The sequence below is a fragment of the Ornithorhynchus anatinus genome, chromosome 3, assembly GCF_004115215.2.
Source record: "Ornithorhynchus anatinus isolate Pmale09 chromosome 3, mOrnAna1.pri.v4, whole genome shotgun sequence".
Classification (NCBI taxonomy): Eukaryota; Metazoa; Chordata; class Mammalia; order Monotremata; family Ornithorhynchidae; genus Ornithorhynchus; species Ornithorhynchus anatinus.
In genome coordinates, this window is record NC_041730.1 from 25,343,530 (window position 1) to 25,415,618 (window position 72,089).

Sequence of the window (72,089 nt, forward strand, 5' to 3'; positions counted from 1 at the left end):
AGAATGAGTGCTCAATGGAGGTCATTGATTCCTCCTGTGCCCAACATCCTGTGGACATTCCTGTTGATCCCCTAGCTTCCTGTCCCTTCTTATACCTCAACTCTACCTTCCTCTTGCTCCATTTCATTTAATCTGCTCACCAAATGGGATACTGAAGCTCATCATCACTAGTCATTGTATTGCTTTTAACCTCGCCAGTTCTGAAATCCCACTCCTAACATGTCCTCTCCTTCACTTCCCCTCCCTGTAAAACTGTTTCCTACCCTAACAGAGACCTCCAGTCACTTGACATCCTACCTACCCAACTCCACTCTCTTATTGCACAAATCCACATCCTCAGCTGCACCCTCTCCACTGAACTCAACCCAACTCCCTTTCCTCCCTATCCCTCCATCGATCTTGCACCACCAACCCCAAGGCCTGGTTCCCGATACCCTTTGTCCACTCTAGCATTCATGTTATGGGTTGCTGTTGGTGAGAAACCAAACACCAGGCCAATTATGGCCACTACAAATTCATCCCCACCTGCTATAACTCTTCCTCTCAGCACATTATTTCTCTCTCATCGGGTCCCATGGCCATTGCCATCACCAACTATTCCAAACCTTTCCCTCCCTCCACAAAACTCCAGTGTCACCATTTCTCACTCCCTCACCCCTGATGATGATGTCAATAACTTCGTTAGGCATGAGCTTCCCCCACCAAAATTGATAAGTCAATTGAACTTCCTTCACTTCCTCACATCCTTCCCACCCACTTATATACACTGCCACCTCTCAAGAGGGGACCTCCTGATTGTTTTCAAAATCCTCCCCTCCACCTGCACTTCTGACCATCCCTTTTTACCTTCAGAAGAAACTGGCACTCACTCTTCTTCCCTCTATGGCCACCATCTTCAACTACTCACTCTGATGGCTACTTCCCCATCCTTCAGATATACCCACACCTCCCTTAGCCTAACAACAACAGCCAAAACACACCTTGAGAATCCATAGTTATTGCTCTGAATCCTTCTTTCCTTTCTTGTCCAAATTCCCAGAAAGGATTGTTTACACCAGCTATTTCTACTTGCTCTTCTTCACCTTCCTTCTTGACCTTCTACAATCCTGTTTCCACACCCTATACTCCACAAAGACTGCTTTCTCCAATCTTGTTTCCAAATCCGAAGGACTTTACTCTCTCCCAATCCTTCTCAACCTCTTGGTTGGTTGCCTATGACACTGAGCACCACTCCATTCTCCTGGGAAGACTAACTTTTTTTTTTTGACACAGTTCTCTCCTACTTCGCTTCACACCACTCAGGCCTATCTTCCTCAATCTTTTGCTGACTCTTCCTCTACCTCCTTCTCTCTAACTGTTCTGGGTACCTTTCTATTCTCAACTGGTTTCAACTATAATCTCTCTGCAGATGACTCCCAAATCTCTCTCACTAGCCACGATCTCTCTCTCCTTCTGAAATCTCATATTTCCTCTTGCTTCCAGAACAACGCTACAGATATCTTGCCAATATCTCAAACTCAGTATATCCAAATGAGAACACCTCATCTTCTTTCCAAAATCCTCTCCACCTAATTTTCACATCAGGGTTGACACCACCACCATTCTCTCTATCTCTTTGGCCTAAATCGTGGCTCAGTGGAAAGAGCAAGGGCTTGGGAGTTAGAGGTCATGGGTTCTAATGCCAGCTCCACACTCTTGTCAGCTGTGTGACTCTGGGCAAGTCACTTCCCTTTTCTGTGCCTCAGTTCTCTCATCTGTAAAATGGGTATTAAGACTGTGAGCCCCATATGAGACAACCTGGTTACCTTGTATCCACCCCCAGCATTTAGAACAGTGCTTGGCACATAGTAAGTGCTTAACAAATACCATCATCGTCCTTATTATTATCTCTGACTCCTCCCTCTCAACTCCCAAATTCATTCTACCCATTCCTGTCTGGTTTTCCTCCATGATATTTCCAGAATTCTTCCCTTCCTCTCAATCCAAATGGCCATTATGCTGACCCAGGTATTTGTCATATTCTGATATGACTACTATGCTAGCTCTTAGCATAGATTTCAGACTGCCTTAGGAACCTCCACTGTAGAAATTATAATTATCATTATTGAATTTTTATAATTCAATTTCTCAAAGTGCTTAGTGCACAAGATGTACATACCACCTTTTTTCTTGGGCCTTGAAAGTAAGATTGGCAAAGGGTAACATTCTCATTTTGCAGAAGCTAGACTCGAAACACAGAAAGGTGAAGTGAGTTGTATGAAGTCTTGCAGGAAATCAATCAATCAGTCAATGGAATTTATTTAATCCTTACTGTGTGCAGAGCACTGTACTAAGTGCTTGGGAAAGTACAATACAATAGAGTTGGTAGACGAGACCCCCTACCCATGAAAAGCAACATGTCCAAGTGATAAAGCACAGACCTGGTAGTCAGAAGGATAAGGGCTCTAATCCCTGCTCCACCATATGTCTACTGTGTAGCTCTGGGCAAGTCACTTAGCTTTCCCGTGCCTCAGTTACCTCATATGTAAGATGGAGATTAAGACTGTGAGCCCCTTGTAAGACATGGACTGTTTCCAACCTGATTAGCTCGTATATACCTCAGGGCTTATGGGAGTAATGCCTGGCAGATAATAAGCACTTAACAAATACCTTTTTTTTTTTAAAAAAAAAAAAAGCAAAGCCCAGACATTTTAGGTATCTTGCATGGTTTGCCTAGGCAGTTCAAGTTATTCTTGTGTAGGCAGTGTAGTTAGGATTGTGGATCATGTCTTGGCATTTTCCACCACACATACCCATGGGTGAGCTTTACTAATCATGGCAATGATGCCTTTGAATACAAAGGACAACTACATATGTATCAAGTTAATTTACCCACATCAATTTGTGGAGTTTCTGATCTAATTTGGAAGGGAAGGAATCCAAAATCCATTATCAATTCCCACTCCAAGCTTTCAGTTTCCCAATGATTTAGGCCAAATGTGGATTGCTCTCTCTAAAATCTTCTTATTATTGGATGAGAGCCCTCTGAACCTCCTAGTCATTATTTGTAATTTAAATTGGAATAGGAAAAGCAAATTCCATACAGCAAGCATGGTGTTGAGGAAAAAGTGTTTTAGCATTTCAGACACATGGTGAAAGATAATGTCTTAATGCTATCTATGTGCATGGTCAATTATGTACAGTAGAAAAAAATACTTTAAAAATGCTTTGAATCAAGACCGGTTTTCTCTTTTTAGATTTCCAGGTCAAAATACAGAAGATTCCTAGGGACTCAAGAGAGGAGTTGTATAAAAGGGTGTTTGGATAGGGGTGAAAAGAAGAGAGCAAAGGAAGGTGATGAATAGAGTCTTTCTGCCTTTGTGGCCCAGCTCTAAGCATCCTTTTGAGTGAAAGGGAAATTTGCTGTCCGTGACCACTTTCAGCCATGACCCATTTGGGCTCTGTTTGAAGTTTCTACAGAGACTTAAGGTAGCACAGAATTTCTGCAACTAGTTAGTTTTGATGGCTCAGGAAATGAGGAAACAGTTTCCCTACTTTTCCCTTAAGCTAAGAAGCAGCACGGCCTAATGAATAGAGCAGGGGCCTGGGAGTTAGAAGGACCTGGGTTCTAATCCTGGCTCCGCCACTCATCTGCTCTGTGACCTTAGGCTAGTCACTTCACTTCCCTTGGTCTCAGTTCCCTCATCTGTAAAATGGGGATTAAGCCTGTGAGCCCCATGTGGGACAGGGACAGTGTCTTAACTGATGATCTTGTATCCACTCCAGCACTCAATGCAGTACTTGGTACATAGTGTTCAACAAATACCAGTTTTATTATTATTATTATCATTATTATTACCAAGCAAAGCTGGAGTTCCATTTAGTAGGTGATCTTCCTCTTTTCTCTTCTTCAGCTTAATGGAGATTTCCCTAAGAGGGGTAATCAATCAGTCATATTTATTAAGCGCTTACCATGTGCAGGGACATATTCCCTGATCACAGTGAGTTTACAGTGTAGAGGGGGAAACAGACATTAATAGAAATAAATACATTACATCTGTGTTCATAGTGCTTTGGGGCTGGGGTGGTGGTGGTGAATAAAGGGAGTAAGTCAGTGTGATGCAGAAGGGAGTGGGACAAGAGGAAATGAGCATGCAGAGAGGGCCTCTTAGAGAGATGTGCCTTTAATAAGGCTTGGAAGGTAGAGTAATTGTTGGACATGAAACGGGAGGGCATTCCAGGTCAGAGGCACGATGTGGGCGAGAGGTCGACAGTGAGATAGACAAGACAGAGGTACAATGAGTAGATTGGCATTAGAGGAATGAAGTGTGCAGGTGGGTTGTAGTAGGAAAGTAATAAGGTGAGATAGGAGGGGGCAAGATGATTGAATGCTTTAAAGCCAACTGTAAGGAGTTTCTGTTTGATGGAGAGGCTGGCTGGGGAGGTTCTGGGAGTGGGGAAACATGGACTGAACATTTTTGTAGAAAAATGATCCGGACAGTAGACTGAAGTATAGCCTGGAGTGGGGAGAGACAGGAGGCAGGGAGGTTAACAAGGAGGCTGATGAGGTAATCAAGGTGGGATAGGATAAATGCTTAGATTAATGTGGTAGGAGTTTGGAGAGGAAAGGACAGATTTTAGCCTTGTTATGAAGGTTGAACTGATAAGATTTAATGATAGATTGAATATGTTGGTTTAATGAGAGAGAAGAGTCAAGGATAATGCCAAAGTTATGGATCTGTGAGACAGGAAGGATGGTGGTGCTCTTCACAGTGATGGGAAAGTCACGGGGAGGACAGGATATGGGTGGGAATATGAGGAGTTCTGTTTTGGATATACTAAGTTTGAGGCGATGACAGCGCATCCAGGTAGAGATGTCTTGAAGGCAGGAGGAAATGCCAGACTGCAGAGAGGAAGAGAGATCAGTGCTGGTGATGTAGATTTGGGAATCATCCACACAGAGGTGGTAGTTGAGGCCATGGGAGTGACGGAGTTCTCCAAGGGATTGAATGTAGATGGAGATTAGAAGGTGACTGATCCTGGAGGGACACCCACAGTTAGGGGGTGTTAGCCAGAGGAACCTGTGAAAAAACTGTGAATGAGTGGCCAGAGAGATAGGAGGAGAACCAGGAGAGGACAGTGTCCATAAAGTTGAGGTTGGATAATGTTTCCAGGAGAAGGGGGTGGTCAACTGTGTTGAAGACATCCAAAAGACCAAGGAGAATTAGGATGGAGTAGAGGATGCTGCATTTGACAAGAAGGATATTATTTGGGACCTCTGAGAGGGCAGTTTTTGAGACTGAAGGTGACCAAAACCATATTGGAGAGAATCCAGAACTAGTTTAGAATTGGCAACGGTATTTGTGACAATAGTAGTAATGTAAGTTACTGAGTACCCACTGGGTACAGAGCACTGAACTAAACCCTTGATATAGAAAATAAACACCACAGTCCCCCATCACGAAGGCTTACAGTTGAAATGGGTCTGAATCAGAGCGAGCTTTTTTTTTTATGGTATTTGTTAAGTGCTTACTATGTGCCAGGTCCTGTACTGAGCACTGGAGTGGATACAAGCTAATCAGGCTAGACACAGTCCATGTCCCACGTGGGGCTCACAGTCTTAATCCCCTTATTACAGATGAGGTAACTGAGGAACAGAAAAGTTAAGTGACTTGCCAAGGTCACACAGCAGGCAAGTGGTGGAGCCAGGATCAGAAACCAGATCCTTCTTACTTCCAGGGCTCTATCCACTAGGTCACGCTGCTTCATTTGGTTTGTATGTTCTTCTCCCCAGCATACTTCCCCTTCTTTCTGTCATTGCTACCCTTCCTTATACTTTCTGAATTTTCTGTCCTTGACGTTTTAATGTGTAGTCTTTGTGAGTCTATTCCAAGCACTAATTCTATACCTGGATCAACAGCTTCACTTGACTCAGGCTGTCCATCAGGACACAACAGATCTCGGAGATCTGCATGAGCCTGTGAGTCAGAAGGTCATGGTTTCTAGTCCCGCCTCTGCCACTTGTCTGCTGTGTGACCCTGGGCAAGTCACTTTACTTCTCTGGGCCTCAGTTCCCTCATCTGGAAAATGGGGATTAAGACTATGAGTCCCAAGTAGGACAGAGACTGTGTCCAACCTGATTTGCTTGTATCTACCCCAAAGTTTAGGACAAGGGCTGGCACATACCATTATTATTATTATTATTTAGGGGGTACCTATTCATTGGGAACAACTCTCAGAATCCACTTGGTCACCCTGACTTTTCTCAGTGTGAGTGGAGAGGTGCCAATCTTTGTACACTAGCCCAGCAGCACACATTATTTAATTGCTCACACACTCCACTCCATTAGCCTCTTCCTATGACTGGGCTGGCCCATTTCCTCCTGCTTAAAATTTAATCAGACATTTTACTGCTCATCAACACTTTAACGGGAGCATTTAGATCATTGAAACTCCACACATCTCCGCTTAATTACTGCTAACAGACAGATGTCACTTTCACCCGTCCTCTCCTCCCTGTCTCCTCCAGCTGTACGAACCTGGGACATAAGCTTGTTTTTTAAATAAACCTTAAAGTGGAAACATAATCAGAGATTAATGGAGAGACACCAGCCCGTTGTTTCTGCCTGATTGGAAGTTGGTCATCTCGGGGAAGCTAAATGCGGTGTGTAGTGGCTTGTTGAGTTGATAAAACCCACTCCCAATTTGTTGCCATAATTAAAGAGGGGGGCAAATGGGGTGAGGGAGGAGGGAGATGCTGCTATAGACTGACTCTTCCATCTGCCACTGGTTGCTTTCTATCATGTCTTTCTTGGGACATTGTCTTCCTCATGTTCAGTCCTTACTCAGCTGTGAAATTGGAACTGCAAAGAGGAAAGTTGCATTTCCATCACCTTTCAATCTGAGAGGCAGCTCTGCTATTTGAGTACGGAAGAGGGTTGGAAGCTTTTTCTCCTGGGAATGCAGAAAACATACATGACAGGTGACAAACATGACTGCCTTGTCACCTCAGTCCCAATTGTTCTGATCCAATCAAATCCAATTCTCCATTTGACTGCACACTTCTATGTCCCTTCATGACCCCCTCCCCCTATCTATTTCCTCTCTCCTCTCCTCCTCCCCAAAAGCAATCCCCTGAAGAATTGGGAAACAACGCTGCAGTAATACTTCGAGAATTGCAAAAGCCTGCCAACAGTTACAAGTAGTTGCTCTGCTTCTCTGAAATAGCAGGGGGAAAAAAATAACAAGGAATAAAGGTTGTATCAGATGCTTTGGATTTGGAAGACTCAAACTGCAAATCAGAATTCTTAGGGGCTCAATCTACTGATAAATCTGGCAGGTGGTCTATTTATCATGGTGAGAAAGCGATGATGCTATGGTAAGGCACCATGGGAAGAGGTTGATGGAAGACTGGAAAAATTACTTCTTCATTCGGATGTGGGTTGGGCAACTGGGCAGCTCCTGGACTGTCTATGACAGCTCCAAAGGCTGCCTTGAGATTGTTTCTTGTCTGTGCCCTTTCCAGTGCATATTACTTGTGGAATTCTAAGCACTTGGCATTAATTGAAGTCATTTCATTTGTGCTGTTAAAAAAACACATCACCTTGTTTCTGTTGACAAAAATCCCTTCAGCTTTGTAAGGACTTCTTCCCAAAATGCTTGCACTCCCTTCTTAGGTGGAAGGGGAAGTGTATTTTAACTCCAAGTCACATAGTTCCCCCTTAATTTAGTTATGGGGAGGGCACTTGCTTGGGACTGATTATAGATGCTCAGTGAAGAACACTGAATTTTCCAAGTAGAAGAAAGAGTAATATCAGTTTGAAAATGAATGTCAGAATGTGAATAATAGACTCATTTTGTGAATCAAAATTATAAGCACTTTTTAAAAAAAACAGGGAAACACTCCTGCATATGAACCTTTCAAAAAAAGTTTCACAAAAGCCTTGATTTTTTTTTCCATAGGGTTTCTCCCTATGTACTCAAGGTTCTTGACATGTATTATTTCATGTCCTGTGAGTCAGGAAGGGTAGCAGAGGATCTGAACTTAATTTTGCAACTGGAGAAACTGAGGCCCCAGAGGTGGTGACTAGTCTAAGGTCACAGCTAGTCTGGTTGAAAACCTTCCATTTTTTGATTTCCACTCAATTCTGTTTTCCTTAGATCTCCACCAGGATAGCTGAACCTGTTACTTATTTCTATTGGGCACCACTTGGTTTTTTTTTTCTTTAATGGTATTTAAGTGCTTACTATATGCTAGGCATTGTTTGAAGTGTTTGGGGCAGATACAAGCTATTCAGATAGGACACAGTCCGTGTCCCACATGGCGCTCAATCCCCATTTTGCAAATGTAATAACTGAGGCATAGAGAAGTTAAGGGACTTAGCAAGGGTTACACAACAGACAGGTGGTGGAATTGGGATTAGAACCAGGTTGATCTAACTCCCAGACCCATGCTCTATCCACCAGGCCACTCTGCTTCTCACATATATATGATTTAAGGTATGGGGGAAGAGGGGAGGGTCAGAAATTGGGGGCCCTGAAAACTACAATGGATGATATTTGCATATATAAAAGGTGGTCTAGACTGTCATTACTGCTGTGGCCTTTTCAGCCAAACTTGCATAATCTTCAAATGTGAAGGCATGTTCAACTCTATTGTATGCTGCTTAGCGCTAAGTACAGTCATCTGCCTACCGCAATCACTCAATAAATTCCATTGTTTGATTAATGATGTGATCAGTGAGTTTTGTCTAATAGAGATATGGGAAACTGTTTTTGTTGCTGAAACATATGGGACATAGCACAGATGATGTGTGCTCTGAAGAAAGCCGGTGTTTTGGTGGTATTTTGTAGTCACAGCTTTAAGGTTACCATGCTACTCTCCCTCCTACTTCTCTCCCTCCTACTGGCTGCTGCCATGGGGTATCAAGCTCAAGTGGTGTTCCTGTCTTGGGTAGTGAACTCCTGAAAGAGGCTACACAAAGAGGTGGTCGAAGATACTTAGGATCCCTAACCTCTGTGACACAACAGTTGTCACATGACAAAAGTATTTTTGTAGGCCATTTCTTACATGGGCTTGTGATTTGCCATTGCCTGAAATTTCTGAACTAGAGACAGAGTGTTCCAGTTAAGTGATAAAGGAAAGACCTGTGTTTGGTCCAGTGGAAAGGACAAGTTACTAGCAATCAGGAGACCTGGGTTTCATTCCCATTTAGGGAAGTTTAGGAGTGCTATCTCGTGCTTGGCCGTTGGGCTTGGTGGTTTCTGACTGAAGACCCACCCAGTGCATTCAGTGAAGCAGACAGTTCCAGGGTGAATTCTGAAAACACCTGGCTAAAATGGGCAGGGAAGACTGCTGCAGCTAATAATGCAGTCAGCTGCAGAGTTATGGCCCCAAGACGACATAGGATCAGCATAATATTATGGTCACTTTGGCTGTAAATGAGTGGTGCACATTAAAAATCAAACAAAAACAAGCACAGCTTTCTACTTCTCATTGTGCTGCATCCCCGACTCCATACTTGCTCATTACCATCTGTGCCCCAGAGGTAACACCACTGGCAGAGATGAGAGTGATTAGTACAGCACAACCACTATACTTGTAATCAATTGCTCTGAGCTCTTCTTGGCCCTGGAATCCCACAACTAAGGCTTGTCTGCCATTCTTGACTGGAACTCCATCAGTAGAAGTTACAGATATATTGTCTGTTTTATGCTCTAATGATAAAAGAAATACTTATTCAGGGATTGGGACTAATTGTTGAATTGTTTCCTGATTTGTTGCATAGAATTTTTTGCCTGAATGTCTTTTTGTTACCTGTTCCACTGGTGCCACTCTTAGACTGTGAGTTCCCTCAGTGCAGGGAATGGGTCTATTTAACTTGCTTCGTAGAGGCCCAGTGACATAGCGAGTCTCCTTTGGGCTCTCAACTCAGTATAGTTTAATGTTGAGAGTATAGGCTGGGCAGTTTATAAAGAGTGAGATGGCAACGTGTTGGGGGTCTTCAGTAGGGTTGGCTACTTTCTGGAATTTGCATTTTAGTGCTCTAATGGTAGTTCTATAATGGGAAGGGTTGAAGTCAACCGACGTTACTTTAACTCCTTGGAACCCAAAGCATTCACTGTTTGGGGATTTTTTTTAGCCCTGACATTTCTTACTGAATGATTGCATCTTAGATCTTGAGTTAGTTTTCAATATTTATAATGTGTGTCCCCTCCCCTAAATATGAGTGGAGATGCTGGTGGATCCTGGATGAATTTCTTGTGAAAACCATTCTCCTTTTTTTATTTTAAATTTAATAATAATAATAATAATGTTGGTATTTGTTAAGTGCTTACTATGTGCTGAGCACTGTTCTAAGTGCTGGGGTAGACACAGGGGAATCAGGTTGTCCCACGTGGGGCTCACAGTCTTAATCCCCATTTTACAGATGAGGGAACTGAGGCACAGAGAAGTTAAGTGACTTGCCCACAGTCACACAGCTGACAAGTGGCAGAGCTGGGATTCGAACTCATGAGCCCTGACTCCAAAGCCCGTGCTCTTTCCACTGAGCCACGCTGCTTCTCAAATTTAGACACAGAGCAAGATGACTCAATATTTTACCTCATTGTCTTCTATCTCAACTGGCAATAAAATGTCAGTACTGTGGTAGGTAATAGGAAGGAAAAAAAAATCTACCGAATGAATAGACTTATCTCTGAATATTCTCAGAAACATTCCATTTGTGCCTGAAGTACAGTGAATACTGTAGGTGGGAGATACCAGGGCAACAAGAAATGAATTGAATAGAGTCATTTATCAGGTAGATGGTAAATATCAACCTTCAGAGAGGAGAATTCAGTAAAACAACATCTGTACCAATTTTTTTTTCGATGAACGACTTTCAATAGAATTTGTCCACAGACAAATGTGATAGCTGCTCAAGCAAATTTACTTCATAATAATCTCCAGGATCAGGCCAATTTTCATAATGACCCTTCATGCTGAACTGTGTTGAATTGTTACTCCACAACATTGCTCTTCTTTTAAGATTGGTTATCCAATTTGAAGAGCTCAGTTTAGTCGAAACCAGAGTCTTCTTGTATTTCCTAATCCAGTATTTTCGTACTTCCTTTGGAGAGTAGCACTCAGGGAGTGTTGGGTCCTGGCTTTGAACCTCTGATGGGAGGTGGGCCCAGCTGATAAGTCCAGAATGAGAATTAAAGGGATGCTATTTAAATAACAAACACTGCCTTTTGGGGATTTCTCTACTTTTCTACCTCACAGAGATGCAGCAAGCAATTGGAAACTGCTTTGGAAAGTGAAAGTGCTATACAATTCAAAGATAGACAATGGTTGGTATCCTCTTACCTAACCGCTCCCTTTCCCTGCTTTTTCTCGGTTTACACTCTATGCTCTTCCCCCAAACAAATCTCCTTAGTGTCCCTTCCTCTTACCTCAACCACTGGAAACCCATTGCTCATAGCATGTCCCATACCAGAAATACCCTTCTCCCTCAGCTTCACCACTATGTGCTTCCTCTCCTTCAAAGCCCAACTAGCAAGCTACTTCTCTAGGAGAAAAATTGCCTGAATAATCCATTCACTGTCCCAGTAACCCTTCCTTCGCATCCTCCTCCTCAAAACTCTTATTTGTTAATTTGTTATTGATTTATTTATCCACATGCCCATATTAACTATTTTAACTGTCAAGCATGGATGAATATAGGTGTGCTTGACTCATTACTATATCACAGACTTCTCAGGGACAGAGTACTGTCTTAAACTTCCTGAGTCTATTCCTCAAGCACTCAGTAAAGCTCACTAAATATAGCTGATAGAGAACTAAAGCCAACAAGTAAACTACTTGGAGATCAATTCCAGTGAGCTCGATATGGTGAGGAGCGATCAAATTAGAGGTGGGGGGGAATTTCTGGATATGGTGAAATGAAGGACAAAGATATTTTGACGAAGGATATGTTAGGGGAATTGAAATTTGGGGTAATTGAGATTTGCCATTATTCACTCAGAATAAGTTCTTGAAACATAAATTCTTGATGAAGAAGGATGAACATGAAACAAACACGTTTTTTCTTTAAGAGATAAAACAATTAGAAAATACAAAGGAAGAAGGAAAAAAAAAACCCTGGCAAACTTGAAAAGTCACAAATGGTATTAAAAAAATCAATATAATCGAATCCACTGTTAAGGAAATGAGTGCATTCAAACATTGTTACAGAATATCTCATCATTTTAAGGGAATCTCATTCCAGAACAATCTGAGTGAAATTCAATTTAACAAAAAACCCTGATGAGAGTATATGAGAGAAAAGTGGAGAAATCCACATGCAAATGAAAAAAAAATGTGAAATTTGCAAGTTCATCCTGATAATAATAATAATCGCATTTAAGCGCTTACTATGTGCAAAGCACTGTTCTAAGCGCTGGGGGGTGGTGGTTACAGGGTGATCAGGTTAACCCACATGGGGCTCAAAGTCTTAATCCCCATTTTACAGATGAGGTAACTGAGTCACAGAGAAGTTGAGTGACTTGCCCAAAGTCACCCAGCTGACTAGTGGCAGAGCGGGAATTAGAATCCATGACCTCTGACTCCCAAGCCTGTGCATTTTCCACTGAGCCACACTGCTTCCCACTTACTGATGAAGTAAAGATGTGAAACCGAACTTATCCAGGAGTCAGCATTGGGAGAGGAGTTTTCATTAGAAGATCTTCAGTGGTCAGAATCTGGTTGTCCCCTCATCTCCCTTCTCCTTGCTGAAGTTGCTCTTGAGAAACCCAGGAATGCTGACTCCTCCTGAATGGGATGGATCCCCTGGAAGTTTATTTCAGGTCACAATTCTTGGCTGAGTTTCTTACAGATTTTCAGTAGGGTTTTTTTTTTGGGGGGGGGGGGGGGAGAAAGATGGGAGCTACCCAGTGTTTAACAAAAACTGTCATCTGAATCTTTTCAGAAAGCAGAAACTGCTTTGCTTGGTCTGGTTCAACTAACTGCAAAACTATTGCTCAAAGTAGAAAGTTGAAGGAGAAGTTGTGATAGCATTAGAATGATACCATTTAGATGACACTTTCTTCAAAGAATCTTCTTTGTAATTTCTTCAGAGTCTTTTTAATTTCTTCAGAATCTCATCTATCTCACCGCTGAACTCTTGCCCATATTCCACTTCTGGCCTGGAACCCTCAGCCTCCTTAATCCCCCACCTTAGTATCAGATAGATGCTCATGTTCCCCATCTTCACAGCCTTTTTACAATCACAGCTCCTCAAAGAGACCTTCCCTGACTAAGCCCTCATTTCCCTTACTCCCTCTTCCTTCTGTGTTATCCTCTCACTTGGATTTGTATGCACCTTCAGCCCCAAAGCACTTATGTACATATATGGGATTTATTTTAATGTCTTGTGGTCAGGGAATATGTCTACCAACTCTCTTGTATTGTACTCTCCCAAGTATTTAGTTCAGTGCTCTGTACACAATAAGCAATTAATAAATACAGTTGACTGACTGGTTCAAAGGTAAGGATGATATTTTTGACAGCTTTTCTGGATTCTCCCAAGTGGCTAGTACAGTGCCTCTAGCAGAGTAGACACTCAACGTTGGTGAGGAAGAGGAAGCCAGTGAGTAGAAAAGTATGACAATTTGCCTAGGAACCAAGAGTAGGTGAGAAGCAGCATGGCCTAGTGGAAAAAGCACGGACCTGGGGGTCAGAAGAACCTGAGTTCTAATCCCACTCTGCCACTTGTCTGCTGTATGACCACTGGGCAAGTCACTTCACTTCTCTGTGCCTCAGTTACCTCATCTGCAAAATGAGGATTAAGGCTGTGGGACATGGACTGCGTGTCTATCTACCCCAGGGCTTGTTACAGTACCTGGCACATAACAAATACCACAAAGTAAATAAGTAAATAAAATGGAGAGGGAGCATCCCTACAGGGAGTCCTAACTGAATCAAGGTAGAGTGGAACCAAACCCGGGAGGTGGACTGCAAAAGGGCTTTGGTGTGGTTTATTCAACAGAGGTAGGAGTTTCTTGGTTCTCTGGAAAATCTTTGTTTTGTTTCCTACAAGGACAGCAGAGTTTCCTTCTCTCCCCGTGAAACTTCTCTAGTTTCATCCTCAGGCTCCTCAAATGGTCATGTTCCCCTTGTCATCACATCACTGTCTTCCCATCTGAATGCACCCCACACTCCGAACACTTCCTGTTTTAAAATTAAGAAGAGTTCCAGCATTGGTTTCTATTCCTCTGGGGGATTTGCACATGCCCTTGAAAACTTTCAGTTTGAATAAGTCTCCTACCCTCTTTGAGGTCTTCAGAATTTTATTTGCTGCCATTCCTTTCAAGGGAGAAATCACTTTGTTCTAAACAAACAAATAAAAGGAAGAGAGGATCCAAAAAGCAGCTAACAAAGAAAGCTGTTTAGACTGAGTTTGGGAGGCTGATAGACCTGTCATTTGTGCTGGAAGCAGAGAAAAGGAAAGGGAATTACCAAACACCCCCAGATTTTATTATCTCAAGTTAACCTTCTCAGCTGCTTCTGTTTGGATTACTCTTTTCATATGGTAGATAGAGCAGGGAGACAGAAGGAGAGGGAGAGACAGACCAACACTGTCATTCACTTGGTCTCTGAGTCGAGAATGCTGAAAAGTTAATTACTAAAAAACAGGCTTTATCCCATTAACAATGCAGCATCCTTCAGCTATGCACAAATTGTTCAGCATAGATTTTCTTTTTTCCCTTGACTTTTACCTATCAAGCAATGGGTAAGATGCTATTTTAATTAGTTACCCAGAATTAGATGAGGATAGGTACACATAAAAGTAGAAAGACCTGAAAACCCCATCTGATTTAAAGCCTCATCTATTCATCATAGAGGAATATTCTTCAATTTTATTGTGCCTTCTTCATGCGAGGGTGGTGTGGTATGATATTTGGGCTTCAGAGAGTTTTTAAAATATTTTCATTATGAAAAAAGCAAACCCAATGTTATAAAGGAAATTAGTGGGGAGAAGTATTACAACAGAAGGTTGACCAATTAAGTACACTTTACTTCAGAATTTAAAACACACCCTCTTGACCATAATGTCTTTCTTTCATTATCAGCAGAAATGACAGAGTAATCCAAACCCAGTCCTAGCCAAGCACTGGCCTAAAAAGAATAATGGAATACATCTGCAATTTTCTTTCCCAGTCTCTCCACCCTAATTCTCTGCATTATTCCCTAAAATAGAGGAAGTTTCTTTATTCTCCCTTTCGCTTCAGAACAATAAACGGACACATTCCCTGCCCACAATGAACTTTCATGGCCAGTGCTTTTTCCTGGAAGAAAGCTTTCCCTACTTAAATGCTTGCTTACCTTCATACCTTTGTCCTAGGTGGTGATGGGTGAAAAAAATGTTTGGTACCTCCCTATTCCCATTGTGGAGTTACCAATTTGGCATGGCAACAAGGAGAACATGGGTGGCATGGACTTAGTGATTCTGGGACTTTTGTTTTCAGAGATCATCCTATCCCAGAGTCTCTGTCATCCAAGGACCAGATGGTTGATGGAAATGGTCTAGAGAGAAACGGCAAGAAAATCACGAAGGGAGGACCTTCCTGGAGTCAGGGGTATCTTGTGCTTCATTCATTCATTCATTCATTCATTCAGTCGGATGTATTGAGTGCTTACTGTGTGCAAAGTAAGGTACTAAGCGTTAGGGGCAGTACAGTACAACAATAAACAGACAGTCCCTGCCCACAGGGAACTTGCCTCAAGACCAGGCCCTGAAAGAACAATGCCTGATGTCAAAGACATAGAGTTCCAGTGCACCCAGGAACTCTACAGATGGGACTGAGTTGTGGGATGATATATTTCAGAAGCAGATATGCTTACCGGTGAAACCCTGACATTGAAATCCCTGAAGGTCGACGTGGGAAGTCCTAATGAGAGAAACTGCCTATTGGAAACAAATGAAAAATTGAGGCTTTCTTCTTATCTGGATCTTTGAGGACAAATCCAAAATCTGCCAAAGGGAATAACTAGATGAGCTGAATTTCTGTCATTGCATTAAAGCATCCTACAATTACAGAATACCGTTTTTCTTTTTAACAGGATGCCTGTGTCCCATATTGCAGTTATATTCATGAAGCCCCTAACTGGAGAAGCATGGCATTCATTGTACAAATTAATGGAGAAAAGTGCCCATAATGTACCTCATTTGCATCCATTCCTCCAGTGATATGTCATTTTCCTAATCATCTCTTGAGGCGCTCACTCTGCTTCTGAATATAGATGAAATCTTCAGGGAGTTGTGCTTTCTCACTCCTAGGGGTTGTAGCTTCTTTGGGAGGTAGACAGTTTCCAGGGGCTCTTTCAGCCTCTCCCTTCAGGTTTGGGATAAGGAGGTGAACCTTAATAGTACAGATATTGGTTTGGGAAAATCACTCTGTCCCAAAGACCATGACCCCGTTGTTGGGTAGGGATTGTCTCTATCTGTTGGCGAATTGTATTTTCCAAGTGCTTAATACAGTGCTCTGCACATAGTAAGCGCTCAATAAATAGGACTGAATGAATGAATGAAAAGCAGTTCTATCCTGTTGCGCACATGATAGGGTCCCCTGTACTCTGTTTTCAGGGGGACCTCTTCGGTGAGCTTTAGCGGAGGAAGCAGTATTTATGGAACAAACATCTCCGACTTCCTTATGATTTGGGGGAATACGGCTGTTCAGAAATGTGTCACCACTGTACAAGCCTAATGACAGGTTGCAAATAATGAATAATTATGGTAGTTAAGTGCTTACTGTGTGCCAAGTAATGGATTCTGCTGGTGTGTTCAACATCTGGGAGCTGTTAACTGACTAACATTAAGGAGATTTTCTATTGGTACTTTGGGTTTCAACTGAGTAAAATAGGGCATAAAATGTGAGGTTGATCTCACACAGGCAAGATAGTTTCATTGTGAGGTTGCATATTGTGGATATCCCCCAACTGGCCCAGGTGTTTGATTAACAGCTACTGCCTGTTGACTGCACTTCCCTGTCCCCTGGTTGCCCAATTTTGGAGGTGGAAATGATAATTTTAGCCCCTTGTCTTTATGCACACCCTCTGTTAGGATGAAGATAATAATTACGGCATTTGTTAAGTGCTTATTATGTTCCAGGCACTGTACTAAGTGCTGGGATGGATACAAGCAAATTGGGTTGGACACAGTCCCTGTCCCTCTGTGGGGCTCACAGTCTCAATCCCCATTTTGCAGATGAGGTAACTGAAGTGTAGTGAAGTGACTTTCCCAAGGTTACACAGACAAGTGGTGGAGGCAGGGTTAGAACTTGTGACCTTTTGACTTCCTGGCCCATGCTCTATCCCCTGCGCCATGATCCAATTCAAGATTACATCTAAATTCTGACTGAGGGGAGATAAGCCCATTCTTATCTGGCTCTTTACTAATGGAAAATCAATAGTAATGAGCATTTTTGGCCAATTGATCCCTTACGGGTGGGCGGGGAAGGAAGCCTCCTCCATTAGGAAGAGTTTACATTAATCAACATTTATTTGGGTTCTATCTAGGTGATAGGCAGGAAGATGATAATTAATCAATGGTATTTACTGAATGTTTACTGTAGACAGTGCATTATATTTAAGCACTTGAGAGAGTATGGTACAACAGAATTTTATTATCCATAGTGAGTTTATGTTAAGCTATTTCAGTTTCTCTGGAGTGCCCACCCAATTGGCAACAAATGCAGGTATTTCAAAACACTGCAGTGTAATGGGGTATAGCAACTCTGGCAGATACTGGGGAGAGATGATGGGAACTCCATGCTTCCACAAAAAAAAAGCAGCAGCACAAAGGCAAGTCAAAGAAATACTGTTTTCTTTTGTGACTGTGTGTGTATTGGGGTGTATGAGTCAGAAGGACCTGGATTCTAATCCCACCTCCACCACTTGTCTGCTGTGTGACCTTGGGCAAGTTACTTCGATTCTCTGTGTCTCCGTTATGACAACTGTAAAAGGGGGATGAAGACTGTGAGTCCCATGTGGGACAGGGACTGCGTCCAACCCGATTACCTTGTATTTACCCAACATTTAGTACAGTTCCTGACACACAGTAAATGCTTAACAAATACCACAATTATGAGAAGCAATGGCTTAGAGGAAAGAGCCTGGGTTTGGGAGTCGGTTGTGGGTTCAAATCCTTACCCCGCCACTTGTCTGCTGCGTGACTTTGGTCAAGTCACGTAAGTTCTCTGTGCCTCAGTTACCTCATCTGTAAAATGAGGATTAAGGCTGTGTGCCCCACGTAGGACAACCTGATTACCTTGTATCTACCCCAGTGCTTAGAAGAGTGCTTGGCACATAGTAAGCACTTAACAGATACTGTCATTATTCTTCTAGACTTTCAGCCCATTGTTGGGCAAGGGTTGTCTCTCTTTGTTGCCGAATTGTACTTTCCAAGCACTTAGTACAGTCTTCTGCATACAGTAAGCATTCAATAAATACCACTGAATAAATGACTATTATTATTATTGCTTACAAAAGTGCTCAGCACAGAGTAAGTCCTCAATAAATACTACTGACTGGGGGAGGGGTGCTGGGTAGAATAGGTATTCATGAGGGAGGAGCAGGAGATTGAAGTTTCTAAAGGATAGGGGTGGTTTATTATTATTATTATTATCAGATGAAACTAATGGTGCAGCCACAAAGAAATTATCTTTAAATGTTGAAAATTTCTTTCTTGAAGCTTTCTGAATACATTCTCCCTGGGGAGTCCTCACTAGGACCGCTGCCTAGGGAAGTGTAGGAGAGGCAAGAAGCAATGAAAAGTTCTCCAAATCTGATTAGCAGGCAGTGGGCAGCTAATGGTGAATGCTGATAACCAGGACTTCATCCCTTACTGAATGTCTGATCTAAAACCCAGGCCAGGAATCAGTGAGGTTTTACTTCTTAGTAATCGTATGGCTCTGGAGTAGCTCTCTATATATGATTTATGCAAAGCCCGTATCTGGGAATAGTTCCTGGAACAGCTCTGCTTCTTAGTTAACCACGATTTCTGACTCGCCAGCATCTCCCATTCCCACAGCGTGCCACAGGAAACAAGCTTTTTCCTGTAATATCGAAAATAAATTGCCTGTTTTGACCCCATTGTTTCTATACGGGGATCATCATCCCCCAGAGAGGGATTCTGATTGGATGCAGGGGGCAGGTTTTGATGCTCCCACCAATCATTTGGACCCGGAAAAGGTTGAGACGCAGTATTCTGGTCAGGGTTTAAAATGTGTTTGGCTGCTGTAAAAACTTAATCTTATCCGCACACTGCCATCTGGGCTAGCATTCAGTGCTAACCTTGTGCAGATTTGGGCCCCCAACAGATTTTCGGCAGGAAAAAATATGCTCACCAGTATATTTGCCCCATGTAGACATGGGTTTATGTCTGCTTCATCACTGCTGCCATTTGTATTGTTAGCAGCTACAGGGCGAAGACTTTGACTTTTGGTCCAAGTTATGAACATTGCCTAGCTTAGTGTAATTTATAATGCTTCATAAACATAACTTTGAAAATGATATTTTTAACTGTCTCCAAGGTTCTTCTGTGCATCCAAAGAAGCAAACTGACCTAATGGAGAGAGCACTGGTCTGGAAATTGGAGGACCTAGGTTCTAATTCTGGCTCTGCGCCTTGCCTGTTACCTTGGAAAGGTCTCTTCTCCAAAACTTTTCTGTGTCTCAGTTTCCTCATCTGTAAAATGACAGTTCAATACCTGTTCCCCCTCCTACTTAAACTGTAAGCTCCATGAGGGACAGAAACTGATTCCAATCTGATTATCTTTTTTTTAAAAAATGGTATTTTAAAACTGCTTACTATGGGTCCAAAACTATCCTAAACTCTAGGGTAGGTACAAGTTAATTATGCTGGACAAAGTCCCTGTCTTGCGTGGGACTCACAGTCTAGAACTTGTACCTGCCTTAGGATTTAGTACAGTGCTTGGTACAGGGACTGTATCTGACCTAATTAATTTGTACCTACCCCAGCACTTAGAACAGTGTTTGACACATAGTAAGTGCTAAACAAATACCATTAAAAATAAACACCACAGTTCTTGTTAATAATAATAATAATAAAAAATTACTTAATAATATTATTATCTTGTCAAGAGGTAAATTAATTTGCTGAAGGACTGAAGCAACCTTCAATGTGGAGATTTTCTTATTAACTATAAGTGGTAATTGCCCACAGTAGATGATCCAAATCTGGCTTCCTGAAGAGGTCCTGATGGCCAAAATGTCTGCCTTTCTTAAAACATTAATGCCATTTTAAGAGACTTTTGAGCTGTCCAAGGTGTGAACAGATTGCCTGGAAGGGGCGAAAGCTGACTTGGATAGCCATTAGCCAACCATTAGGACTGTAGGTCTGGAGGATGGGAGGGGCAGTCAGTTTGGCTGGCTTCCTCAAGTGAGATACACAGTAGGTTCCCTGTAATTTCAATTTGTTTTTGTCTAGCATCTCTCAATCACTTTTAGGCAATAGAAAAGCAGGGGCCTGGGAGTCAGAAGAATCTGGGTTTTAATCACAGCTCTACCAGGAATTGCTGTGTACTATGTGACCTTGGGCAATTCACTTTACTTTTCTGGGCCTCAATGACCTCATTGTGAAATGGAGATGAAGACTGTGAGCCCCATGTGGGGGCGGGGACTGTGTCCAACCTGATTAGCTTGTATCTACCTTAGTGCTTAGTACAGTGCCTGGCACATAGTAGGTGCTTAACAAATGCCATAAAAATAAAAAAAAGAAAATTATTCTTGTCAATGTGACATTTCCTTTCCTCTTTGACTGTAGGCTTCTTCAGGGTTAGTGTGGTAATAGAGTCTACTTTTATTCTCCCGAATGTTTAGTATAATGGTCTGCACCCAGAAAGCACTCAGTAAATGCCACTGATTTGATTTGATAACATTTCAGCATATAATTATAATAATGATGACATTTGTTAAGCACTTACTATTTGCCAAGCACTGTGTAGTTACTGACCTTGGGAAGAGCCTTCACAATAGGACTTTCTGTTTAAAAACAGTTTTAGGTGGGTTAAATTGGGTGCATTTTTAAGTTAAAGTGATCACATTTCAATATAACCAGTTGTCTTAATCCAAATAATCTAGAGTTCTTAAGGTGCTTTTAAAATGAGAGTTTATGGATTAGGATAAATACCTGTGTGGATGAGAATTTGTAAATTCATGCACATATGTGCACTTCTGGGATCTTTCTATGTATTATGTATGCCTAGTGAAGCACATATGAACACATGCTTTAAAATGTTAGCATTGTAAAATTTAACGGGAGAAACCAAGAAACTCTTTTTAAACCAAAATCAGAGAAGGGTAAGAGAGAGAAAGGCTCTTTGAGGTTATAAAAGTAATGCTTCAGTGGCATAATGAGTTCTTCCTTTCACAGTTTCTTCAACAGGCACAGAAGAACATCTTAAATTATATTATATGAGGTGACGTGAATGCACACTTTTTATTATTATTTATAGTATGTGAAAAATAAAAAGCAGCTGAGGATGTTGTAATTAGTTTCACAGGGGTATGTGAGTATGTGCATGCATCCAAACAAGGTAACTGTAAAAAAAAGTGTATGTTGTTGCCTACTAAATTTCCTCAAGCCTATTCTATTTATATTCATTTCTTTTTCATCTGAAATCTGTCTGAGCTAAACTCTCAGTTAATTGAAATGACTAATACATTCACTTGAAAATATTCAAAGCAATTGCTGAGAAATAGTCATTTTTTAGTCATGTTTGGATGTTCAAAACTTAGCCCAGAGACCAAAACTTGGAAAAATTAAAGTTTGAAAAGGGGAGGAAGCTTGAAGCAAACCTAGAGAGTAGAAATGAGGCCTAAAACCCGACATTAGGGAAATGAAAAGGATTAGTCTCATTCTTCTGTGTCCCAGTGCTCACTCTTATTACTGTTTCCAAAAACTCTATCCCTGAGTTTCAGAGAGACAGACAGAAACCATTGAGTTCATTGATTGATTGATGGGAATATTAATAATAATCATAATTATAATGCTATTTGTTAAGTACTATGTTCTCTAGACTGTTAGCTCGTTGTGGGTAGGGAACATGTTTGCTAAGTCTGTTGTATAGTACTCTCCCAAGTGCTTAATATAGTACTCTCTATATAGTAAAATGCTCAATAAATACCATTTATTGATCAAGTCCCACATGGGAATCACATTCCAAGTAGGCGGAAAATAAGTATTGAATCCCCATTTTGGAGGTGAGGGATGTGCTATACTTGCAGCTGGGGTGGGCTGGGGGCCAGGCTGGAGAATAAAATGAGCAAGTCAAGGTGATGCACAAGGGAGTGGGAGAAGAGGAAAGGAAGGTTTAGTTAGGGAAGGCCTCTAGGAGGATATGTGTCCTCAATAAGGCTTTGAAGGTGGGAAGAGTGATTGCCTGTCGGATTTGAAAAGGGAGGACATTCCAGGCCAGAGGCATGATGTGGTTGAGAGGTCATTAGTGAAATAGATGAGATCAAGGTACGGTGAGAAGGTTGGCTTTAGGAGAGAAAAAGGTGGTGGCTGGATTGTAGTAGGGGAGTAGCAGGGTGAGGTAGGAGGGGCAAAGTGATTGAGTGCTGGACAAGGTGATTGAGTGAAGAAAATTTAATGGGTCAGGTGAGGTGGTCAAGAGAAAGGGACAGTTAGAATATTAGTTTGGGAGGTGCAAAGAGCATGGGCTGGGGTACAGTGAGAGAAGAGGCGAGACGTAAAAGAGCTATTTCAATAGAGATTTGGTGCATAAGAAATGTCATGGCCCAGTGGATAGAGCACAGGTCCGAGAGCCAGGAGCCATGAGTTCTAATCACAGTTCTTCCACTTGTTCATTGGTGTCCTTGGGCAAGTCAACTGCCCTTTGGGTTTTATTGTCTCATCTGTAAAATGGGGATAAATAGCTCTTCTCTCTTCCCTTTGGACTATGAGTCCCAAGTGGAAAAGGGATCATGTCAAGTCTGATTATCCTGTATCTATTCCAGCACTTAGTACAGTGCTTGGCACAGAGTATTTAATAAATATTATTATTATTATTTTTGTTAACATTGTTGTTGTTATTATTGTTATTCTAACAATCAGGAGATTTTTTTTTAAATAAGAAGAACCACGAAGTTGGTGGAGATTTTTGAGCAGGAGAAGGATGTGCTTGGATTGGTGCTTTTAAAGCACACAATTATATTTTCAGATTAACTTAATCTTTCATTAAGGAGAGTCACCAATTCAGTAACTGACTTTCTACTTTTAATTTATTTGATGAAAATTTTATTATCATCTTCGTTATTCCCTGCAAGACAGTTTTCAAATACCCCTCTCTGCTTGTGGCTTTCTTTCCTCCTCCTTCCTTATTAGCACATCACTGCCAGCACATTTCACCCCCTCTTTTTTCTACCTGTTAACTTTTCTCTCCAGGGCAAGAATGTAAGTGTTTTGGCTATCACCTCCCAGATGGTAATATCATAGTGCAATATAGAAGGATATTTTAGAGTTCTTTTTCCCCCAAAAGGTGTCTGAAAATTTAAAATATATGGTAATAAATACAAACGGAAAGGAAATGTTACATTATTTGGTAAATTTGGGACCATCCTACCAGCTAAATCAGATTGCTTAGTAAAAAAGAAAATCTACCTTTGTAAGATATGACTTTCTTAAGAATCCCACATCAATATGATAATTGCACAAGCCTACCTAAGAAAGGAGAACCAATCTAGGTAAGGTTTACAAAAAAAAGAAATCTGTGAGATAGCTTCACCTAGAGGAAGGAGGAGGGGAGTAGGAGTCAGTTTTGGCATCATCCTGATCTTGGGTAGGTCACATAACCTCTCAGTGCTACATTTACTTAACCTTTAAGTGGTATGATACCAACTCCTCTTTCCTCACTCAATGCATCGGTTATGTGAAGTGTTTGCTATGTGCAGAGTGATGTACTAAGCACTTGCAGAGTTGGTAGACACGTTCCCTTCTACAACGAGCTTACAGTCTAGAGGGGGAGACGGATATTAATATAAATAAATAAATTACGGATATATAGATAAGTGCTGTGGTCTGAGGGAGGGGCTCAGTGGAAAGAGCACAGGCTTGGGAGTCAGAGATCATGGGTTCGAATCCCTGCTCTGCCACTTGTCAGCTGTGTGACTGTGGGCAAGTCACTTAACTTTTCTGTGCCTCAGTTGCCTCATCTAGAAAATGGGGATGAAGACTGTGAGCCTCACTAGGGACAACCTGATTACCCTGTATCTACTCCAGTGCTTAGAACAGTGCTCGGCACATAGTAAGCACTTAACAAATACCAACGTTATTATTATTGTTACAGGATGCAAACCCAAGGGTAAAGGTGACACAGAAAGGAGTAGGAGAAGAGGAAATGAGGATCTAGCTGGGAAAGGCTATTTGGAGGAGATGTGCCTTTCATGAGCTTTTGAAGGTGTGAAGAGTGATTGTCGGTTATGAAGAGGGAGGGGGCTCCAGGACAGTGGTAGGATATGGGTGAGAAGCTGGTGGTGAGAAAGATGAGACTGAGGTACAGTGTGTGGGTTGATTCATTCAATAGTATTTATTGAGCGCTTACTATGTGCAGAGCACTGTACTAAGAACTTGGAATGAACAAGTTGGCAACAGAGACAGTCCCTGCTGTTTGACGGGCTTACAGTCTAATCGGGGGAGACAGACAGACAAGAACAATGGCAATAAATAGAGTCAAGGGGAAGGACATCTCGTAAAAACAATGGCAACTAAATAGAATCAAGGCGATGTACATTTCATTAGCAAAATAAATAGGGTAATGAAAATATATACAGTCGAGCAGACGAGTACAGTGCTGAGGGGATGGGAAGGGAGAGGGGGAGGAGCAGAGGGAAATGGGGGGAAAAGAGGGTTTAGCTGCGGAGAGGTGAAGGGGGGGCAGTAGAGGGAGTAGAGGGAGAAGGGGAGCTCAGTCTGGGAAGGCCTCTTGGAGGAGGTGAGTTTTAAGTTGGGTTTTGAAGAGGGGAAGAGAATTAGCCTGGCAGAGGTGAGGAGGGAGGGCATTCCAGGACCGCGGGAGGACGTGGCCCAGGGGTCGATGGTGAGATAGGCGAGACCGAGGGACGGTGAGGAGGTGGGCGGCAGAGGAGCGGAGCGTGCGGGGTGGGCAGTAGAAAGAGAGAAGGGAGGAGAGGTAGGAAGGGGCAAGGTGATGTAGAGCCTTGAAGCCTAGAGTGAGGAGTTTTTGTTTGGAGCGGAGGTTGGTAGGCAACCACTGGAGGTGTTTAAGAAGGGGAGTGACATTCCCAGAGCATTTCTGCAGGAAGATGAGCCGGCAGCGGAGTGAAGAATAGACTGGAGCGGGGCGAGAGAGGAGGAAGGGAGATCAGAGAGAAGGCTGACACAGTAGTCTAGCCGGGATATAACGAGAGCCCGTAACAGTAAGGTAGCCGTTTGGGTGGAGAGGAAAGGGCGGATCTTGGCGATACTGTAAAGGTGAAACCAGCAGGTCTTGGTAACGGATAGGATGTGTGGGGTGAACGAGAGAGACGAGTCAAGGATGACACCGAGATTGCGAGCCTGAGAGACAGGAAGGATGGTTGTGCCATCCACGGTGATAGGGAAGTCTGGGAGAGGACCGGGCTTGGGAGGGAAGAGAAGCTCATTCTTGCTCATGTTGAGTTTTAGGTGGCGGGCCGACATCCAGGTGGAGACATCCTGGAGGCAGGAGGAGATGCGAGCCTGAAGGGAGGGGGAGAGGACAGGGGCAGAGATGTAGATCTGCGTGTCATCTGCATAGAGATGGTAGTCAAAGCCGTGAGAGCGAATGAGTTCACCAAGGGAGTGAGTGTAAATGGAGAACAGAAGAGGGCCAAGAACTGACCCTTGAGGAACTCCAACAGTTAAAGGATGGGAGGGGGAGGAGGCACCTGCGAAGGAGACCAAGAATGACCGGCCAGAGAGATAAGAGGAGAACCAGGAGAAGACGCAGTCCGTGAAGCCAAGGTAAGATAAGGTGTGGAGGAGGAGGGGATGGTCGACAGTGTCAAAGGCAGCTGAGAGTCAATGAGGATTAGAATGGAGTAGGAGCCATTGGATTTGGCAAGAAGGAGGTCATGGGGGTTGGCATTACAGGGGTGAAATGTGTGGACTGGATTGCAGTAGGAAATCAGAGAGGTAAGGTAGGAAGGAGCAAGATGTTGAATGCTTTAAGTCCATGTTAAAGGAGTTTCTGCTTGATACCAAGATAGATGGGCACTCATTGAAAGTTCTAGAGGAGTGGGGGAACATGGACAGACCATTTCTGTAGAAAATGTTCCAGACAGCAGAATGAAATATAGACTGAAGTGGATGGAAACAGGAGGCAGGAAGGTCAGCAAGGAGACTGATGCAGTAATCAAGGTGGGATAGGATAAGTGAATAACTCTCAGCTTCAGGATCCAGCTCTAGATTTCTTGGGCTATATTGGAGAATATTGTACAATTTTGCAGTGTGATTGGCTGGAGAACCTTCGATGATCATCTTCTTAGAACACTTGTAATAAATTGAATGATGAACATGGTGTGAAACTTGGAGGTTGTTTGCCTTGGAGGTTTACAATCATAATTAAGCCACCCAAAACATGGCTAAAGGACCTGGGGCAAGAATGGGGTGGAGTGAGCATGCAAAGGCTTGTAAGTGTTGAAAAGTGTCCATTGTCTTGTCACACATCTACAATAAGGCACTGCAGATCACCTCAGAACAATCAGGGTAGTGAGATCCCGATAGGAAATGTAGTTCATCACTTAGAATTAGACTGTTTCCCAGATTAAACTGGTATATGCTCATTGCAACTTGTCCTTGCTTACAAATGCTCTCCTGCTGATGGTGGGATGATATCCATGTGTGTGAGTCACAGAGAAACTCTTGCACATTGCAGATTTTTCAGCATAGTGGAAAGAGCATGGGCCTAGTGGAAAGAGCAGGGGCCTGGAAGTCAGAGGACCTGCCTTTCATTCATTCATTCATTCATAGAGAAGCAGCGTGGCTCAGTGGAAAGAGCACGGGCTTTGGAGTCAGAGTTCATGGGTTCGAATCCCGCCTCGGCCACTTGTCAGCTGTGTGACTTTGGGCAAGTCACTTAACTTCTCTGTGCCTCAGTTACCTCATCTGTAAAATGGGGATTAAGACTGTGAGCCCCACGTGGGACAACCTGATTCCCCTGTGTCTACCCCAGCGCTTAGAACAGTGCTCGGCACATAGTAAGCGCTTAACAAATACCAACATATATATATATATTCATTCATTCATTCGTATTTACTGAGTGTTTAATGTTTGCAGAGCACTGTACTAAGCGATTGGAAAGTACAATTAGGCAACAGAGACAATCCCTACCCAACAACAGGCTCACAGTCTAGAAGGGGGAGACAGACAATAAAACAAAACAAGTAGAAAGGGATCAATAGCCTCAAAATAGATAAATAGAATTATACATGTATACACATCATTAATAAAATAACTAGAATAATAAATGTGTAAAAATAGACACCAATGCTGTGGGGCAGGACAGGGGGTCGAGCAGAGGGAGGGAGTAGGGGCAATGAGAAGGGGAGGAGGAGCAGAGGAAAAGGAGGGCTCAGTCTGGGAAGGCCTCCTGTAGGAGGTGAGCTCTCAGTAGGGCTTTGAAGAGGGGAAGAGAGTTAGTTTGGCGGATGTAAGGAGGGAGGGAATTCCACGACAGCGGTAGGACGTGGGCCAGGGGTCGACGGTGGGACAAGCTAGAAGGAGGTACGGTGAGGAGGCTAGTGGCAGAGGAGCGGAGTATGTGGGCTGGGCTGTAGAAGGAGAGGAGGGAGGTGAGGTAGTAGGGGGCTAGGTGATGGAGAGCTTTGAAGGCAAGAGTGATGAGTTTTTGTTTCATGCAAAGGTTGATAGGCAACCACTGGAGATTTTTGAGGAGGGGAGTGACACACCCAGAGCGTTACTGTAGAAAGATAATTCAGGGAGCAGAGTGAAGTATGGGCTAAAGCAGAGAAAGACAGGAGGATGGGAGATCAGAAAGGAGGCTGATGCAGTCATCCAGTCGGGATATGATGAGAGATTGTACCAACAAGATAGCAGTTTGGGTGGAGAGGAAAGGGCGGATCTCAGCAATTTTGTGACCTTGGGCAGAGAAATAAAAGGAAGAAATTGCATGAAGCAAAGTTTTCCTTTTTTACCTCAAATATTCTGTTTTCAGGTCTGGAAGATTTTAGGTAGATCAAGGAAAGCAGGAGATGGTTTTCATGAAGTTCTCCTTTTAAGCGTCAAATGTTCTCTTTTGGGGCCTTGAGGACCTTAGAAAAACAAGAGCTGGAGATTTTATGTATGAAGCAAATTTCTCCATTTTAACTGCAAATATTCTCTATTAAAAGGTCTTGAGCACCTTAGATAAAGAAATAAAAGCTGGAGGTTGCATAAAGCAAACTTCTCCTTTTCACCTCAAATATTCCCTTTTGAGGCCTTGAAGACCTGAGGGAAGGAAAATATTGGAGATGGTTTGCATGAAGCAAATATCCCCTTTAGCACCTCAAATATTCTCAATGAAAAAGCCTTCTAATCCTGGTTCTGCCACTTGTCTGCTGGGTGATCTTGGGCAAGTCACTTGCAGCATGGCTCAGTGGAAAGAGCACAGGGTTGGGAGTCAGAGGTCATGGGTTCGAATCCCGGTTCTGCCACTTGTCAGCTGTGTGACTGTGGGCAAGTCACTTAACTTCTCTGTGCCTCAGTTACCTCATCTGGAAAATGGGGATTGTGAGCCTCACGTGGGACAACCTGATTACCCTGTATCTACCCCAGCACTTAGAACAGTGCCCTGCACACAGTAAGCGCTTAACAAATACCAACACTATTACTTCACTTGTCTATGCCTCGATTACTTCATCTAATAATAATAATAATAATGTTGGTATTTGTTATAAAATGGAGATTAAGTCTGTGAACTCTATATGGGATATGGACCATGTCGAATCTGATACGCAAGCATGTATCACCTACTGCGTAGTAAGTGCTTAACAAATGCCATAAAAAAAATTCAAGCTCTTCACTCATTTGGACTGAGCGGCGGTCAGATAAAGTTGCTTAAGAGTGGACTGTTCTGTTCTACTGCTAGCAGGACATGCCCTTGAGCTGGGAAGTAGCATGACATAGTGGATATAGCACAGGTCTGGGAGTCAGAGGTCATGGGCTCTAATTCTGCCCCCATCACTTGTCTTCTGTATGGTCTTGGGCAAGTCACTTCACTGCCTCAGTTGCAAAATGGGAATTAGGAATTAGCCCTACGAGGAACAGGGCTATGTCCAACCGGATTATCTCGTATCTACCCCAGAGCTTAGTTAAGTGCCAAATTAGTACAGTGCCTGGGACATAGTAAGCACTCAACAAATACCATTATTATTACTATTATTATTATTATTTATGCAATGGTGGTGATGGATTGGACTGAGCCAACCACCACATCTTTTCCACTCTGCCTGGTGATAATGCCTTGCTTAACAATGGACCTTTATGTGGATCTGCTGCAGACCTAACCGTCACCATTTTTTTTTTAAGATCTTACTACTTTCCAGGCACTGTACTTAGTGCTGGGGTAAGTACAAGGTAGCCAGGCTGGACACAGTTAATGCCTCACATGGGTCTCAGTCTCAATTTGCATTTCACAGGTGAGGTAACTGAGGTCCAGTGAAGTGACTTGCCCAAGGTCACACAGGGAGAAGTGGTGGAGCTGGGATTAGAATCCAGTTTCTTCTGATTCCAAGGCCCAGTTCTGAAGGAACTAGAATGGAGGTGATGTGTGGCAGGAACAGACTTTCCAGCTGAATTCTACTGAAGCTTCTGATGAACAGAGCCAGAGAATGTAAATTCCACTGAAAAATAATAAGAAAAAGCAATTAGACATCCAGTATATTGAATTCAGCTCTGGCCTGTTGAGCAGCTGAATTCCAGGTCACCAGTGTGAATGAAACATTCTGAAACAGATAGAAATAGAACATGCATCAGATTAGGCCCATGGCCTTGTTGGGGAAAATGCTGAAAATTATGCTCAGTGAAACACTGACAAACAGCAGAGACGATAACTTAAATCCCCCACATTACCTTCTAAGTCACACAAGGGAGATGCAAAGACAGCTAAAAATATACTTACATCTCACTTGAACAATAAATAGGAAATTCTATTAACTATTCCCATTCTGTTTTCCAAATTACCGATCCTGTGCATAATTCCATGCTGACCTTTGACAAGCCCTGTTTAAAGTATGAAGATTTCTCCCTTGTGTCTCTTCTAATATTTCCCTCTAGTAGGCACAAATTACTGCTAGCTGGTGAATTTGTTTATTAAACGAATCAGTGAATGGAGAAAAATGAAGTTTTTTTTTCAGGGTGGTTTGCTATTACAATTCATTCTTTTCATTAGATTTCGTTCATCATTCATGCAGTAAAGGCAATCTGATGCAGTTCCTCCTGCCTGTGGGGCTCACAATCTAATTGGCGTCAGCCATGTAGGAGGTGGTTTATGATGTATGTGACCTGTTTATCGGCATTCAGTCAATCAGCTATATTTATTGGGCCCATACTGCATGCAGAGCATTTTTTTTAAGTTCCTGGGAGAGTACAGTTGAGAAGGTGGTAGATACAATTCCTTCCCTCAAGGATCTTACAGTCTTGGATGGGGGGGAGGGAATGACACATCATTTTATAGAGGAAACTGAGACACAGAGAAGTTAAGCGACACGTTTAAGGTCACACAGCAGGTAAGCTGTGGAGCCTCCAAACTGAAAGCTCATTGTGGGCAGAGAATGTGTCCTCAAACTCTGTTGTATTGTACACTCCCCAACCACTTGTCTTATGCCGTCGAGTTGTCTTCGACCCATAGTGACGCCATGGATGCATCTCTCCCAGAACGCCCCACCTCCATCTGCAATCGTTCAGGTAGTGTATCATAGTTTTTGGAAGTGGTTTACTATTGCCTCCTTCCACACAGAAAACTTGAGTCTTTGTTCTTGATTGTCTCCCATGCCGCTGCAGATTGCCTTCCACTTGCTAGCCATTATCCAAGCTAAGAATGGAATGGATATGCCTCTGCCTGACTTTCCCTCCTGTAGTTGAGACTGGTAGAGTACTGGGAAGTCTCCAGGTCTGACCCTGAGAGGGGACAACAACCACTTAGTGCTCAATAAATATGATTGATTGATAAGAATCCAGATCTCCTGACTCCCCAGTTCCACTGTTCTTTCCCCTTGGCTATGCTACTTCACTGTTAATGAGAGTATGTTGGGATATTTTTATCGACAGAGAATAAGATGGGAGAGATCAATCTCCTTCTTCCTATAGGTCTGTTTAAGTAATAGGCCATGCAGCCAGTAACTGGTAGTTTGATTCCAGGCCAAATCTTGGTCTCCTGTTGAGAAGAGAGAAGTGGAGGGAGGGTGCATAAGATTTGGAAATGATTCCCAAAGCATTATCCATCCTGGCTTGCTTCTTGGGCCAGCTGACTACTTGTAGCCAAGCCCTGACACATGAGCTAAGGTCTGTGAGTGGCTCTTGATCTATCTGGTTTCCTTCTGCTCCCCTCTCTGGGTAGAAATAAAGTTGAAGTAATAATAATAATAATGATAATGATAATGTTGGTATTTAAGTGCTTATTATGTGCCAAGCACTGTTCTAAGTACTGGGGTAGATACAAGGTAATCAGGTTATCCCACATGGGGCTCACAGTCTTCATCCCCATTTTACAGATGAGGTAACTGAGGCACAGATAAATTAAATGACTTGCCCAAGGTCACACAGCTGATGAGTGGCAGAGCCGGGATTAGAACCCACAACCTCTGACTCCCAAACCTGTGCTTTTTCCACTAAGCCATGCTGAAGTAGCCTAGGGCACTTTGATTGTGACCTAACCTCCTTATGGGCAGGGAATGTGTTATATTACCCTCTCCCAAGTGGCTAGGACAGTGCTCTGAACACAGTTAGTGTTCAATAAATATGATTGACTGACTGACCTAAGCTACATTTTTAATTTCTGCCTTAGGATAAGAAAGCCAGAGCCCCCATCCTCCATGGTGTCAGCTGTGTAGGATGTGTTTTATGATGTATGTGACCTGTTTATCGGCATTCTGTTGTTTATCATGATTTAGCAACCAGCAGTGGGGAAAAAAATATCTCTGGTACGAAACACATTTTTATGTTATAGTATCATCTTCTTCCTTCCAGACCGAGAGTTTTGACAGGGCAAATTATTTAGCTGTAGCCCTACCTGTATGCCCAAGCAATCATGGGAAGTTGTTTCTATGTTGAATGAGAAATCTCTGGAGGGAATTATATTTACACTCATTTTTACCCAGGAAAATATCACTTGCCTCTCCAGGCTCCTGGAATGGAAGCTGTAAAATGATGTAAAGAGAAAAAAAAAATTCCTATTGTCTTGTCAGCTAGGAACATAAATCAAATACTCCTTCCCTAAATGTAAAGGGAAAATGAAGAAGAAAAAGAGTGTAAAAAGTTTCACTTTTAGCAGAGTTTACACTTTCACCCACTGGTGAAACAAGCTGTCCAGACATCTGCGTTCCCCCTGCAGGGCTACTGGTCATTTTGATAGTATAACTAATTGGTTTTTATCTGATTTTGGTTCAGCCTTTATTTCATTTGGAACAGAGCCCCTTTGGGATATAATTCCTCTCTTCTTCAAAAGTACAATAAAGTGGAATGATTAGAAAGAATTGATTTGAGGATCTAGGGGAAGGTTCAGAGAAAAAAAAGGCAAGAGACGTGAAGTGCAAACTCACAAACAGGCCACTTTTCATGAGGGTGAAAAATGTACTGCAGTAAAATCATGGTTAGCATTTTTATGCCTTTTATCATTTCTGAAGCTCAACACCTATCAATCAATAATGGGGAAACATTTGCAGTATGGTGGGAAAGCGAAAGGGCTAGATAGAGGTAGTTTCTTTGGGTGCAAGTTTCATGTCTCCCAATTCTATCTTACTCTCCCATGCACTTGTCAAAGTGTTCTACACACAGTAAATGCTCAATAAATACTATTGATCGATAAATACAGGGGCCAAAGCTAAGGACAAGGGTGAGGCTAGGGAATGGAAAAGTACAGGCAGAGTTGGGGCCTCCTGGAAATCCTAGCTTGCCATCCTCCATGTTAACTTTCTGAGATCGATTTCCCTTTGACTAAAATTTTGCCACAGAGAATCATCAGGAAATTATGCCTACCCAAAGGTTCCATTGGAATTTGAAATATCAAAACTCACTTTGTTTTTCTATGAGACTAACCGTTTCTCCTCCAATAGAGACAGAACAAATTCTTTCCCTTTCCAAAACTAGAAAGGATATTCTAGAGATGAACTTGTGTAAATTAGTTAGCCACACTGTCCCTAGGCTTGGAAGATAGTTAAACTACTACTATTATCACTATTAGCGTTACTATTATTACTATGGCCTAACTGGAAAGAGCAGGGACCTGGAAGTTAGGAGATCTGGATTCTAATTCCTGCTCTCTTTCTTGCCTGCTGGGTGACCCTGGGTAAGTCACAATTTCTCTGTGACTCTTCCTCATTTTAAAATGGAGATAAAGATACCCATTCTCCCTCATGTGCGATGGGGACCGTATCTGACCTGATTATTTTGTATCTACCCCAGCTCTTATTGGGGTGCTTGACACATAATAAGCACCTAACAAATATCAAAATTATTATTATTACTGTTATTATTATTACTACCATTACAAGTTTTGTTATTGTCATAGCTGCTTTTGGGTCTGTGTCAGGCACAATGGAAATGGACACTCTTCAGGGAAGACAGAAGGTGAAATTGGTTGAAAGTCTTCCATCAATATGGAATGGCCCTGAACCTTCCCAACATAGAATGGTAAAAAGCCTGGATGAAGGCAGGTGGGGCTAACATGGTTTGCAGGTCCTGGGTAGTTAGAATCTGTGAGTATTAGTCTAGGTTAGTAATTCCATTCTTTCATGCCAGGTCACAGATTTTCCTCAAAAAATATAATTGCTTCATATAGTGATGGAGAAGAAGCATTTCCATTTCACTTCTCACCAGTGAGTGAAATAGATTGGTGTTTCATTAGAGGTTAGGCTTCTAACTCTTAGCTTGGCTTTGGGAAAGTGCTCTCTGTCTACTTTTCTGAAGACAGTAGCTTATTACCATTCAGAAACTACATGGAACACAGTTTCTAGGTACAGATAGAGCCTGTAAATACTGGTCCTGTCCACTACTTCAATTATTTTATGTCCAGACTCCTGATTTGTGGCATAAAACTCTTGAACTGACCATGAGGTTTAATCGATTTAAGGAGCTCAGCAAAGTCAGATCAGTTGGTGACTTTCTGGCACAAACTGGTATACTGTTCAACAGCTGGTCATAACAGCTGTGCCTCTCCTCTTTTCAGAATCTTGATTCTCTCCCATCCTACCATTTCCCCATTTATTACTACGTGAAAAGAAGACAGCAAAAGAAGTAGAAATAGTTTTTCAGATCCTGCTGTTGTAATCATGGGTCTAAAAACACGCCTGGCTGTCGGCTTTGAAAACCATCAAGGAGAAGTTGATGTAGAAATGAGTATTGAGAGGGGCAACAAAATCCTAAACAGTGAATGAGATACAGGATTGAACAATCACGACTTGGGGAAGGAATGATCCTTAGAAGAACAATCATGACTTGTCTGGTCTCTTCAACCTTGCCATTTTCTTGCGGTGTCTGTAATCTTACTGATCCCTCTGCCCTGCCCCTCCTCCCCCCCCGCCCTTTTTCATCTCAATCTGAGGAGTGGCATCCTTCAAAATGCTTTTTAGAATATCCCCTCTTATCCCCTCTACTAGAAACCCTGGGACAACCACTGAATTGCTACAGTGCTGAGGGACAGAAAGGAATGAATTCAATTTCAGCTAGATGCTGCAGGACTTGCTCAGCTGTCCTCTTCACTGGAAGCGAGCGTTGGTTAAATTGCAAGTAATGACTAGAGACATGTAATGTGTAAAGAACTGCATAAAGCATGTAAAAGACTTGGTCTCTGCCCCATAGCTTAAACGTTTCAGGGACTAAAGTCTGAAGGGGGCAGAGTGATTCTGGGTTGAAAAGAGTTCATGGAAGTTGCTGTTTCATAACGTTGCTAATGGAACCAGACTCATTAGCCAGCTAATCAAAAGAGACCTATTACAGTACTCTAGTAGTTATGTAGCCAGCCTTTGTTTATGAAGTTGACGTTACAGATGGTGAAATCTTTTCCATGTGGCTGACAAGATGGATGCACAATCAACCCACCTTTCCCTATTATGTTCACATGAGGACAGTAGCTGTGCTACTATTGTTTGCCCCATTTACAGCAACCATTTCTGTTTTTGAGTTGCCTTTTGGTATTCCCATCCTCTGAAGTCTCCGCTCAAAGAGGACAACCCCCTCCTGACTGTTATCTTTTGGATTCAGTTTCCTGTTGTCCATTGCGAGATCTCATTGTTTGAGACAGTGCTTCATTATAGCTTTTAGATATTTGCCCTGCTTTTCTGGCTTGTTCCACATAGTTGAAAATAATAATGATGATGATAATGATAATAATACTAGTAATTGTGCCATTTTTTATGGGCTCACACTTAACACAGTAATAATAATAATAATGTTGGTATTTGTTAAGCGCTTAATATGTGCAGAGCACTGTTCTAAGCGCTGGGGTAGATACAAGGTCATCAGGTTGTCCCAGGTGAGGCTCACAGTCTTAATCCCCATTTTACAGATGAGGGAACTGAGGCACAGAGAGGTTAAGTGACTTGCCCACAGTCACACAGCTGACAAGTGGCAGAGCTGGGATTCGAACCCATGACCTCTGACTCCCAAGCCCGGGCTCTTTCCTCTGAACCATGCTGCTTCTCTCACAGTGTGAGACTGTGCTGTGTTGTATCTTTTTGTTATTTGCCATGCTCTCCTGTTTTGGTCCAGATAGTTGAAAATGACAGTGATGAAATTAATAATAATATAAACAATAATAAGAATGCTCTTTAAGTGCTTACTATGTGCCAAGCGCAGTACGAAGTGCTGGAGTAGATATAGGATAATCATATCAGGAGTAGTGTCTCTTACATGGAGCTCACAGACTAGGGGGAAGAGATTTTTAATTCCCATTTTTCAGATGTGGGAATTTAGGCCCAGAGAAGTTAAGTGACTTGCCTAAGGTCACACAGAAGATAAGTGAGAAGAGCTGGGATTAGAACCCAAATCCTCTGACTCCAAGGCCTACAGTACATTATCTCCTGGATCTGCCCCTTTACCTTGACTCAGCAGCTATCACTTTGTTACAAGCTCTTGTCTGATCACTACTACACTATTACATCAGCCTCCTTATGGGCCTCCCAGCCTCTGCCCATCCAGTCTATTACTTCCTGTTGCTGCACAGATTATCTTCTAGACCAGGATATGATGTGTTGCTCCTGGCTGGCAGGGCAGGTTTAGCAAAGGATTCTTTCCTCATGCAAGCCTCCTAATTGGCTCAGGAATTTGCATTATGGATAGCTGTTGCCTAGGTATGTAGTTGTCCCAGTATACTCTCTCTCATCACACCACCAACCACCTGGGATTGTGGGAACTGCTCTACTAAGGCCTTTCAGGGAAGCAGTAGGGTTGCAGTCAGAGAGACGATAAGGGTAGATTTGAAAGTAGGATGTAATTCCAAAACATTGGTCTTATCTATCTAGTGTAATCTCCTTTAATACTAGGTCTGTGCTGAGGGTGAGGATTCAGGCCCCAAGTGGAATTTTCTTCTGAATATTCTCTTCCAAAACAGATTCAGCCACAAAGTTAACGCATACAAAATCATCTCTAGCTCTATTTTAAATACAATTAATTGTCCAAACTAGCTAATCCATTGTCTTCTCATCTCTGAGAACTCACCTGCTCAAATGGCTTCACCTACTGTCTCTATGGTGATGACTCCTAAATTTCCTTCTCTAGCCCTAACCTCTTTCCATCTTGCAATCCAGAATCTCCATTTGTTTCTAGGACATTTCCACCTGGTTGTTCTACAGGCACCTCAAAATATGTCTCAAACAGAACTTCTCATACCACACTCCCACAGACTCCTGTTTCCACCTCTGTTGTTATCACCTCTTTCCTCTCTATCCCCACAAAACACGACCTTAGTAACATCCCAGACCTTTGGCTTTCCTTTTAAGTATCGCAATAAATTATGGTCAAATCCTTCGGGTTCTTCCCCTTCCGTCTCTCTTGGATCTGTCCCTTTATATCCACCCAACAGCTACCCCTTTGTTATAAGCTCTCGGCATATCACAACTACACTATTACATTAGCTTCTTTACTGTTCTCCTGGCTGCCCCCCATCCAATATATCCTGCTTGCTGCTGCTGCATAGAATATCTTCTTGGAACATTGTTCAGTACCCTACTCTTTTAAAACCTTCCATGGGTTTCCCATGTTCCTCTGCAACCACCTTACCCCATTTTATCTCCCTGCTCTCTCCACCTACTACTTCCCAGTTAGCTCACTTTTTTCGTCTCAAGATAACCTTCTAATCCTACCTCGCTTTCATATCTCCAGCCTTGGTCTCGTCGCCCACTCTGGTACCCCAGCCTGAAAGCTTCCTCCTCCACAAATCCAACATACAAAAAGGTATTCTCCACATGCAATGGTCTCCTAAACTTCCACCTACTCCTACAAGTCTTTCCTGATTAGTTCCCAGGATCCCAAGTCATCCAAAACCACCAACCATCATCATCATTTATGCTGTTATATACTAGAGTGCTCAGAAAAGATATAAATACATTAAATTCAGTGACTTCCTTTTATTATTCTACATGTAAATATTTTTATATCTGCCTCCCCCAAAAGAGTAGAAAATCATTATAGGCAATCACTGCTGTTTTGTAGTTTTCAACCACTTAACACAGTGCATTTACATAGGGCACTAAAAAATACTAGTATTTCTATTATTACTGCTACTACTCCAACTCCTACTTCCATTTCTTCTGTCTAAATGAGTTTGAAAACCTAGGTCTGTTTCTTTGGCTCTTTTCTGCTGAGCAGAACCCCAAATCACATTACTTTTTCTACACTGCTTGGCACGGAAGGAGAGGGCTTCAAGTTCCTTTTACACTCTTCTCCAAAGATGATCCTGTGAGGATTCCTGCAGTGCAAACAAGCTTTAAAAGGTCTTTAAATAAATGGAAACTGAAATGGATCTTAACAAACAGCCCTTTAAAGTACTTCTGGGCTTCTTTTCAGGAAAACATTAAACAGGGAGCACAATGGGTTTGATGGCTTATTACAAGTGGAGCGAACCAAGCCAAGCACTAGTGAAAGGAAACACTTTCTTATTCAACTCACTGGGCCAGTCAACCTGCAAGTATGGTATTTCGATCCTGATGGTTAACCTCTCAGCAAGCAATATGCTTTAAATTGGGATTAGAGAAGCTCAAATTTGGAATGGAGAAGTAGCCTACCCTAGTGGATAGAGCACAGAACTGAAAGTCAGGAGAAGTGGGTTATCATTGCCTACTATATGACTTTTGGCAAGTTACTAGACTTCTCTGTACCTCAGTTTCCTCATATGTAAAGTGGAGATTAAATACCTGTCCCCCCTCCCTTTTTGACTGTAAACTTTCTATGGGACAGAGACTGTGCCTGACCTAACCATCTTCTATCTACCCCACTGCTTAGCAGAATGATTGGCAGAGAATAAGTGTTTCAAAAATACCACAATTATTATTATTATTAGAGAGAATTCCTCCTCATGGAACAATAGGCTATCCTTTCTGCAGACACAATCCCCTTTTTTGAGGACTCTTTAAACTGCATTGATGGGAGGGTAAAGGCAGAAATGTTGAAATTATCAGCAGCATGAGCTCACCAACCCACCTGTGAGCACCAATCTTAAGCATCAAGGATCTCCCAGTGAAGAGATGTGGGTGATGGGAATAGGTTTCAAGTCAGTCAATCAGTCGATCATATTTATTGAGTGCTTATAATGTGAAGAGCACTGTAGTAAGTATTTGGTGGAGTAGAATACAGCAGAGTTGGTAGACACAATTCCTGCCCATAACAAGCTTACAATCTAAAGGGGGAGGATGGGCATTAATATAAATAAATTATGGATATGGACCTAAGGACTGTGGAGCTGAGGAAGAGCTGGATAAAGGGTATGAATCCAAATGCAAGTCTAAATAAGGGTCTCTATGTCACCTGAAGGTAACTTGTTTTCTCTGTACATACTGGTGAGAATCCCCCCCCCCCCCAGTTTACCACCTACTATTATGATACCATCTGTCTCAGAAAGCAGCGCAGCCCCTTTGTGCAAAGAGTCAGAAAAATCCTTGGAATATTTATGGAGGGAGGTGGCTAATGCTTTTGTTCTTTAGTTGGGAAATGACTCTGCCAATGGTGAGACTGCTTTTGTGATGTGTGGAAACACTGTAATATTGAGCCCATTGTAAGGCCTGGGATGTAAGAAGACGGAGATTTCACTGTAGGTCCTGGTGCAGGGATTCAATTCCGCACCCACCGTGGAACTTACTGCTTCACTTATTGCTCAAGATGAGACCAACCAGAAGCCTTTGCTTGATCAATCAATCAATCAATCATCAAAGGTATTTATTAAGCATTTAGAGTGTGCAGAGCACAGTTGATCTTGACATGGCTACCTTCTACATCCAGGTTGTCAGAGCCCAAAGGTGTTTCTGTCATAGTTGACCATGCCTCCTCTTGTCTTGGGACAGAAGGATTTTCTCTCTCTGGCTGATAGGTGTGGCTAGAAATTTTTGATGACTGCATTAATACTAATCAAAAACACTCCAGGAGGCTGAATCCCAGTGTCATCTACTGCAGTTCACCAGAAATTCTGTCCTTTGTTCTTTAAAATGATTATCTGCTTCTTGACTTCAGTTCAGCAGTACCTGGGAGCAGGGCAGGAAACATGAGAACCTGTTGGTGTTACAGATTTAACTGGACATGGACTGGGGCTTCTGTCTACGTGTAAAACCTTTCATAGCAGAGGAGCCCAGGAAATAGAATGCATACAGGAGGGGAGAGAGAGGGAGAGGGAGAGAGAGAACTCTGTAGCACTGTGAACTTGTTAGGTAGTATACATAGGATCATTTAAGAGTGCTAACTAAGCCAGAGTCTCCCCATTACAAAATCATTGCCTTATTGTAAATTAGGCCCTTTTGGAAGCATCTACCAGTATACTGAAATAATAGTTTAGTCCACAGTTAATAGCTATATTAATCCAATAAATACTCCATGTAGTTGAATAATTTCCTAAAGAGTGATTGCTGCTTCCAAGATGCCTTATTTACAACCATGGAGAGGCTCAGCAGAGATTCTGGCAGAGATTCTGGCAGATTGCATTAAGGTACGTAATTAGCTATGTGCAATTTCTGGGTTGTCCACCTGGCCGAGCCAATGACCTGGTCTCTTATGTTTCTCAGTAATACCTGTTGCTTCCCATATCCCTTCTGGGAGAAAAAAAGGTCTGGCTTACTCCACAGATATTGACCATAAATGCTGAGTGCCCTTAAGGGGCGCCCAACCTGTAACAAAGTAGAAGTGTGGAGGAGAAGAAGAGAGGGCAAGACTGTGATGTAGCCAAAATCCAGAGGATCAAATAAAGGTTGAAATTTTTACTTGGTTTTAAGGCTGAAACTTCCAATTTCCCGCCCTTTGTTGGGTGCTTGTTTTTTGTCTTGTCTTATGCCATTGAATCTACCATGACTTTTATTGAGGCTCATCAAATTATACTTTATGGGCCTGTGAGCCTGTAGAGCAGGGACCAGCTGTTTGTATTTATCATCCTGGGCCCACCGTCACTGCTCAATGAAAAATGTTATGATGTTATTTAAAAACATCTCTCATAGCCCGTCCCTTTTTAAGCAATGAATACTGTAAATGGCAATAATCTGAAAGCCTGATTGCTTCAATTAGCTTGAATGACAGAAGGCATGGGAAAGCATGAAAGACAAGAGGATAGGGGATTTCAGTGTGATTTTAATCACTACACAGCATGACAGAGGTAACTTAATCAGGTGTTTAAGTTTGAAAAAGTCAGTGAAGGGCTTGAGACCAGCACAGCCAGCACATTGTGGGATTAGATTCCTTTGGTGTCAGTGGGGATGAGGACATTGGCATTATGTGGTGAAACTCAAAAAGAAAAAAATCAAGGAAGGCTCAGTGTAGAGTGCCAGGGTACATGTCATAATTAAATGTATATGTCTGGTGGTAGTGTGTTGGGACAGGCAGCTGTCCTCTGGGTCTGAGAGGCTGAATTAGTGCTAGATTCCCTGGAGCGCCTTCCAGAGTGGGATGATGATAATGATTATTGTATTTGTTAAAGCACTTACTATGTGCCAAGCACTCTACTAAGTGCTGGGGTAGACACAAAATAATCAGGTAGAGCACAGTCCATGTGGGCCTTCCAGTCTAAGGGATCAGATCAGGTGAGTCTAGGGAGACTACTGAGACACAGGATCACTTAATGGTATTCATTTATTTTTTATAATACTTGTTAGGCATTTACTACATTCCAGTCTCTATACTAAATGCTGGAGTACATATAAGATAATCAGATTGGGCAGAGTACCTGTTACACATAGAGATCACAGTCTAAGCCAGAAGGAGGAGGCTTTAATTCCCATTTTACAGATGAGGTAACTGAGGCAAGTCTCACAGCAGTCTAACAGCGGAGCCGATATTATAACTTATGTCCTCTGACTCCCAGGCCCGGGCTCTTTCCACTTGGTCATGGTGCTCCTTGAGCATTAACTGTGTGCAGACTTTCCCAGTCTAGAATCAAGGGTGAATCAGAATGGCCAGAATCTGGCTAGGGAGAGTAGAGAGAAGAGTAGAGAGAGTCCTTCACAGGTCCTTCAGGTCTCTATTCAAAACCTGGAAGTACCCGCCTGCAAAAATTGACACTCATTGCCTGCTTACACCTTACTGGCTGTTCATGTATAAGTACTAAAGTCCAAATGTTTCTCACCTTCTCTTACTGATGGATCACTTCACATATCCTACGAGAGTAGATATCTCCTCCAAGAGGCCTTTTCTGACTGTACCCTTGTTTCCCCATCCATTCTTCCCTATGCACTTGACGTGACCTTTGGGCATTTGATATTCACCCCACCCTCAACCCCATAGCACTTACATACAGATTTTTAAATTATATATTATAAATTATTTATATTAATGTCTGCCCCCAGCCCCCATACATTCTGAGCTCATAGGCAGGGAACGTGTCTGCCAACTCTGCTGTACTGTACTCTCCCAAGTGCTTAGTAGAGTGGGCTGAACAGGGTAAGTTTGATTTGCTATTCACCCCAGCCCCACAACACTTATGTACGTATTCATAATTCATTACACAATTTACATACATTACATAAAATTACATAATTTTAGTTTCTGTCTCCCCCTCTAGATTGTAGGCTTCTTGTGGTCAGGGATCATGTCTACCAACTCTATTGTACTGTACTTTCCCAAGAGCTTAATACAGTGCTTTACACTCAGTAAATAGTACTGATTGATGAAAATCAGTGAATCTCTTCCTCCCTCCTTCCCAATTTATTTCCATCTGGACTCTTGTCTGCTCTATTACTGAAGGATATGAAAGGCCACAGATGGCGTCTCAAAAACAAATCCATGATTTGGTCTTCCTTCTGGCTGTTGGCTGTTTAATTCTATTAATAGTTTTTCACCTGAACTCTAGAAAGGAGGATTGAAATACCATGCCTCATTTCACTTGTTCCAGAGGTTCTACTAGGTAAACCATTAGACCTATTGGAAAGAAACAAGCCTTTCTTCTAACCCCATGTTAGAAATTCCTGGGAAAGTGTAAATACAGAAAGCTTTAATATTCTTATAGGCTTAATTCTAATAAGTTAATGTTCTAGTGACAGATTTTTAGAAAACAGTGATATCGAGATATATTTCTCAAAGCATTTGTATGCCAAAGGTCCTTATAAATTCCACTCATTCACATCACCTCCCCAATTGTGTTGTTTTACTTCTGAGCTGGAGAAATGGAGAGAAGAGAGTAGTGGAGACCAGATGATCTCTTTAGCAAATGCTCAGTCATCCTTTGAGAAAATGCAATCAGTTCAGATTGCACTGGTGTAGGAGTCAAGGAATTGGGTTTGTGGCTTAGTGCAACCTAGGGCTGAATTTTCTGAGTGTCACTTTTTTTCATATTCTAATTGGAAATTAGAATAGTAGCCTCACCTCTCACGAGTGATGTGAGAATTCATAAAATCATATAAAGCACTTTGAAGTTTTTAAAAGAAAGGTGCGGGCAGTATAAATTGAACAGGTTATGGAGACCCAAGCCTATAACAAGCAGGACTGTAGTGAAAATCTCATTAAATGAGAGGAAACATGGCCCTTTGGAAGCACCTGGCCAGATCTGGCTATAACAGGCAGCTGCAGTGAGTTTCATTTTTTTTCTTTAATAAACTCTCATTTTATCTAAGTTCCACCAGTAAGATCCTTTTGTCATTGACTTCCCGGGCATCATTTCCCAAATGAGTAAACAAGCAAAGTTTTTTCACATGATTCATTCTATTTTCTTCTAAAGTTTGCCGAGAGCCAGATTTGGAAGTGATTCCAGGGATATCAAAGAGGTTACTTAGGGTACCGTCTACAAAGTCATCATTCTAAGAGGCAACTAGTAGTTTATGAAATCCTATAGGTTGTTCATCAGCTGCACAGAGAATCTCTTGTATATTCATTTAAAATGAAAAAATGCAGAAAAAGAATATCAGTTTCCTTAATGGGAAGTGGCTAGTTTGGTCACAGGTATTGTTAAGCTGGGAGTTACTTTCTACTTCTTTGTATATTTTTTCTCAGGCAGACCAAATGCAGTGTTATGGAACTGAATAATCAGTTAATGGCATCTTCTCTCACCCTTGGGTTAGGAGGCTAGATCTCCTTAAATGGTTGCCTATGATTTAATGAGTGGTAAATGAGTATTTAAAAGTACTGGGATCAGGGTGAGACTGAAGACATCTTTGGGTGCACTTTCGTCCTTCTCTACCCACCCTCTCACATCACATCCAAAATATAATAATGATGCTCTAAGCAGTGACAGTAGGGAGGAACTGCAGGGGCAGAAGGAGACACTGCTAGTCATTGAGAGACCATTGATTAGTCTTAGGGAGAGGACTTGCACCAATTGCTTTCCTTTGAGAAAATGGCCATGGTTGTGCTTACTTTTGCCCAAGATGGTGCCTTTTACAACAGTGATTGCAATGTCTTGCAGAGTTTTAGACTAGCAGCCTAAATTTTGAATTTAGCTTTGTCCAATCTTCAGTCAATCTAGTATATGCTAGTATAGACTGAGTGTAGAGCCATAAACACTAAACAGTATAGTACAAAACACTTAGGATAGTACAATAGAATTAGTAGACCTGACCTCAGAAGCTTATGGTCTAACGGGCAACATAATCACTAAAATACATTATGGATAAGAGAAAGTAACGGAAAATAAATAAGAGAACATGTCTCTTCCCTCCTTTCACTCATCAATCAATCAATGGTAATTACTGAAAACTGCCTTATGGAGAACTAAATGCTAAGTGATTGGAAGAATTTGGGAAGAAGTAAAAGATTTGATCCCTGCCTTCAAGGTGCTTATTCTCTTATTAGGGAGACAGGCAGACTTGAATTATTTTACAAATAGAGACAGTGGGAAGAAGGAAAAGGGTGTTGTTCTTAGGGTTTGGTGTCTCAATTGGAGAAAGTTTCATGGAAATGCTGGGAATTTGGGAGGGCTTCAAAAATGGAGATATTTTAGAGTGAGATATAGTTAGAAGGTGAGCTTTGGAGGAAGAATAAATCAATGATGTTTATTGAACCCACACTGTGTATTGAAGAAAAACTATGAGTGGGGAAGTAACGTGGGAAGAGAGCAGATATGTAAGATTTATTATTGATAGGGAACCTAGGCTTTTCATGCTAATTCTCTCTGCATCTGCTTGAGAGGTAGCTGTTGGAGGTTTATGTGTTCCAAATGACACTTAAAGAAGATGACCAAGGCAGGAGAAGTGTGTACTGCATAGATTGAAAGTGGGGAGAGGCTAGAGGCTGGGAAATTATTGAGGAGCCTGATCCATTTGTGATAGTGCAAGAGCTTGACCAAGGGTCATGGCTGTTCAGATGAAGAAGAAGGGGCAGATCTGGAAAATGTGGAGGACAAACCAGCAAGATTTAATAGTAGATTGAATATAAGCACCAAAGGTCCATGAAGAGTCAGGGATGGTGCCAAGATTGCAGGCTTCTGGAACAAGGAGGATAGTGATTTTATCGACAGAGATGGGAAACAGAGGAGGAGTGGATCAAGGAAGGAAGAAGGGAAGCTTGATTTTGCACAGATTCATTTGAAGTACTAGTAGGGCATCCAAGTGGAGATGTTCTGGAGGTGAGAGGGATTGCATGGAAGGTAATGGGTCGAATTGGGAGTCATCCACATGGAGATTTTAGTTGAAGTCTTCCGAGCATTTGAGCTCCCTGAGAGTTAGTCCAAAATGAGGAGAGTATGGGAACCAGAATAAACCCTAGTGGAAACTGTTAGGGAATGAGACGTGGAAGAGGCTCCTAGTGAATGATGGAAAGGTCTGAGAACCGGTGAATACTGTGTTGGCAAAACTGAGGTCTGGCTCGAGGAAGCAGTAGTGGTTCTCTGCTTCTCTCTTGCCATACTGTACTTTATAAGAATTCTTCCCTAGACTCCCACATCTCCTCTACTGCTCCAGAGGAAATTACCAAAGAGTGGGTGGCTTCAGAAGCTGGCTATAAAACACTTTGGAATTTTCACAGGTCTCTAGTCTCCAAATTGAGAGTAATTCTTGTTAGTGGCAATCTTGGTTCTTCACCCCATTTTCCTTTTCATGCCCCGCTCCACAGGGCTTCCTATGACAGACCAGAAATCCTAGTGGGAACTACCGATGGGAGGGTCACTTGGAGGAAAGTACGTGCAGTTGCATCTCTTCTTCCCATGTTATTGATGACAACACCTGGACCGCATCTCCTCAAGGACCAGCTCTTCCGCTCTTTCTCTTTCATGCAGATTTTAGAAAGGCCAAACTGAGACCACTAGGATGGAAACTGAGCACAACCGTCTCAAAGTGCTGCATGCTGGAATTATTCTGTTGTAAATGATGCAATGAATAAACACACTAAAGTAACGTGTTTTTTCGTGGGTTCATATAGCAGACCATAAAAAATATAGTTGGCTGGCAATAAAATCTATCAAAGTTTTTCAACAGCCCCATATTTTTTACATTCCTTCACAGTCCCTAGCAGCTGCCTCTACATATGTTCCTTGATTTTATGGGTACATTACAACAGTGTCAAAGTAGTTGTAACATCGCAGACACATTTTTATTGAAAGCAATTTGAGTGCCACACCATCCTGCTGGTCCACCCCAGCCTTCTGTTGCTGGAACAATAAACACAGTTAATGAAGGGGAAAAAGGGTAAGATATAGAGCATGTGGCCCCGAGGAGATTATTGCCTTTCTCCAGGGCTAGAGGAAATTACTGGGGCAGTCCCCTCTAGATGAGCTCTGGAGAAGCCTACACGATCAATGCCAGAAATAAAGGTGAGAAAACCCAGAAAAAGACTTCTCTCTTATTAGCTAATAGATTTTAAAATGGAAATCATGACAGACTTTTCATTAGGAACAGGGATACAATTAAAAGGGAGAAGAAATGTTTTTAAGAGTCAAGAAAGTGAAGCATCAGATGCTGTGCCATAGCCATAAATGGATGAGATACAACATCAAAAAGATTCAACCTGGCACTCAGAAAATGGAAAGATGGGTGATTGTCTTAAAAGTGATTCACTGAGTAGGTCGTGTCACCAAAAGGTGAAAAACCTGAAAACAGCACAAGGCACTTGGGGTAACAAAAGCAACATTGCAGCAAAGAGCAATCTTTTCACTGACACTGTGTGGAAAGAATCATTAGTCACATATAGATCTTGCCAGTCACACACATTTATTGGTAAAATTCTGTCTCTCCGCCTCTGTCTTGTCTGTCTTTCTCACTTTAACAATATAATTGTGGTATTTGGTGAGCTCTTATAGTGTGCCAAGACAGCTAAACCACATCTACTGGATCTACTGAGTTGGGTTTGACAGGAACTGACTGGAACAAGACTTTGTTGAAAAGACCTATACCTGGTTTATTACTTTCTTGACCTGTGACTGGACATTCTTGTAACTTTCAGGGGAACCTGCTCCTACTGATGCCTTTCTGGATCTTCTGCTCTACTTCCTCTTCTTTTTCGATACTTATAACTCTAACATCATCACAACGTATATGTCTGTCTCCAATCCCTTCTCACCACTTAAAGTCTTGGATTGTGACCCCCAAAATGGACAGAGACCATGCCCAATTTTCACCTGTGTTTTCTCTCCCCAAAGTTAGTACAGTGCTCTGCACACAGTAAGTGCTTAATGAGTATTATCACTACTTCTTGTGCCTACCAAATTACATGCAGATGATTATCCCAGCCTCGTTTATTGGTACAAGTAATATCATTGGAAGATACTTGTCTAATTATTTACCATCTCTGATGAATCAGTTTTCCAACTCTATCTGCCAATGTACAGCTCAGCACTGCTCTTCCTCCAATTCCTAAGAATCTTTCTGATATAGATTAATTTCCCATATGACCACTCTAGAAGTGACAATCAGGCTTGCTAAGCCTAAAGCTTAATGCTTTACAGAATACACTCCAGAGTAAACATTATTCTTAATTTCCAAAACCCAAAGCAATTGAAAAAAACATTCTTTCCCTGAATCACATACTCACACCCTCTTCATTTTCAGGTGTTTGGATAGTGAAATGGTAACCACTCTTAAGTGTCTCCATTTGTATGCTTGGCTGATTTCCAGGATCTCGTAGTCACTGGTGCCAAGTGACCCTGTTACTCTGACACTCTCATTCAATCTCTGTCCATTAGTATTCAGTCCGTCTAGAATGTACATTATCTTTGCATTAGCTTTGCAATTCCTTTCTGAAACATACAGTTCCTAGAAAACTGAGAAGGCTATGTATTTGACCAGCACTACTGAGTTTGCATATTTTGAGATTTAAATAAAAATTCTCTGTGCTATCATAAATCATCCATGACATCATCTTTTGCATTTTTGTGTGAGTTCAAAGATCTGGATGTTTGAGATGGATCAGCTCATGATTTCTGATGAGTGTTCAGACAGGAACAGTATAGCTGTGGCTGGTCATTGAATTGATCTGAACTTTTCCAATCTATCTCTTGAGCAAGCAGCGTGTCTCAGTGGAAAGAGTCCGGGCTTGGGAGTCAGAAGTCTTGGGTTCGAATCCTAGTTCTGCCACTTGTCAGCTGTGTGACTGTGAGCAAGTCACTTAACTTCTCTGTGCCTCAGTTACCTCATCTGTAAAATGGGGATTAACTGTGAGCCTCACGTGAGACTACCCGATTACCCTGTATCTACCCCAGCACTTAGAACCGTACTTTGCATATAGTAAGCACTTAACAAATACCAATCTTATTATCCAGATTGATTGATGAATAAAAAAGACCAAGCTCGGAGTGACCATTTAAAAGGCTAAGGATCTTATTGCTGAGTTGGTGTGAGGTTGACCTCCCCCTGAAGACCCAACAATAGCTCCCCTGCCACCTCTTTCTGTTTCATAATAGAACTTCCTCCTGTGCCATGAGGGACTCACTTGTGGTCCCTGCAATGTAGCTGCCATATCTGTTTCTCCAATATGGGTGTCATGACACTGCCCTTCCAGCAAAATCACTGGAAGCGGTTGATAGCCACTCCATCCTAAAGTGGCACGTATTATAGATTTCCCTTGGGATCTGTGTTTGTCCACAAGGGCTTTGAGTAATCTTCCTGTGCCCAGTGCAAGAAGGTAAAGACAGATCCCCACTTCCCGCTTAAGCCTGCAGGAGACTTCAGTTCACTCCTTAGGTCAGAGAATAAGTCTCAATATTTGCAGTCCTGCCTTCTGGGCAAGCACCCACGCTTTTGGGCCATCCAATCCGCTTGCCTCAGTGCCGACTGGACTCTAGCCAATTTCAGTGGTTCTTGGATTCATTCCCAAACAGTTGGCAGAGGGAGCTGCGTGGGAAATCTGATGCTTGAGCTGCTGCTTCCCCTACTAACGCTAATCAACATGGGGAATGTCAGGTTTGGAAGAGGAGAGGGAGAATTTCACAGCTTGGGGTTTCATCTTTGAGAGTTTTCCTGTACTCCAGTCTTATAAAGGAAGGATTTGCTATCTGCAGGTCTGTTTTTCATATGTCTTTGACTGATTATTTGGGAACCATGGTGATAGCAGATAAATTCCAAGGGAGACAGGCAGAAAAAGCAGCACTTTCCCTGAATGAAATATATTGAGAGGGCAGTGACTAGGTAAAAAACAGTGTTTGGTTCAACTTTCGACAGTCACATAATTTTTCTCCTTTCATTAAATAGGAACCATTATTAATATCTCATTAACACACCGAGTGCATTCAAATCTTGGAAATTCATGCTGAAAAGAGCCAGTAAGTCATATGTGCCTCTCGATCCTAAGAATATGATTTTATTTCCCCAAACTCTTTCTGCCCCCACTCTCTCTACCAAGACTCCCAGTAAGGCCATCATTGAATTTTGTCAAATGTCCTTTTATATTTGCTATAAAATCCATCATTTTCCTGCCTCTTCTCATTGATCTTTCTATTTTTCCCCTAAGGAAAATGAAAGACCGCCCCCATTCTCTGCATAATCCTTTCCAAACCACTCTGATTCCTTCCCACAGTGGCTTATGAAGTGGGTGAAAGCACCTTGTCATCTCCTGCTGAAGAGGGAACAGAGATGTCCCATCTCTGCCAGTCATTATGTAATATGTGCCAAGAGGTCCTGGGGCAGAAAGAGTGAGAAAGTGCAGATGGCTCCATAAAAACCATCACGACTACTGCTAAAGTAAGTCAAGCACATATCCTTCTGGTTGTAGGAAACACCTTTTCCTTCTTCTCAATCAATGGAACTTACTGAGTGCTCACTGTGTTCAAAGCACTGTCCTAAGAACTTGGGAAACAACAATACAATATGGTTGGTAGACCCAAACCCTGCCCACAGGGAGTTTACAGACAAATGTCTTGTGAAACATAGACATCCTCAGCCTGACATCCAGCTGATGGAGAGACACTCGTATCATTAAATGACAACTTGGGTGTCTGAGTAATACTTACTCCAAATGGCAAGGGCACAGAAAAGGTGCACTTCTGTATTTCTGTGGGCCAAATGTTTAGTGTGCAAGAAATCCTCTCAATACCACATTCACATTCATGGACACAGTCTCACCATGGGTAGTTTCTTCCTTGAAATGAAAGATGACTCTACTGTGCATGGATTTGGGAAGAGGGCTAAAAATATTGGGGTGACTGATAATCCATTTCACACTATCCTTTTAGTCATTCAATGCAGTTATTGAGGGCTTCCCTTCTCAGGGTCACACCTGGAGAGTTTCCAGTACTCTACCAGTCACAATTACAGGAGAGAGAGTCAAGCAGAGGCATGCTCATTCCGTTCCTAGCTTGGGCAGTGGCTAGTAAGTGGAGGGCAATCTGCTACAAGTCAAAACTCACCTGTGCTGGGCAGCAGCGGCATGGGAGAGAGTCAAGGGCAGAGACTTGCTTACTGTGTGGAAGGAGGTGATGGTAAACCACTTCCGTATTTTTACCAAGAAAGCTCTATGGATACACTACCAGAACGATTGCAAATGGAAGCAGGGTGTTCCGGAAGAGATGTGTCTAGGACGTCGATATGGGTCGGACAAGACTTGACAGCATAAGACAACAACTGAGTGCTTACAGTGTGCAGGGTATTGTACTAATCATAGACAGAGGACAGTGGATGTAGGAGACATAATTTCTGCTCAGATGGAGAGGATGCATTTGTTGCTCATGGGGCCAGTCACTCTTTTCGAACTTATTATTTGCTTACTCTTGTTCTTCTCAATCATATTCATGCTCTCGTTGTTGTTTGACTCTTTTATCTAGTAATTTATGTCCCTTGTCTTCCCCATGCTGTTGATGTTGCTGGCTATTTTGGGATTATTTCTTGATATCGAATACTCCAAACCCTCTGCTTAAAGAGAATATTCATTAGCCTGTTGGATTGGGATTGTCTCTCTCTGTTACCTAATTGTACTTTCCAAACACTTAGTAAAGTGCTCTGTACACAGTAAACTCTCAGTAAATACGATTGAATGAATGAATTAGCAAACAACATTGGCACCTACTCCCATACAGTGTGTTTCTGAAGTTTCATTTCTCTGTCAAAGACACTTCTACTTTGAACCGTGCTGTTGGCTGCTACAGGTTGAGCAGTGACCAGGGAGAGGTGGTCTTTGCGGAAAAAAAAAAAGCACATATATAAGGAATATCATGCTAAATTTGCATCTTTTTTGAGTATGAAGGACAGAAATATAATATATATCTAAAATACATGTGAATATGTATATAAATATATATGAATGTACGTATAATGTTGTTGAGTCTGCCTGTATTAACAAATAACAGTGAAACAGTGATTGGTTTTTTTGGGTGAATCAGGTGGTAAAGATTAACCATGTCTTTGGGACAGGCTATAGTAAAACCAATTTCCAAGGCTTGTTCCATTGAGGTTTCTGTATCCATGTGGGTTAATCTTTCCCCAAATCCACAAATGAGAGGGAAGGACAATTAAAGAGGGAAAAAAGAGAAGTTTCTCTTTCCCAGAACTACACATCTGTCAGTTTTCATCACAAGGCCTTGTAATCTGCTCTAGCTGTCACTGCCAATTTCACTTGCATACCTCTATTGTTCCCAGCTAATGTGGGGGTGCTGGGGGTGGATTGCCAGTACATGAAATCCAATAAGGCTACTGAGTTCCATCTTCTGAACTAAGTAGTACAGTAATTAAAGCAGTATTTACAATGCAATAAAGGCAAAGCTAATTACTAGCAAATGAGATCGGCATGATGCTCTTTCCCAGTAAAACTAGCTCAGGATCAGGCTTCACTATAAATCCTCCAAATGCCTCATTTGTTAATTATGATCTTCGTAAGCCTCTTGTTGGCAGTAATTGCCTATTTTCTTAGCAGTCAATGGTAAAGAATGGTTGGAAATGGAGGTAAAAAAAAAATGAGTTCTCCCCTCTTGTCTGGGCATCAAGATTACCTGGAAAGAGGTAACTGGCAGAAGGCCTGATCAATCTGTGTTATGTTTTGAGCACTTACTCTGCATAGGTCACTGTATTAAATGCTTGGGAGAGTACAATGCAATAGAATTGGTAGACATGTTCTCTGTCCACAGAGATTTAGAGGCTGGTAAATGAATAGATTGCATTGATAATGGAAATTTAGATCGCAAACACATTAGACTATACACTCCTTGAGAGTAGGGAATTTCCTATGTAGTCTCCTAGTCATTTAAAACAGTGCTCTGCGTGCAGTAAATACCAGCAATTGATTGATTGACAGCAAACTGGGAACTCCCATTACTACAATGATGAATAAGAATATACTTTCCATAGTTCCTTCTGAGTTGCAGGCAGGCATAGCAGGAATTTACTGCCATAGGGAATCAGTGATATTCTCGTAAATAATTCCCAAAGGCTTCATACAAAGTTCATACAGCCTTACCTGTTGGTTTCATATTTGGGCCACTGGGAAAGGGAGGTTTGGAAAGTCCATTTGAAGCCAAACTAGACACAGTGGCTCAAATAATATGTTTTTGAGGCATGGTTTGGCACATAAATTGAGCCTGACATATGTGAAAATGAAGGCTACCCATTCTACTTGGGTTCTTCACACAACACCAAGAGAATCTCCAAAGGCTCATATTTATGGCACCACACTTGGAACTTGAAATCAGGCTGGGTCCAAAAGCAAACTGTCTTAGGAAGGGCCCAAGGAAAAGAACATTAAAATGGCTAGGCCTTCAGCAGAGTCTTTTCTTTCAGAAGAAGATGGTTTCTCCCTTTATATCTTCTGAAAATCGAACTGTAATGGGTATAGAAGGGGATAAAGACAAGCTCTGAAGTATCCATCAACTCTAAACAGGAAAGATACAGCATACATCCTTCACTTGGACTCAGTAGAAACAAAGTTTTAAGCTCTTTGAGGGAAAGGATACAACTCTATCGTGTTGTACTCTCCCAAGCACTTTAGTACAGGGCTCGGGATACAGTAAGTGCTCCATAAATTCCACTGATTGATTAAATCAGGAAGTGTTATCTTTAGCAGTTTGACCTCAGTCAGCAGTCAGTCATGGCTTGACATCTGTTATCCCTAAGTGTAGGTGTGTAGCTGTAGATGGTTATATTTTAGATATTGAACCCCTTCTTTATAGTGATACATTATGGATATTATAATAGTTATTATAGTGGTATTTCTTTTGCCCTTACTATATGTCAAGCACTGTGCTAAACACTGGGGAAGATACAAGAGATAGAGAAGCAGCGTGGAAAGAGCACGGGCTTTGGAGTCAGGGTCATGAGTTCGAATCCCAGCTCTGCCACTTGTCAGCTGTCTGACTGTGGGCAACTTCTCTGTGCCTCAGTTACTTCATCTGTAAAATGAGGATTAAGACTGTGAGCCCCACGTGGGACAACCTGATTCCCCTGTGTCTACCCCAGCGCTTAGAACAGTGCTCTGCACAGAGTAAGCGCTTAACAAATACCAACATTATTATCATTATTACACAAGATCGTTAGGACGTGGTCCCTGTTCCACTTGGAGCTCTGGCCTAAGTAGAGGGGAGAACAGGTATTGAAACCCCAGTTTACATGTGGTGAAATGTCATCTCTATATGTAAGTGCCTGTACTTCCAGCTAGATTGTAGTCTCCTTGAGGGAAGTAATCTTATCCATTAATCAATAAATGGTATTTATTGAGTGCTCACTGTGTTCAGAGCACTGTGCTAAGCACTTGGGAGAGTAAAGTACAATAGAGTTGGTAGATACTATTCCTGCACTCAAGGAGCTTACAGTCCTGTGTACTGTACTCTCCAAACAATAATAATAATAATAATGATAGTATTTGTTAAGTGCTTATTATGTGCCAAGCACTCTTCTTAGCGATACAAGGTAATCAGGTTGTCCCACATGGGGCTCACAGTCTTAATCCCCATTTTACATATGAGAGAACTGAAGCACAGGGAAGTGAAGTGCAGCTGATAAGTGGCAGAGCTGGGATTAAAACCCATGAACTCTGACTCCCAAGCCCATGCTGTTTCCACTAAACCATGCTGCTTCTCTTCCAAAGCTCTCAGGGTGGGGCCTTGGGAACAGGTGTTCAGGAAATGCTATTGACTGATCAAACTGCAGTGCATCTGTGGAGAGAGAGAGAGCGTTTCTAATTTTCTGCCCAGGGAACCCCTGTCTTAGAGCCCTGCTCCTCTTTTTATCCCCACTGCCCCAAGGTGGGTGAGAGACTGGAACAATGCTGCGTAGGGCTCAGGAACCAGTGTGTAACTCAGTGTGTCAAACTCAGAGGGAATGCTCTAGGGACTGTAGCACTGTGTGGCACAGGAACTGTTTCCAACCTGATTTGTGTATATCCACCCTGGAGCTTAGTAGTCACCCGTATTTACTGATCGCTTACTGTGTGCAGAGCATTGTACTAAGCACTTGAGGAAGCACAGTATTGCAATAAACAGACACATTCCTTTCCCACAGTGAGCTTACAGTCTAGAGGGGAAGGCAAACATTAATATAAATTTTAAAAAAGGTTGATATTTGTTAAGCGCTTACTATGTGCAGAACACTGTTCTAAGCACTGGGGTAGTTACGGAGTAATCAGGTTGTCCCACGTGAGGCTCACAGTCTCAATTCCTATTTTACAAATGAGGTCACTGAGGCCCAGAGAAGTTAAGTGACTTGCCCACAGTCACACAGCTGACAAGTGGTAGAGCTGGGATTCGAACCCATGACCTCTGACTCCCAAGCCCATGCTCTTTCCACTGAGCCACGCTGCTTCTCATAATATTGGTATTTGTTAAGCGCTTACTATGTGCAGAGCACTGTTTTAAGCACTGGGGTAGATACAGGGTAATCAGGTTGTCCCACATGGGGCTCACAGTCTTAATCCCCATTTTACAGATGAGGGAACTGAGGCCCAGAGAAGTTAAGTGATTTGCCCACAGTCACACAGCTGATGAGTGGCGGAGTGGGGATTCGAACCCATGACCTCTGACTCCCAAGCCCGGGCTCTTTCCACTGAGCCATGTTACAGATATGTACATAGGTGCTGTAGGGCTGGGAGGGGAGATGAATAAAGGGAGTAAGTTAGGGCAACACAGAAGGGAGTGGGAGAAGGGGAAAGGAGGGCTTAGACAGGGAACTCAGAGAACTCCACCTCTTGGAGGAGTTGTGTCTTCAGTAAGCCTTCAAAGGCAGGGAGAGTAATTGTCAGATGTGAGGAGGGAGGGAGCTCCAGGCTAGAGGTAGGTTGTGGGTGTAAGGTAGTCGGCGAGATAGACAAGATTGAGGTTCAGTGCTTGGCACATAGTGCTTAGAAATGCCACATTTATTATTATTATTATTATTATTATTATTAAGCAGGAGAGCTCAGTAAAGGAAGAACAAATCAAAGAGAAGTGTGGGAACAGAAGGGAAATAGGCAGAGAGAGAGGAAGAGATTTTTGGATATCCTTATTGTTAGTTTTAGGTTAATTTTTTTTTTCATCCTTTGGTTATTGAAAGAGAAGCTGAAAGTTGAGTTGTAGTGACAGTGGCATACTGGAAGGAAAAAGGGATTCTAATTTGACTGGATAATCTCATCATGGGCACAGAAATATCAAACCTGGTCCCATTTTTTTTGGCTTTCTGGGACTGCCTTCATAGTCTAGGCCCAGCCTCCACCCCAGCCCAGCTCTTTTTTCAGTTTCTTAGGCTCCTCTGCGAAGTCACCCTGAAAAGCCCAAGAATAGTGGTAATGACAATGTTGGCAGGAATTGGAGTTGGGAGCAAGGGTTGGAAAGTAGCATATTCCCTCTTCAAAGCCCATCCCCTTTGAAACCATACCTCCTCAAGGATCCAACTCGGGGTTGGGCATTGTGAAAAATACCTAGATGGCTCCATGATGATAGTCCAGTCATTAACCACCCTGTGCAAGCCAGAGCAGAAAGTGATGCAATTTGAAAGCAATAAATTGACCAATCAGTGGTATTTACTGATCACTTACTCTGTGCAGAGTACTGTATTGGGCTTTTGGGACAGTTCAGTAGAGTCAGTATGTAAGATCTCTGCTCTCAAGGAGTTTACAGTCTTGCATGGGAGACAGACACTAAAATATACTGCACATAGGAGAAGCAGTGGAATGCACAAAAGTGTAGTGTGTGTGTAATAATAATAACAATTGTAATATTTGTTAAGCACTTCTATGTACCAGGCACTGTACTAAGTGTTGGGGCAGGTGCAGGCAAATTAGGCTGGACACAGTTCATGACCCTCATAGGGCTCATAGTCTTAATCCCTTTTTTTACAGTTGAGGTAATTGAGGCACAGAGAAGTAAAGTGAGTTGTCCAAGGTCACGTCGTAGTCAAATGGCGGAAACAGTTTCTTCTGACTTCCAGGCCCATGTTTTATCAGTCAGTCAGTTTATCCGATTTATTGAACACTAAGTGTGTGCAGAGCACTGTACTAACCACTTGGGAGAATACGGATCAACAATAAACAGATACATTACCTACCCACAAGGAGCTTTAGGCCATGTGTGTTTGTGTGTGTGTGTGTGAGTAATAAAGAGTACCCAAGAGCTCAGGTGGCATAGAAGTACTGAAGTGGAGGCTGATTGGTGTGGGGGAGTACGGTGGAAAGGTGAGATATTAATCAGGGAAGGCTTCCTTGAGGAGATGTGATTTCAAAAGTCTTTGTTGCAGCTCCTTCTGGCCTGGGCAGTCACTTCAGTTCTCAGGATTGTTTGTCCTTGAGGGCAGGGATTGTGTCCACTTACTCTACTGTACTCTCCTAAGTGCTTAGCTCAGTGTCTCCATGCAGTAAATGCTCAGTCAATACCACTGATGATTGTCAGATTGGGGAGACAGTTTTAAAAACTCTCCATGAAGAATTGAGCTCATCCATTGCAGAATGCTGAATAGCACCAGGGCTTGGAAATTAACACTCTTGTAAAAAAAAAAAAAAAAAAAAAAAAAGCTCATGGTTAAATCTTGAATTATGTCCCTGAAGTGAGCAGCCACCCCAGAGCATTACAACACATTTTTTTTAGGATCACCCAACAACCCTCGATCATTGACTGTGATGGTTATTTTACTCTCTCTACTTTCTAAGTTCTACAACATTATTATCCTTTTGCACCGTCAAACATGAAAATCTTACTAATGATCAGGAATTATATTAAATTGTCTGAAAATTAAATAATATTATAGTACATCTGAAGGTTAGAGGCGCCCCTTGGGTGTAATTCAATAAACTCTAATCTACTGCCTTGATACTCCAGAGATTAAACTGATTGCATTGTTTTCAGGAAGATTAATTAACATGAAGATATCTCTGAATATGCACCAAAATCAACTGTTTGGTGGCTGACTGAGCTTTCTAAGTTACTGCAACAAATTGAAAGGAGGAAATTATTCACTAGAGCCCACTGTGCTTGAGAGCAGCCTAATTTTTTGTGAATTTCACCCCCGTGAATAACAAGCTTCCCTTCTTGTTAGAAAAACATATAATAATAATAATAATGTTGGTATTTGTTAAGCACTTACGATGTGCAGAGTACTGTTCTAAGCGCTGGGGGAGATACAGGGTAATCTGGTTGTCCCATGTGAGGCTCACAGTTAATCCCCATTTTACAGATGAGGGAACTGAGGCACAGAGAAGTTAAGTGACTTGCCCACAGTCATACAGCTGACAAGTGGCAGATCCGGGATTCGAACCTATGACCTCTGGCTCCCAAGCCCAAGCTCTTTCCACTGAGCCATGCTTCTTCTCAAACATATTTGAACTCAGTTTATATGTCTCCTAAATCTATTAATTTTGAGCACCAAATTTTTATGTTTGTCTTCCCACTAGAGTGTAAGCTCTCTGTGGTCAGGGAACATGTCACTATTGTTCTGTACTGATGTAAGTGTACAAGACCAGATGTAAGTGTAGATGATATGATTCGTAAAGGTACCAATCTTGTTCTGTACTGATGTAAGTGGTATTTGTATTTGTTAAGCGCTTACTATGTGCCAAGCACTGTTCTAAGCGCTGGGGTAGACACAGGGGAATGAGGTTGTCCCACGTGGGGCTCAGAGTCTTAATCCCCATTTTACAGATGAGGGAACTGAGGCACAGAGAAGTTAAGTGACTTGCCCACAGTCACACAGCTGACAAGTGGCAGATCTGGGATTCGAACTCATGAGCCCTGACTCCAAAGCCCGTGCTCTTTCCACTGAGGCACACTGCTTCTCCATAAGTGTAAGTGTACAAGACCAGATGTAAGTGTACAAGATATGATTCGTAAAGGTACCAATCATACAGGGCACGCAAATGTTGTGTTTAATAAGCAGATTTATTAGGGAAGAATACTTACAGCCCTATCAGTACAGAGAGATGCCGATACAGCTACATGGGAGGACTGCAAGGAGGACAACAGACTGACATGTATCAGTCATAGAGGCATCTCAACTGACCAAGTATAGGGTCCCGGTTAAATAGGAATCAATACAATAGTATGATCCACCACAGCATGACAGGGGTGTAGTTGGAATGTGAAGATAAGGATCAGCCAACATTCTACTACTACTAATAAAAATTAATAATAATTATTATATTTGTTAAGTGCTTACTATGTGCCAGGCACTGTACTGGGGTCGGGTGGATACAAGCAAATCAGGCTGGACACAGTCCCTGTCCCACATAGGGCTCACAGTCTCAATCCCCATTTTACAGATGAGGTAACTTAGGCACAGAGAACTGAAGTAACATGCCCAAGGTTACACAACAGACTAGTGACTGAGCTGGGTTGAGAACCCACGTCCTTCTCACTCCCAGACCACTGCTCTATTTGCTACACCATGCTGCTTCTCTAGTAGATACTAGCAGAGAAGGGGTCTAAATAAATATTGATAAAGGTGGAGAGCTGGATGTCAGTATTGGAAAAGGGGGTCCTCGTACCCTTCGTTCTCTAAAAATCCTTGCATGATAGATTCATCCCCTGTGGCAGAATGCTTCCAGTGCTGCCTTCTGCACAGGAACTGAGATCTCTGTGACCGGTCCCGCAAGGATTTGGTGAGGGTCTCACACACATTCTAAGCGTCCTCGCTTTAACTCTGCCATGACCGGCACCAAATGTCAAATGGGCGTTCAATAAATATTCTGCTAGTGCTTCTACAACAATACCTACTAGATGAGAGAGAGGGAAACAAGAGCAAGGAACTGGGAGGTTGAAAATTTGGCTACCTTTCCAGTCTTTCTCCAATTTAATTGACCCCTACATTCCCTACATTCTGCCTGTTACCAAATCCTATTTGTTCTTCCTTCACAACATCTCCAAAATTTACCCCTTTTTCTCCTTCTAAGCTTCTACTCCAAGCACTTGCCATATCCTGGCTTAACTACTACATCAGCTTCTTTGCTGATCTCCCTGCCTCCAGTCTCTGCCCACTGCAGGCCATGCTTTACTGTGTTGCCCAGATTATTTTTCTCAAAAAACGTTCAGTCCACATTTCCCTACTCCTCAAATACCTCCATTGGTTTCACATTCTTCTCCTCAACACTGGCTTTAAAGCACTCCATCGGCCCTCTCCTCAAAAAACTTTGGTTTGCCCACCGGTCCTCTCAAGCTAACCTACTCACTCTGTCTCATTCTTGTCTTTCTCTCTCACTTCCCACCTCTTGCTCTCACCCTCCCTTCTGCCTAGAACTCCTCATCACCTGTACATCTGGCAGACCACTGCTCTCCCCATCTTTAAAGCCCTCTTGAGCCCTCTCCTCCATGAGGTCTTCCCTGATTAAACCCTCTTCTCCCCAACCCTAATTCCCCACTAACTCCCACTTTGGCAATTCCGTGTCACCTAAGCACTTGTACACTTATTTCTCCTGCCAACCTGTACTACTTATGTACATATTTTTATGTTCCCTTGCTCTCTCCTACCTGAGTTGTATTGTATTGTCTGCATCCCATGCTAGACTCTAAGCTCCTTGAGGGCAAGGGTCATATCTACTAACTTCATCATAACCTCCCAGCGCTTAGTATAATCTTATTCACAGAACCAGTGCTAAGTAAATACTATTGATTGATTAATTGCTGACTTTACTCAAATCACTTAGCCTGACACAGGCTTATTTTTTTCTAGCCATAACATGGAGTGATAATGCATCTGTCTTCCTTCCACAGAGATATTGTAAGGTTGAACAATATGTTTTGGAAATCCTAGTTCAATTAATGAAATTCCAACGGTGCAGCAATGTTATTTTTGATGGATTCACTTTAACAAAATTGATTGAAGTGTTACCACTCAAGAGTCCCCTCCCAGGTTTCTCTGTGATTTATTCTGAGATCTGGGGACCAAAACAGAGCTCTCAGCAATCCAGATGGATTTATAAGAGTCCCTCTGATCGCTAGGCCCTCAAAGAATAACTTGGATAAAAATAACTTGAACATACAGCTTTGCCAATTAGCTCCAACTACAGAATACAAATAGCTCAGGGCAGGAATCATGTTGGCATTGAGTTTGAGGCCTGTTCTCAGATGAAAGAAGCAGCAGAAAGGCAGTGTAGCCTAGTTGAAAGAACATAGGCCTGGGAGTCAGAGGACCTGGGCTCTAATCCGGGCTCCACCGCTTGTCTGCTGGGTAACCTGCCCAAGGCTTTCAAACATGACTTCTCCATGTCTCAGTTACCTCACCTGAAAAATAGCAATAAATGTTGTGAGTCCTACAAGAGACAAGGCCTGTGTCAACCGGATTAACTTGTAACTACCCCAACCCTTACTGCAGTGCCTGGCACATAGTAAACACTTAAATATTATCTAAAAATATATATATAAAAAAATAGATGCAGCGTAACCTAGTTGAAAGAGTGTGGGCCTGGGAGTCATGTGATCTGGGTTCTGACCTCTGATACTTTCCTGATATGAAATCTTGGGGAAATCACTTTATTTCTCTGTGCCCCAGTTTCCTCACCTGTAAAATGGAGGTGATACCTTTTCTTTCTCCCCCTTAGACTGTGAAACCCGTGTGGATCATGAACTATGTCTGATCTGCTTGTATTTTATCTATTCCAGCCACATTTACTATAATACCAGGTAAGTACATAACACATACCACAGTTTTATTATTATTATTAATATGATAGTGTAGAATTTATGACTGTAGTTTTTGCCTCCTGTTCATGTTGATCGGAATCTCCAAACCCATAGAAGAGAGCAGGGTTGGACCTCATTTACCTCTCAGGGAGAGTGACAAGAGCATATGGAATCTATTCCAGAGCTGATTTAGGGCTAATACTATCCTCTTCTTCCTGAAGACAAAATACCCTGAGAGGCAATCTCAGCAGAGGATTGATTGACTCTCATGGCCTCAGGAGACTCACTATAGTCTATTGAAAAGCACACCAGTACACAACCCTAAATCCTTTCCTCCACTAACTAATGGTCAATGGTAAAATTAGCCCTGGTAGGGTGGTACTGCCAGAGGAGAAGGGCACGTGGATGGCATTATGTTCCCATTTGTGCTTCCAATGGCTGGAAGCTCTTTTGGTTTCCACTTTCAGGCGGAACCAGTTTGAGGGTGGTCTGGCCAATCCCCTCCCATACTCCAGCCTGTGGTACCTTCCACTTATCTCAGAGAAGCAGCATGGCATAGTGGATAGAGCATGGGCCTGTGAGTCAGAAGGTCAGGGGTTCTAATCCTGGATCTGTTACTTCTGGCCAGGCTGTCTGTATTTATGGTCTTGAAGAGGAGGGATTGATGCTAGGACCATAACCCATTCTCCGGGTGCCAGGTTCAGGCCTCTCACATCCAGTTCGAATCGGGGCATGTTTGGAATGGATCAGGTCAATTGTCCTGCTTGCTCTGCACTTTCCAGAACTTAGTAAAGTGCCTGGCACATAGTAAGAGCTTAAGAAATGCCATAATAATAATAATTATTATTACTTTCCTCCAGCCTGGGCCAGGACCCAGCCGAGCCCCCAACTCCTGCTGTCTGGAATGCTGTGGTTGTAGTTTGGAGCTGGGAGTCTGAGTAGACGGCTTGGTCCATATCTGTCCATCCACTGGCCTGCTGACTTGGCATATATTTATCCCTTGGAATCTCCCTTAATTCCCGAGGGAAATATTTCTTCATTTGCTATTTCAGCCCCTGATTTAAAGGAACTTAAGGATCCCTTTACATTTCAATGTAAGAAACACATTTATGGATTTCCATTCTAGTTTAAAGCTAATTTTCAGATTCACCTAATAAGGCATTAAATTAGTAAGTTAGTTGATATCTTCTGAGCCTCAGTGCCCTTTGTTTACCCCGAGTTTTCATTAAGCATTATAGCAGAGGGAAGATCAACAGGAAAACAGGGCTAATGAGAGATTAATTATTTCCTTCCCTAGTCTTCTCTAATCATTTCATTCCCTTGTTTTTATGCAGTCTCAACAACAGACTTGCTGATTTGCCAGTCTAAACAGAAAGAAAGGCATAGCGTCATAGGCTGAAAACAAAATTGAGGAGTCCTCTCATCTAATCCCCTGTCTCTGTACAGAATAACACTCAAATCATTCTTTTTCTAAGTATCCAGAGAATACAAAATGACTACTCACAATATTCCTTGATATGTTTGAGGCTTTTATTAGGTTCTCCAATGGTCGTTTTTGCTCTACACTAAACAAATACAGTTATCTCATATAAAGCTCTAATGTCATAAATATTCATAAGCTGATTTTCATACACTTCAAAAAAAATTCACATGTATCAAATCCTGGTGAGCTTTGGCAAATCCAACAATCCATTCAAATCGTTTTGAGAATGACTGACTGCTAAAGTGCATCATTTTATTGCAAGAAAATTCAAGATTAAACTTCTGCAAAGAATGTGTCAACTTTAACAATTGGGACCAATTCAAATCCAACATAAAAATGCATCAGATTTCAGTTAGCTTCAAACATACAGATTCTAAATTAGGTAAAGGATATAGAGTGTTTCAGAATGATGGAATTATATTCAACAGTGGGTCAGCTCCTGTCAGAAGTAAATGTGGTTCCTACAATGTGCACCTCATTTCCTTTCAGCCTGGCTCCTGTGCCTGTCTGTTAAATTTGATCACTTTTGTAGACACAGAAAATACTGGTTTCTGAACTTCGAGCATTCAGTAAACTCAGAAATTCTGATTTTTCCAAGATTTCTACATTTGGTGACTATGAACTGCTAAGGAATATAGTTCTGGAATGTAATACAGTGTTTAACACAAGGTAAGTGCTTGACAAATGCACTTATTATTTAATAGATAAACCCCTATGTAAAATGCAGGAAAGCACTAGATAGTGAAAGTGATAAAGAGCACTGAAATGTATAAGAGAATTTAAGAAAGAGCAATATATTGCACTCTCCAGGCAAAACTCATTGACATGAAGTGGACGTTATTGAACATTTAGACATTCTCCTCCAAGAATGTGTGTGTACAAATAATAAACACTACCTACATTGAGTGAAATTGGAGTTGGGTGGAACCAACAGTTGCAGTGAAACTATGAAGAAGATATCCAAAACCTTCATTCACACAAATTTTTTTGTATAATGTCTTCAGGAATAGTGAGCCATTTATTATTTACAGTATGTGGAACACTGTGGTAATTGCTGGAGAGAGATGCCAGGATGTGAAACTCAGATATCATCTTTGCCCCACAGGAAGTGGTGGGAAGAACAACACAGTAATATCAATCGATTAATGGCTTTTATTGAGCACTTCTTTAGTGTAGGGAACTGTACTAAATGCTTAGGAGCGTTCAACAGAAGCTAAACACAGGCTCTCTATTCTCAAATATCTTACAATCTAGTAGCATTTTATAATCCGTTTGCTTGCTTTGTTTTGTTTTGTTGTCTGTCTCCTCTCTTTTAGACTGTAAGCCCATTGTTGGGTAGGGATTGTCTCTATTTGTTGCTGAATTGTACTTCCCAAGTGTTTAGTACAGTGATTGAATGAATGAATGCTCTGCACTCAGTCAGCACTCAGTAACTACGATTGAATGAATAAATGAAATAATCTAATATCAACCAAGACAAAAACAGTTAAATAAGAGCCAGGGGAGATAGAATAATGCTTAAGCTTCTCACCACTTTGATAAGCCCAACCCTGTCAACACTCCACAGTGCTTTTCAGATGGGTACTTCTGCCTGCTCTCTGAAACCCCTGGGGATGTGCTACTCACTGGTGCTAGTGGGCTGGGAAGGGAAGGGGAGAGAGAGAGAAAAAGACAAAAGCTGCATTCTTCCAGTTGCCATTATCCTTATGGTCCCTAGAGGCCAAATGGTGAAGAAGTAGCATGGTCTAGTGGATAGAGCATGGGCCTGGGAGTCAGAAAGGCCTGTGTGGTAGTCCCAGCTCCGTCACTTGTCTGCTGCATGACCTTGGGTAGGTCACTTAACTTCTCTGGAGTTCAGTTTTCTCATCTGTAAAGTGGGATTAAGACTGTGAGCCCCATGTCAGACAGGGACCGTTATCCAGCCTGATTACCTTGTATCTACCCGAGCGCTTAGAACAGTGCCTGGAACATAATAAGTGCTTAACAAATACCATTTAAAAAAAATGTGGCTGCACGCCATCACTGGCTGCTTGAATTTCCTGCCTCCTTTGGTCCCATTTGTTCTGTACCAGGAAATTTGGTCAGCTAGAGGTAGGCATGGTGACAATGGAAGAGGAAGTCTATATTGGTAGATGATGGGAGGCTGTTTCTCCAGAGTGCTTAGTGGTTGGACGGATGGAAGAGAGTAGGAAAGCTGATGAACTGCCTTCTCCCCCGATATATCTTTTGCTCATGTGGAGCTTGGGTCCATTTGTTATTCTACAGTCTCCTGTCTTATCTCTCCTAACCAACTGAAACCTGTGACTGACTATGGGCCAGTGAAAGGCTCAGGTGGCAACCATTACAGATGATGAAATCCTAGATTTATTTACACACACACACACACACACACACACACACTCTGATTCTCTCCTTTTCTTGGATTCATCTCATTAGTCTCATTTATACTTAGAGTAGGTTACAAAGTTCTTTTCCCTTCTCTAATTATCTTCATTTTATTAGAACAATTTATTTAAAATCAAAGTAGCTGCTGCGGTACAACTGGGATCATTTCTGTGGGTTCCCAAATGAATCTAAAGACTCAGTAGTTTGTTCCCATCATTAGAGACATTCCTTTTCTGGAAGTTTAATGTTGAGACTCTTTTCGATATTACCGGATTGACCGTTGAGTCTGAGTGTAGTTGAATTCTACTACTGCCAATTCTCAGTTGCTCAGGAGCAAATTATCTTGGGCCTGTCAGCTCTCCTCATCCCATAACCTACCTTTTAGACAGCTTATTGATTTTTAGTATCTTGGTGAGAGATAGGGATTGAGGGGAAACACAACTGGTTTTCCCACTTGATAAGAGCTCTGGTGGAGGAGTGGGTTAGAACTTTGGGCTCAATTGAGATTTAGAGATTATAGCTAAATGAACAGATTTTTCTTCTAGCATCACTGCCCGTGATAAGAAAGTGGCTCTTTTTGTTCCAGCTCCCCGGTCTATGCTTGCAAACCAAAAGGGTCACCAAGCACCTGGAGGAGATGTCTCTCAAATTTGCTAGTCCATTTTTTTAATGGGTTAAGGAAAGAAAAATATGATGACTGGAGAGGAAGAATATGTTTATAAGAATCTATATTGATGGCTGTCTTTCCCTCTACATTGTAAATTAGTGGGCAGGAGATATGTCTATTGTTATATTGTTCTCTCCCAAGTGCTCAGTACAGTGTTCTGCACACAGTAAGCACTCAGTAATTATGATGGAATGAATGAATGAATAGCTGTGATTTGAAGTCAGTCTGCAGTTGGTCTATCATTCCTACTCTCACTTGGAACTTCTTCTGTAGGGCGGCATAAACACCCAAGCTCTCCTCTAGACTGTAAGCTCATCGTGGGCAGAGAATGTGTCTACCAACTCTGCTGTACTCTCTCAAGTGCTTATAGTATAGTACTTATAGTACAGTATAGTGCTCTGCACACATTAAGCACTCAATGACCGATCGATTAACCAATCCATCCATAGTTTTTCTGGGATTTGGGTAGCCAAGGGGAAAAGTTAGGGTTGGGAAACAATGATTTGGGGAACTTTCCTTTTTCTATTATTACTTTTGCCATGTGCCTCACAGCTACCCTCCGTGAAAATGTTCAAAAGTGTTGATTAAGATTAAATCGGAAAGGATGCAGACGTTCTTTCCCTTCTCAAAACACATTCCAAAATGTTTCGATGCTACTTGGCCGCTCCAGCAAGTTTGCCATTTTGTGTTACTCAATCACGTTGCTTCTGTGTGACCTGCAACAGCTGTTGCTTCACCAATTAAACTGTTTCTTACTGATAAATTAAAAACAATTCTAATTAAATGCTATAATGAAACCATCAATCTATGTTACTGAGGCGGAACTGTAATGTAATTAGTTATTGATACCGAAAAAAAACCACCCCAACAAAAAAACAAACTTTGGTTGGGATGGAGTTGGATTGTCTGAGGGCTTTCTTATGTTTCCAGAAAGTACGCAGACCTCATAGGAAATGGACAAGTGGCACATATATGAGTTTTTTCCAAACTGGATTTGTAACTAATTATGATAACAAGAATTAATAATAGTAATTGTAGTATTTGTTAAACACTTACTATATGTTAAGCACTGTATGAGATCTGGGGCAGATACAAGATAATCAGTTGGAATTAGTTCCTGTTCTACATGGAGTTCACAGTCTAAGTAGGAGGGAGAACGGGCATTTCGTGTACATTTTTCAGAAGAGGAACTTGAGGCTTGGAGCAACTAAGTGACTTTCCTAAGATCATAGAACAGGAAAGTGGTGTAGCTTGGATTAGATCCAAGATCCTCTGACTCCCAGGCCAGTGCTCTTTCCATTAGACCATGCTGCTTTACAGTGTATGATTTTTTGGGACAACTCATTCATGTCAATGGGAGACACAAGCTCCCATGTTCTCATATTAAGGGGAAATGCCTTCCGAAACACTTCAGGTTGCTTTCCTCTGTTTAACTTGGCTATAAGTCATCCCCAAGCAGCCATAAACAATACTGAAAAGAAATATCCTAAGAGACAGTGTCACCTAGTGGAAGAGCAAAATGGCGTGACTTGAGTTCTTATCCCATCTCTACCACTTGTCTGCTGTGTGACCTTGGTGAAGTCACTTAACTTCTCTGTGCCTTAGTTACCTCATCTGTAAAACGGAGATTAAATCCTCCTTCCTACTCTGACTGGACGCCATAAGTGGGACAGGAACTGTGTCCAACCTAATTATTTTGTATTCATTCCTTCAGTAATATTTATTGAGGGCTCACTATGTGCAGAGCACTGTACTAAGCACTTGGAATGTACAGTTCAGTAACAGATAGAGACAATCCCTGCCCAATAATGGGCTCACAGTCTAAACAGGGGAGACAGCAAAACAAAACAGAACAAAAGAAAACAAAGCAACATCAACAAGATAAATAGAATCACTGAGATATACACCTCATTAACAAAATAAATAGGGTAATATATACAAATATGCACAGTGCTGATGGGAGGGGAAGGGGGAAGAGCAGAGCGTGGGAGAGGGGTGAAGGAGAGGGGAGGAGGAGCAGAGGGAAAGTGTATCTTCCCCAGTGCTTAATACAGTTCCTGACATAGACTAAGCCCTTAACAATACCATAAACAAAAAGAATGGGATGGCGAGTCAGGAGACCAGGTTCTATTCCCAGCTCTGTCATTGGTTCATGAGGGACCTTGGACAGATCGCTTAATGGTTCTGGTCCTCAGTTTCCTCATCTGGTGATAAAATGGATTATGAGCCCAATATGATACAGGGACTGCATCTAAACTGATAACCTTGTATCTATATACCCCAGTCCTTAGTGCATAGTAAGCAGTTAATAAATGCCATAATTTTCATTAAGTATGGGGCGTGGGGAAGGTAGCAAGCAGGCCTCAGTTCCATTTCTGGCTACTCTGCTGAGATCATATTGTCAGTGTAAATGTTCTACTTTTTGGTTTAGAGTCACTCTCAATAGCAAAGGGTCTCTTACTGATGATATAGCAACATGCATTGGATTGGCAGTTTGTGCATTACATTTTTTTTTAATGGCATTTATTAAGTGTTTACTATTCTAAGGGCTGGGTAGATACAAGTTAATCAGGTCCCACACGTTTCCCACATGGGACTCACAGTCTAAGGGGGAGAACAAGTATTGAATCCCCAGGTTAAAGTTGAGGAAACTGAGGACAGAGAAGTTAAATGATTTGCACAAGGTCACAGAGCAGGTCAGAGAGCAGAGCTGGAAATAGAACCCAGGTCCTCTCACTACCAGGCCTGTGCTGTTCCACTAGGTCAAGTTGCTTCCAGTTATATCTGTTGTATGAAATATATAGACTATTGCATTTCAGGAAAACTTCTATACCTTCCATGCATATATAGACACACACACATGCATGTATATAAGTATATATAAAGAGAAAATGTGAAAGCAATCCTGTGTTTTCAAAGAAGACGCGTTTGACATGAAGATCCTGTCCAAACATTCAAATCTGTCTGAAAAGACCAATATGCTCATTCATTCAATCATATTTATTGAGCGCTTCCTGTGGGCAGAGCACTGTACTAAGCATTTAGGAAAGTATAATACAACAATAAGCAGTGACATTTCCTACCCATGACAAGCTTTCAGTCTATGATGACCATATCTCATCCTGCGATTTGCACCTCATGCTGCAGTATGGTTTTCTCAGATAGGCCTCTCTCTCTCTTTTCAAACCTGCCTCTTGGTACCCAGATTTTCACAGAAACTTTGCTCAAGGAGAGAAACTCTTACAATTGCTCCAGACCAGGCTCCTCGAAGTGGTCTCCCACCAGTCTCTTTCTCCCTCTCTTCAAATATGCACATATAAATGTACCGCCACCCCCCCAAAAAAAAACCACCCACCATTTTTACAGACATTTCTTATAGCATTTTCAGAGTTTTTATTTAGGGTTTTGCCTAGCTTTGGTTGGCTGGTATGCACACTCACAGCCATGGTTATGGTAGTGAGAGATTCTCCCAGCCTTTGTTATAGGCTTTTTGGTCAGCAGTAACCACAGCCCACCTTCTTCAAGTGGCTAGCTGGCCAACCTCCCCACTTAACCCAGGAAGCCCAAATGGCTGTGAGTTGTTAGATGAACTTTCTTGAACTTCAAGAGAAGCCCCAATTGGGTGCACATGGCATTCACAGTTTACCTCATTTACAGTGATTTTTCCACCCAAACCCTCATGAATACAAATGAATCAAGGATAAGTAAAACTGTCCTTTTTTTCCAAAGTTGATGCTTCTGATAGTGGGATTATCTATGCACACGGCTGAACAGACCTGTCGGCAATCAACAATCCTCCCTCCACTGCATGCTTATAAAAACCCTGCGTGCTTATAAAAACCGCATGTTGCTACATTGTTGTGTTGCCCCTAGCAATTCCTGTTGTGTCTTCTAAACTGTCTCTTGGCTCCTGTCGATCCCAAAACTTCTCATCCAGATCAACTCTGCTTCTGATTCCTGCATGTCAGGTTGATAGGTTTGCTGCAGTTATCTCCCAACAGTCTAATCCCCTATCACATCTTTTGAGCCTGGGCCTCGGCTCTGTCTTTAGAGCATTTCTTTTGTCCTCCTTACTTGCACATACTTCATTTCAGTTCACATCACAGCAGCAGAGGAAGCCTTTTATCACCCTTTCCCTTCACACATCTTTCTCACTGATAAACATATTGTGAACCATGTTGGTTGTTGGTTATCCTGCCTTGACTTTGGTGTCGAATGTGACTTTCATATGATGCTGGTGAAACTGCCCAAGACACTTGATGTACTTTGTGTGGAGGCCGAGACTTCATAGCCCTATAGAAAGTTAGGCAACACTTCAGCTCTAGGAAACAGCAGACGTTAGGAAGGGTGTTGCCTTTTAGTCATGCACGTTGATCATCTTGATTCAATGGGTAAGGACCTTCTTAGGTGGCAACATTTGGAGACAACTTTGGCTACTGTAATGAATTAAATTCTTCAGGGTGATGGGGCATGTTGACTTACCTTTCTTTGATTTAGATGCTTAAATCCACAGTGCAAGATTGTGAAGAATGCTTCCTTTTAGATGTGCTCCTCCAGAGCACAGATTGGAGGTACTGGAAATCTGTTTCTAAAGCATCTACTGCTACTTATAGCCAGTTAAATTGGATGAACTTCCTTATGGGTGTGAAACATATTCTGATATCAGCTTCCAGATCTCTTGTCCCATCCTCAAGCATGGCAACCAAGAATAGATGGCACAGTGCTGTGCTCTGATGATTTTGGGGAACGGGCACTTCTAGCTCTGACTTGGTCAGACACAATAATGGGGAGAATCACAAGGACTATGGAGAGCTTTTCAGGCAACCAAATTTGCTAAGCAATTGATAAATAGAACTGTGGTGTTGTTCCCTGTACTTCTGTAACCATCATATTGCAAAAGTCATAGATGCTTAACAAGTGTGGTGCTCCTTAGTCTCTTAAACCACATTAAAGAATTTCCAGGAGATTTTATTTGCCTTTTTTCAGACCTTGTATATTCATGTTTCCTTTTATCATGGGAGGGCTGTAGTCCTAAAGTAAATGTACAGAAGTGATTAAAACATTTTGGGAAGGACTGATTTGTGAGGAAATAGAAGTGAAATGCATAATAATAATAATAATAATAATAATAATAATTATGGTATTTGTTAAGTGCTTACTATGTGCAGAGCACTGTTCTAAGTTCTGGGGTAGATACAGGGTAATCAGATTGTCCCACGTGGGGCTCACATTTTTTAATCCCCATTTTTACCTTGAGGTAACTGAGGTATGGAGAAGTTGAGTGACTTGCCCAAGGTCACACAGCAGACAAGTGGCAGAGTTGGGATTGGACTCCACGACCTCTGACTCCCAAACCCGTGCTCTTTCCACTAAGTCACGCTGCATAATACACACATACATACACATGGCTTAGCAATGAAACAACTGAGAGCAGAGATGAATTTAAAGCTGTTATTCATATCAGAAAAAGTCAATCCAAGGAGTCAAAAAATTATCTCTTAAAAGGAAGAAGATCCATTCAGTGGCAGAGAAGCTCCATGGAGAGATGTCTAAATGTGTCCTAGGCAATGCCTTGGGGAAAATATGGCAGCGATGAATGGCCTTGTCTGGACTTTCACCCTGAACTTTATTTGTTTCTGGTCAAATCAAATCCATATGCAGTGCTGTGTTCTGTTGAGCCGCATTGCAGTTCAGGTAACAAGTGCCAAGAAAACTACCTTTATCCTTGAAATTCATTTCACAGCTCTGGGGTGAAATAATCCCAACTCCCAAAGGTTTCTTTCACTCCTCTCACTGGTAAGGCAGATTTCCTTCTCTGGACAGCAGCAGCCTAGTGTCCCTTTCTGTTCTTCTAACCAAACTCCATTTACCGCCCCCTCTCCCCCCCCCCCCCCCCCAGTTAGAATGTCCTTCCGGCCTCCCAACTCCTTGCACCCCAATTTCTCTGAGGAATACCAATGGGCTTGGTATTGCTTTCACCCTCTTAATGCCAGACCTTTCCAGTAATCTTAGAGGAGGCATAAAAACAAGCAGAGTTTCCCTGCTGGAAGCAGTGATGCTTGACCTTTTGGAGGTCCCATTATTCCCGGCCCTCAAACTGCTTGTGATGAATGTGCGTAACTGGATGTTGCATCCCAATTTGCAGACAGAGAAAACAAGGCATGACAAATTGAAGTGACATGCCCAGTGAAAGAACTGGAGACAAAATAGCTCTGGTGCTCCGAATGACTGATTGCTGCCACTTCTCAGGGGATGAAATCTCAGTTGGCTCTGTACTCTCACACCCCACCCCTCCCTT